The sequence below is a fragment of the Ochotona princeps genome, chromosome 10 (genome assembly GCF_030435755.1).
Source record: "Ochotona princeps isolate mOchPri1 chromosome 10, mOchPri1.hap1, whole genome shotgun sequence".
NCBI classification, from domain to species: Eukaryota; Metazoa; Chordata; class Mammalia; order Lagomorpha; family Ochotonidae; genus Ochotona; species Ochotona princeps.
Window position 1 is genome coordinate 16,407,170 of NC_080841.1, and position 62,857 is coordinate 16,470,026.

At 45.1% G+C, this 62,857-nt stretch overlaps 2 protein-coding genes and 1 long non-coding RNA gene across 5 annotated transcripts; 1 reads left to right on the top strand and 2 right to left on the bottom strand.

Annotated features, from left to right (window-relative positions):
• Positions 1-1,301: 1,301 nt before the first annotated feature.
• Positions 1,302-29,276, bottom strand: NUCKS1 (nuclear casein kinase and cyclin dependent kinase substrate 1). Of its 2 annotated transcripts, none has more exons than XM_058669093.1 (7): positions 29,026-29,276; positions 17,201-17,250; positions 15,234-15,339; positions 10,690-10,745; positions 7,904-8,056; positions 6,997-7,146; positions 1,302-6,451 (listed from the first exon to the last, which is right to left on the bottom strand). In XM_058669093.1, the coding sequence occupies exons 1-7, from the start codon at positions 29,040-29,042 to the stop codon at positions 6,252-6,254; spliced, it is 732 nt and encodes a 243-aa protein (XP_058525076.1). In that variant the 5' UTR covers positions 29,043-29,276; the 3' UTR covers positions 1,302-6,251. The 2 variants fall into 2 exon arrangements, with proteins under 2 accessions (XP_058525076.1, XP_058525077.1); XM_058669094.1 differs by having other exon boundaries at positions 6,997-7,143; positions 29,026-29,244.
• Positions 29,277-29,408: 132 nt separating this feature from the next.
• Positions 29,409-39,369, top strand: LOC131481230 (uncharacterized). The gene is made up of 3 exons (XR_009246149.1): positions 29,409-29,616; positions 29,881-29,974; positions 39,217-39,369. It is a non-coding gene; the product is annotated as an uncharacterized LOC131481230 (long non-coding RNA).
• Positions 39,370-42,196: 2,827 nt separating this feature from the next.
• On the bottom strand, positions 42,197-52,414 carry RAB29 (RAB29, member RAS oncogene family). Of its 2 annotated transcripts, XM_004578705.4 has the most exons (5): positions 51,866-52,410; positions 47,803-47,874; positions 44,738-44,919; positions 44,115-44,236; positions 42,197-43,839 (listed from the first exon to the last, which is right to left on the bottom strand). In XM_004578705.4, exons 1-5 carry the CDS (start codon positions 51,987-51,989, stop codon positions 43,725-43,727), a joined length of 615 nt encoding a protein of 204 aa, XP_004578762.2. In that variant the 5' UTR covers positions 51,990-52,410; the 3' UTR covers positions 42,197-43,724. The 2 variants fall into 2 exon arrangements, with proteins under 2 accessions (XP_004578762.2, XP_004578763.2); XM_004578706.4 differs by lacking the exon at positions 47,803-47,874 and having other exon boundaries at positions 51,866-52,414.
• Between the last annotated feature and the right edge of the window lie 10,443 nt (positions 52,415-62,857).

Sequence of the window (62,857 nt, forward strand, 5' to 3'; positions counted from 1 at the left end):
AACAATGGTCTCATCCATTTTCCTGTAGCCCTTGACCCTTTCCACCCTAATCATCTATAAAAAACTTGGGAACCAGCTTGAGGCCTGGCTCCTCCATTTCCCATCCGGTTCCCTAATGATGCACCTGGGAGAGCAGCAGAGGAAGGTCCACGTCCTTGGGCTCCTGCAGCCACGAGGCGATTCCTGATCTGGTCTGGCTCAGCCTCAGTCATTGCAGCCAGTTGGTGAGTCCTTTTTCTCCCTCTGTGTAACTATTTTTTAAATATCTTAAAAAAAAAATAGCTAACATTTGTAGACAACTTGCACACTGCACAAATCCTTGTACCACCTGTTGGCACATCAAATCTCATCCTACCTGAACCAGTTTACTGTCTACAGGAAGAACACAAACATCTGGTCCATTTCAGTTGTAGAGCAAGTGAGAGAGGTAACACATAAGTAGGCTGCACAGTGCCATTAACTTAGCATCGGTATACCAATGCTCACAGAGAGGAGTCGAGGTACGCAACAACCACTATACCTGCACACATCTGGTGATTATTTGATTGTTACTAAAATCCCTTAAACCAATCTGTTCAGTGCTGTACTGCAATTAGACAACTGCAGATGCTGAGGAAAAGCGAAAGGCTAATGGCCTTCTCAAGTCAACTTTGACCTGGGACAAACAAGACATAAGTGTAAAGCTAGCTGTCACGGACAGATAACGGCACGTACAAAGCATCTCATTTCAAAGCCACCATGAGTTTGCCTGTCAATCACAGTATTTCGCTGACAAGGCAAGTATGTAAATAAGGGGAAGGGTTGAAACAGAGGAAGAGCCTCACAGATCACAGCGGCCTAGGTTTTAAGATGAGATCCTGCACCACAGTCTCCATCTAATATTTAATTTTCGACTGCAAGATGATCTAGTGTAGTTCTTAAGGTATTTAAAACTGAACACAAATGTCTGTCCTGTCAGTATTAAGTATTTGTTATCTTCTTGTTACACAATCGCTGAAGCTGTATTTTGTAACCATGGCCATGAGCATGGGAACAGATACTGATTGGGAATCCCCGCAGTCCTGTGCTTCCTCAACTCATTTAAAATTAGTGCATCACTGCTTCTTGATTCCATGCTCTATGTCCTCTTCCTTTACCCACAATAGGGTGGCCACCGTTACAACTTGTATATAACCTGTTTGAGAAACAGGTCCCCCCTCAGAGTCGGGACAGGACAGGGAGCTGATGAGCCAAGGGCATCAGCTGTGCAAGCTGGTGTTATCTGCTTTCAAATATTACAAGAAGTACACAGAGCACACATCTGGGTTGTAAAAGCCCTTTTATAAAGCCATTTTTAAACAAAACCAAAAAAAGTTTACAAAAGGAAAAAAAGAACAGAAAAAGAATAACTTGCTTCAAAATGTCCCCAAAAGAGAAAAAAATAAAGGGGGACAATGCCAACATGCTCAACAGTAAAGGTTCTTTTTCTTATTTTTTAATACAAAATACAAGCAAAGGATACACGTGCTTAACAGAGCACAGGAGCAGACACGCAGCCCTGGAAACCCTTCCGTAAAAGCGAAGCGGGGGTTTTGTTTTTCTTTGTCTATGCAGATACCTACAGAGACTGGGATATGTAAAAATTAAGTATCACAAAAGACCATCACACGATTCTACCAATGCATGTTGCATCTATAATTCACGAACATGGTCAACAAATCATGTTCACTTCAACCCCGTTTCATTTAAATTAAAGGAAAATAACTTTTAAATAAAGTGGTTACATTCAAACTTTAACTTTCTTAGTACCATGCTGCAGATTTCAGCACTGTAAAGGTATTGCAAGAATGCCCAACCCTCTGGTGTCTGATCACCTGGCTAACGACACTGCAGTGTGAAGAAAGGTCGATCTCATTTGTTAATACGCTTCAGCAGGTCCCTCTTCCTCTTTTTTACCCTTCCTGCTCGGAACACAAAAGATTAAGGACTAAAATCAAGGAAGACTGGGAGTTTTAGAGCTGGCAAAATCAAAGCCTGAGAGACAAAGCAAGGTGAACAATTATTGAGAACTTGGCTGCTGCCTAACCTGGCAAGTCTTAAGAGTCTCCGTACATCTTACAGGAATCAGGTAAGCTTTGCTGCAACACATTCATGGTAAACAAACTAAGTAGAGCTCTTATTTACAAATCTTGTAACAAATACTTCTGGAGGGGAAAAAAAAGAAAGGAATTCACTAATTTCCTTAAGACAAAGGTTTAACAGCCAGACATATACAAACACACATCCCCAGACACACACACACACACACAAACAATATTTCAAGGGGGAGGTTTATACATATTATTTTAGGGCATAAACTGAATACTATACCCACATCCATCAAAAAAGGGACAAAAGCAACCCAATTTTACCCTCCCCCCATAATCTAGAAAACCCTCCCTTCACCCCGATGTATAAAGTGTATGCACAATGGTGGCATTCTATCCGCCACACAAAGCATGCTCACACAGATGTCACCAGTTTAGTCGCTCCATTGGCATGGCAACAGGCAGGTTTATGGGATTTTTCCCAATAGTGGTTATTACACAGTCAGCACCACTGTGAATTTGTGAATTAGGCTATGAAAAAAGTGTAATTTATGGACTTGGGATTAAAAAAGATTCATGTTGTATTGAGTATACCCAAGACGAGGGGAAAACAGATCAAGATTGAAACTTAGCTATAGACAGCTTGATGTCCCAATAGTCAATAAATCTACTCTTCGCTTCAAATAAATGCAGCTTCATCCATAGAGAAAGAGACAATTTTAAACCCTTGAGAGCAGGCAGGAAATAGATATTACTTGTTCTAGGTAAGTATCTCAGTCTAAACATCACAAAGCCCATGACCTCGGCATCTTCTTCCCCAACTCCTAGGGTGGTCATTTGTTCTCAGCACAGCCTCTGAGGATGCCAGCGAAGGGCCCGTGCCTCATTACAAAAAGCAACAGAAGCTGTGATCTCTTTTAAAGCTTTCCCACTTGCTTGTGAGATCCAAATCTACTCTTGCTCTCTATAGCTCTCAAAGCATCTTCTAAGAGAAACTAGTTCACTTGAGAGATCACAGATTTAAAAAAAAATTCATCAGCTTAGCTGATTAAATTCACAAGAATGTCAAACACTTTTACTAGATTTATAACCTTCAATTCCACTCTTGATTTGTTATCTGTAACAAAATGCTATTTGAATCTGTCACAAAAGTATGTCATTTATGATTCTGAACTGGGTAAACCAGTTATTGTGAAAAAGAAATTCACCACCAAAGCTCCTTCAAGGGAACTGAACTACTTACTATACAAGATGTAAAGATTCCCGTTCATCACTCCCCAAGAATGACAACAATCACTGTCCTTTATGGAATCAAGATGGCGTAGAGATATTTTAACGAGGCAAGAACACAAGACAAATCCATCACGACAAAAATGAAAACAAATCCTTTGTGTCACCCGCAGAGCCCCCAACAATTCTGAGATGAGAGCCAACAGCAGCAGCAGGATCAGCTGAGACAGAAGCTACCCAAATCTGTAGGGGCGGGTAGGGGTATGAAAAAAGAGGCATAGGAACCAAAATGTAGTGTCAGTCAGTACAGATGCCCACTTTTGTCAAGGTCAACCTAGGAAACTCTGGCAACACAGGCACCTTCAAACTGAACGTCCCCTAACCTGAGCTTTGCAAAGACAGTAAGTGCTACCATCAGTTCACCATAGGCACAGACAACATGGGGAAGATCAGTCAAGGGCGGTGCCCCAGGCCAGGCCAGTCACTACAGGCCTCTAGCTATAGTGCGTCCTGACATCACTACCAAGCCCGACTACTGAGCACCTGTTTCCAGTTGAGTCACAACTATCTTCCTATCTGCATGAAAGATTTGAGGGGAAGACTAGATTTGAAACCACCCATAAAAACCGAAGAACACCAAGGCCATTTGGAGACTGCTTTACACGGAGGCAGATACTTCTGTCCAGCCGACTAGAAAAATGACACATTCATCCATTTAATGAATTAATTTTCAAAGGAGTCCTAAAAAAGACTAATCCAACGTATAGGTAATCTAGAAGATAGAATTACCAGTATATATGTGTGCATATGACAATGAGAAATGTCAGAGCAGGATATAAAGAGGCTGTTTTACACACACACACATACACACGCTAAAATTTTAAAAGAGCCCTCCCTTTCAATCTTCATAAACTAAAACCTAATAAAAGCCCAAATGTTAATAGGAATGTAAGACATTATAAGCCCCTAAAAAAGAAAAAAGGGGGGGAAGAAGTGCATGGTGGAAACACTGGAAATTGTTTTTACTCTATGGACACAAAGCTGTTAAAACTGGAAACTTAGGCAAACCCACTAGAGCAAACAGAACAATCTACAACACCCTCATGACAAAGTCCACTGCTGCAAACTGAACCACCAGGAAAGATAACAGACCCACCACTACTCGGGCTCAAATCCTGTACTTTTTGGCTATGTGACTAAAAAGCTCGCTATTCACTCTTATCAATGCAGAAGAGTTAAAAGTAACAATGTTTCTGAAACTGTCTTAAAACCAGGGTAAAAAGATTCCAGAAACAATCACCCTTTGTCTAGGAAAATCTGCAAGAAATCCATGTTGTCTGAGAAAAAACATGCTGTCACTTGAGACAGGAGAAAAAAAAAAATCACACAAATAGGGTAGTAAGGAAACACAGCTAGATTAAAAGGGCAGGAAAAATGCGTAAGTAAATCGTCACTAACTTATCAACTTCTTAGAATACTAGGACCCCTAAACCTTGCTTCTACCTGCTTGCGGCATTAGGATGTGGAGGGCTAACCCTACAGATCCATCCCATTTTCCTAAGGCATGTGCATTGTGTTATCCACTGCATGTCTGCCTCCTAAAACGCTTCATTCCTTTCATTCTGGTGAGGCCCAGTCTTCTGCTTTAAATAATGTGAGTAGTAAGCAGGGCAAAAAGGATGCGAGCAAACTGAGTAATGTGGAAGCAGCATTTAACACACTCCCATCAAGGAAAGGGTGGGAAGTGACAGGAGAGCAGAGTCAGGAGAACCATCTCCTGGAGTGGAGCTGGGAGGCACTGGGGGAGGGAGCGCAGTGTGTTACATAGCAGCAGGAAGCTAGATGTACTTCCCATGTTTCTATCTAGGAAGGCAAGAATATGAAAAGGAAAATGTTCATCCCCAAATAAAAACAGAGCGTGGCTCTCATGGAGTCTGAGCATACACTTAGAGCTTAAAAAAGGGGGGAAAAAAATCTCATTTCTTTGTGACCGAGTTTCACATTAACTGGAATTTTATTTGCTTGAAACCTAAATACCGTCAGTTTGAGAAGAAATTCATATAGATTCATTCTGCCATTTAAATTCTAGGGTGGGGTTTTCTTTTGATCCTTGGTTAAAATTTATTTTTTTAAAAAAGGATACATATATATTTTTAAAACATGAACTAGAGAATGAAATAAGAAATCAAGAGTGAGTTCAGTTTTGGTGGCCCCTGATTTCATAATTTAAGCTCTCTAAAGACTAGAGTGAGCTCAAAGGATCAATGGCTCCGCGTCTCTTTGAGATTACTGGTGATGGAATAAAAAAGAAAACCCACACCCTCGAATAAGGCCAGGGAAGTCCATTCCCCTCCCCCTGCCCCAAGGTAAAAAATAGGAGTACTTTTAGTAATAATTCAGAATTCATCTTTATCTTATCCCTGCCTCATCAGGGGACATGTCAAGTCATGATTTCCAAGACAATCATACTTGTTTTCACAGACACACCATCTCCGATTAGATGACAGCTGATGTTCTGAAAAGTCCATCATTTTTTACTTGACCCTTTTTTGTTTTGCTTATGTTCAACTTCAGATAGTTTAGAAAAAGCAGTTTCCATAGCGTTTAACTCAAATCTTATTGCTTTACAACTGTGACAAACCTTCCTTTAAAAATAAAAAGATGAAGCAGTCAATCCAGTGATTAATTTGACATGGCTTTCATTGGAAAGGGGCAGGGTGGCAAAGAGAAAACCCATAGATCAAAAGGTAACTTAAACATACAATGGTTTTCTTAGAAAGAAGGGAGAAAAAGAGACTGAGAATTCCACCACATGGAGGAAAGCATTGAAAGCCCACGAGTCGAGCCATTGCCAAAACCACGTTTTATCTTAAGTAGGTTCTCTTTCCCCCTCTCTTTATCTTTTTTTTTCTTTTTTCTTTTTTAATAAAATCTCTCCCCCAACCACCACCACTTTTAATCTTCCCCAGACTGGGCTTCATCTTCAGACCCTTCATCCCCTGACTTCTCGGGTGGGGGGCTTGCTGATGTTTTCTTCTCAGGGGGGCTTTCTGGTTCCTCATCCTCTTCTTTGGGAGAAGGAGTCTTTTCCTTTGATGCCTTTGAAGCTGTGGGGCGGCCCACTTTCCCTTTGCCTTTCACTGGACTTGGTGTCACTGAAAGGAAAAAAAGGAAAAGATTTCGGGGAAGGCAAGAGAAAAAGTCCAACAAAAACAGGAGTCGGATGGAAAACGGAGCAGCCAGGACACAAACCAGCGCCCACATTAGATCCTGGCGCTCTCAACATGAGGATTCAGCCACTGAGCCATCACGCCAGGCCCTGGCTCTTGAAGTTTTTAAAACTGCAATTTATTTCATTTCTATTTATTTGAATGGCAGAATGACAAAGATAGAAAGACACAGATCTTCCATCTGCTGGTTCACTCACATAAATGCCTACAACAGCCAGGGCTGGGCTAGGCAGAAACCAGGAGTCAGAAACTCTATCTAGGTCTCCCTTATGTAGCGACCCAAAAACTTAAGTCACCATCTACAGCCTCTTTGGCACACTGGTAGGAAGAAAGCTTGATCAAAACCAGAGAATCCAGGAATTGCACCAGCACTCCGATAGAAATGTGGGCATCCCATGCAATGGCCTCACATCTTGTCCCACAACATCCATGTGAAAGCAGGAATTCAATTTCACTTCTGCAAAGCTTACCTGTGGCCTTTAGTCTGGGTTTGGGCATTTTCTTTTCTTTTCTCTCAGGTTTGGATTTCTTAACCATCTTTTTGTTTTTCTTTTTTGAACTGCCGTAGTCACTATCATCATCGTCTTCCATTAGGAAATCTTCATCACTGCCGGAATCTTCTGAGAGGAAAGAAGAATTTCAACGTCCAACTTAATGTACACATCCTTCCAAGTGAACAAAGGGAAAGAGCGCTAAGAATGGTGGGAGGATGATACTTCAGATTCAAACACTACTGGATTCTATTTGTTGTTGAGCCACCAGCATAGCTGGAGCTGTCCCAAACCCCATTCATCAACTGCCTCCAGCACGCACCTTATGTGAGGGTTCAGTTACCAATTGATTCAGAGAGTAGGTGAAAACAAAAAGGTGAGACAATCTGGATCAAAACTAAATCCACCAAATAACTTGTACTTAAACTTTCAGTCCCATGTGGTAGTACTGGTTAGGACCAAACGAAACTCATCTTGACCTGAACTGGATTTTTGTACCAGTTTTGAATGAATGAAACAATAAATTTGCATACAAAGCAAAAACAGATATAACTAAGCTGAACCCATGAAACATCTAAATTTTGTTGTCATTATTTTCTTTTGTGGGAGACAGATTAACATACAAATCCCCATTACAGCACTCAGCATAATTTTAACTCTAATAATAATAACTGTTCATTTTGTCTTTGAACACAGATGTCAGCAAACAGAATGCAACCTCCATGAATGGCCAACAATCCAGACTCTCTGACCCTCCTAAATTACTAATGGGCATTAGCACTTAAGGTACTGGTTGTAACATTTAGCATCCTAGAAAATGCCTGAAGACCAGGAACTGCAAACGGCAATCACAAACAATCAGAATACACAGGCCAGGTGCACGTACTCTCCTGGAATGGTGCCTCATCTTCCTCCTCTGGCTCTTCCTCACTGCCAACATCTTCCAGGAGCATCTCTCTCTGTTTAGAAGCTGCTTTTGATGCTGCCTGCCGCTGCTGGCGCACATTTTTGTGGTCTTCTTTTTCATCTTCACTGTCCTCTGCAATATCAAAGTTATCTTGATCCAATGATCAAAGCATTTTGCATTTGACAGCTCTCTATAAAGCCAGCCCAGTAGCAAATATAGGCCATAAGCTGAGGCTTTACTTCATCCTACAAGGGTAAATTAACTCTAGCCTTAACAATCACCACAGCTAAAGTTCACAGAAAAGAAACTCGAGTAAGACTCTATCCATTACACATAAAACTTAGGCATGTAGTTTTAAGCAAGAGGAATGATGAAAAAGTATGAAGACAGGTTCCTTAACATACTTTAAACTTAAGAAATTATTTCACCCTAAATTTTTCAATTACCTTCAAAATTATGGTCACTGCTTTTAATAGCTAAAGTTGAAAAATGTTTGTAAGCAGAAAGAATGGGGGCTGGTAATGTGGTACAACAGGTTAATGTGATGCTTGTGAGTTTTGGCATTCCACCCTGAAGTACTGGTTCAAATATCAGCTACTCTTCCTCCATGTGCAGCTCCCTTAAATATCAGAAAAGGCACAGAGTATGGCCCAGGTGGGTCCATGCCACTCACGGGGGTAACCCAGTTGGAGCTCCTGGCTCCTGGTTCTTGCCTGGCCTAGCCCTAGGGTCTGAACCAGGACAGACTTCTCTCCCTCTCTAATGATTTGCTTTTTAAATAAATCATTAAAAAAAAAATAGAATGTCTTTCATTGATCTTTCAAAAATTATTTTTGAAAAATTTATTTTTTTTATTGTAAAGTCAGATACACAGAGGAAGAGAGACAGAGAGGAAGATCTTCCATTTGCTGGTTCACTCTCCAAGTGGCCGTAAAGGCTGGACCTGGGCCGATCCAAAGTCAGGAAAACTTTTGGGTCTCCCATGTGGGTGCAGGGTCTCAAGGCTTTGGGTCGTACTCCAATGCTTTCCCAGGCCACAAACAGGGAGCTGGATGGGAAGCGGGGCCACCATGACATGAACCAGAGCCCATATGGGATCCTAGTGCATGCAAGGTGAGGACTTTATGCCACTAGGCTACTGTGCTGAACCCCTTCCATTGAACCCCTTCCGTTGATCTTATCCCAAGACATCAAACATGTAAACTGCAAAATAATTTCAAACTACTACCCTTCACAATGATTGAGCTATAACTATTTCAATTGGAAGAGAACTGAGGAAAATCTTTAAAGCACATGTTTAGAACAATTAACTAAACACCCCTCAGCAATTTTTTTAAGAAAAATTAATCTGGGGGCAGGCCTTGCAACACAGCGGGTGAAGCTGCCACTTGAAACACCTGCATTCCAAATGGGAATTCTGGTTGGAATTCTAGATACTCTCACTTCTTATCCAGCTTCCTGCTAATGCACCTTCAAAGGCAGCAGATAAAGGCCCCAGTACACAAGTTCCTACCTCCTGGCTTTAGACCGGCCCAGTCCTGGTTATTGTAGACATTTGGGGAGTGAATCAGTGGACAGAGATTGTTTTCTTTTCTGTCTCACCCTTTCAAATAATCTTTCGAAATTACTTTCACATACTATAGTCAATTTAAAAAGCTTTCAACACATAATTGTGTTTGTGAATAAATTTGCTAAAGGGCAAGCTGATAGACTTCCTGATTTGTTGTTCTATTAAGGTTTAGCTATCACTCTTCAAAAGACATTCCTAGTCAGTGTTCATTACTTCTACTGCCAAATACCTCCTCTACACACAAATAATGCTGACCTTGGCAGATCCTAATAATCCCAAACCTCCCTGGCTAAAGGCTGCGCTTAATATTAGTAGTTAGTCACCTTGAAGAGCTCAAAAAGCTCAGACATGTGAGATGCAAATCAGTGCACACAAGGCAAATCACAGCGTCAGTCAGGTCACTGCAAGCTCACTAACTACTGAAAATGGTCACCATCTTGTTTACATATACACTGCATGCCTAAACAGGATAATGCAAAGTGGTTTAGGGGACTGACATGTAGCAGAAATTCTTCTAACCCTACATTTGAGTCAAAAAGCAGTGTGAGGAAGGCAAGTGAGGGGACCACAGTTCAAATACGAAGTGGCCGGGAGCCACATGGACTCAAATTCTTTGACTTTCGAAAATGACATTTCAGAACCCACAACAGTGCATAATGACATCAGGATGGATTTGGCTATAGAGGCTCCTCATTAATTCACATTCATTTTCTACATTACAATTCTTGTGAGAAAGCTTTTTCTGTGGTCGTTTCAAAAAAACCACTTCCAAGCTAAAAAGAATGGGACTGAAAGCAACCTACATTTGCGTTTCTTGCTTGCATCGGTCACTACTTCCGTATCTGCTGGTGTTAGGTTACATACAGATAGACATGCTATCCTACTCATTTGATGCCTTGTATTTATTCATGTAAATGGTTCTGAGCTTGGACTACACCTGAGATGATCTGGAGCTAAAGCCAGAGCACGACATCCCACCTAGACTTCCTGAGCTGGCTTCTTGGGCAGGACCCAGAACACGTGTTTTCAGAAGCTTCACAGGTGACTATAATAAGCCCTGAGACAAAACTGGTGAGAATCACTGGGCTCTTTGAAGATAGTGTTGACCAACAGTGCTTGGCACATCAATAACCTGTTCTACTAGCTAAAGAATAAATGTGAAGAGAATTATGCCCGTCTCGTGACAGTTTACTACCTGCTGAGGGAGAATCGTCCTTCTTGGTCTTCACGTCTTTTTCTTCCGAATCCTCACTGTAAAGTGAAGAAAAAAAGTAAACGCTACTTAAAGTCTAAGTGAAGATATGTATCTAATATCTGATTAAGAACATGGAAAATAGTTTTTATTTCTCTATTTACATACAATATGCTCAAGCAGATGCCAAATAAAATTGCTTCTAAACACTCAAAGAAAAAAAAAAGAATCTATTTAAACATGGACTAAAGCTTTTTTATATCACAAGAACATTAAAAAAAAAAATCTTCTAGCGACCAGCATGGTGCAGCACACAATTTTCCACCTTTGGTGCCAGCATCTCATAGATATGGATTCTAGTCTTAATTGTTCCATTTCTGATCCAGATCTCTGCTATTTCCTGGGAAAACAGTGAAAGATGGCCTAAGTCCTTGGGTCCCTACACCCATGTGGGAAACCTGTAAGAAATTCGTGGCTCCTGGCTTTGAATCGGCTTAGTTCTTACCACAGTGGCCATGTGGGGACTGAATCAGAGGATGGAAGATCTCTCAGTAACTCTTTCTTTCTTTCTTTTTCCCAGAGAAGTTTTATTAGCAAACTAACCACATGAGCGGGGAAACCACCTTCCGGAGAGAGCTGGGAGGTGGGGTGCCTCTTGAAAGGAGAGAGGGAGAGACACCAAAGGTTTGAAGAAAGGTCTTGGGATTTTAAGCATTCCCTGAGTTCTCCTTGTTGGGTGGGAAGCTACAGGTAAAAGGTTCCTCCATTGGTGGTCTCTTAACCAGTTAGGAAATGGATGGGTAAAGCTTATGCACACTTGTAGGTGTGGCCAAGATTTCAGCAGGCTTGGACTGTCTCAGACCTCACTCTTGGAATCCCACATTCTACTTCTGTTAGGGGTAAATGGCGAAGATGTCTTCTAGCTACTTCCTGGTGAAATGGGGTGTCATTCCGGTAAAGGAGCCCCTGGAGGTGTGGGATACAGAGTGATGGTCTGGGTCATCCAAATTGCTGTGACATTAGTTGGTCATCATACAAGGTTGCAAGTTTGGGTATAACTCTTTCTAGTAAAAACAAATTAAAAAAAAAATGTCTACTACCGATAAGGCAGAGTATAAACACACACACACACACACACACACAAAGACACATAAAAAAACAAAACCAAAGTAAAGCAATCATCTCCTAAAAATTTCTGCCCCCAATGTTAGAAACATGAACATACAGATGTGCCTTGTGCCAGGAAGAAGATAAAAGGGAGCTCAGGATTGCTCCTAAAGGTTTTAAGAAGCTTTGACATTCAAGATACCTTTCTTTTCTTTTTTCTTTTTTTTAAAGATTTAGTCACTCTTATTTGAAAGGCAGATTTTGCAGAGAAAGGACAGACAGGAGGGGGTCTTCAATCCACTAATTACCCCCCAAGTGGCCACAACTGCTGAAACTGAGTTGCTTTGAAGCTGGGAGCCAAGAGCCTCTTCCCAGCCTGTCATGTAGGTGCAGGGGCCCAAGGACCTAGCCCATAAGCACTGTTCAAGGCGAGGACTTTAGCCACTAGACCACCACACCAGGCCCAAGGCACGTCTTAATTCTGAAGACTATAGTTTCATGCAAAATAAGGATCTTAACTCACAATTTTTTTAAAAGATTTATTTATTTATTAATTTTATTACAAAGTCAGATATACAGAAAGGAAGAGAGACAGAGAGGAAGACCATCCGTCTGATGATTCACTCCCCAAGTGAGCACAATAGCCGGTGCTGTGCCGATCCAAAACCAGGAGCAGGAACTTCCTCCAGGTCTCCCACACGGGTGCAGCATCCCAAAGCATTGGGCCGTCCTCTACTGCTGTCCTAGGCCACAGGCAGGGAGCTGGATGGGAAGTGGAGCTGCCGGGATTAGAACCGACACCCATATAGGATTCCGGTGTGTTCAAGGCGAGGACTTTAGCCACTAGGCCATGCCGCTGGGCCTTTAACTCATAATTCTAACGCAGAGATGAAAGATTACACTATTTTCTCTCGTTCTTATTATATTTATACAGGCTATTAATCCTTGAACACCATCACAGCAGGGTCAAGTAGAAGCTGAACTTTTAAAATAAAGACTAATAGGAAAATGGGCCCGGCAGCATGGCCTAGTGGCTGGGGTCCTTGCCTTGAACGCGCCAGGATCCCATGTGGGAGTGAATCATTGGACGGAGGATCTTCCTTTCTGTCTCTCCTCCTCTCTGTATATCTGACTTTGTAATGAAAATAAATATTTTTTTTAAAAAAAAGAATAATAGGAAAATCAACACAGCACTATTCTGAAGAAACACCAAAGGCACTTAAATACAGGTGGCAATAAAAACTGCACTCATCTCAATCATTCCCACATTTAGAAGAGGATAATAAAATCAAGGAGACATTATATTCTAATAAATCACGAAGCAGCTCATTGTGAGGGGAAATACAGTAAATGAACCCAATAAAAACTACCATTAAAATCAGAACAGATGTACAATGGAATTTTGGAAGACTTAATTCCTAACAGCATAGTATTGTATTATTTTTCTCAAAAGCACATTTCTAAACTATTCTAGCTAAGAAAATATTAGAAACTAGCAATAAAAGCAAATAAAACATACTAGATAAAAGCACATACTTTATTGTGATTTCTAAGCTCCAAGCTTCTGAGAAGAACTAGTGAGAAATATAAGTTCATTTCTTTGAACTGCTCATTTGTGGCAGCGTTATTTTAGAAGTGGCATAACCTAGTATTTAGAAAATGGACTTTGAGGTCCAACAGACATGATTTCAAAATCTATTTGTCTATCTGCTGGGTAGCCTTGGTTAAATCACAAAAATGCCCCAAGTTAACAACGCCTAACCTAACAGAGGTGTTCTGAGAACTTAGCAATGATGTAAAGAAGCAGCTGGCACTGCTTACCATCCTCACCATCACCGAAATCTCTGGAATAATGCCACACAAAATATAACAAATGCGTGCACAGTTTTAAACACACTGGCACAAGTTAAAATCTCTGGTCACACAAGGCACAATCACATTAAAATTATAGCTCATTTTGTAAAATCTGTTTGTAAAACAACAGAAAACTACAATGAAATACTACCTCATCTGTTAGAATGCTTACTATTAAAAGGCAAAGAACAAATGCAGGCAAGGATATGGAAAAAGGGAATATCATGTGCTGTCAGTGAAAATGTTAATTCACAGCCACGATGGAAAAAGGTATGGAAACTCCTTACAAAACTAGAAACAGGGCTTCTATATGATACAGCAATCTTACTATGGGTACATCCAAAAGACAGTCATTGTGTCAAAGAGGCACCAGTTACACCACCTTTTTTAGGCAGTACTGTGAATGAAAAAATAAACTGGGATATTATTCAGCAGTAAGGAGGAGATGCCAGCGTTGCGGTGCAGTGTTGAGCCACATCCCACACGGGCACCGGTTCAAGTTCTGGCAGGTCTATTTCCGATTCAGCTCCTTGGGAGAGCAGCAGAAGACAGCCCTCCTCCCACAAGACAGACTTGCATGGAGCTCCAGGCTCCCAGCTTCAGCTTGGCTTAGGCCCGGCCACTTAGGCTATTTTGGAAGTGAACCAACAGATTTCTCTCTTTCCCCTCATTGTAACTGCCTTTGAAGCAAATAAAAATCTTCACAAAATAAATAATGATAAAGGAGGAAATTCTGCTACTCAGTGCAAAATGGATAGAACTAGCATATAGCATGCAAAGTTTGATGTAGTCTGGATATAGAAAGACAAATACCACATGTTCATTACATGGAAACCAAAAACCCCTGCACCCAGATGATGATTACTACAGGCTGGAAGGGGATGATGGAGAGGAAGGCGGATGGGACAATGCACACAGAACATCAGTGTTAGATCAACAGCAAAGTTCCTAGTGTTACCCAGCACACTGGGGAGACTATAGTCATATATATTATACTAACAACAGAAGCAGCAATCTTAGATCCTCAGATCATACAGTAATGTCAGAGAAAGGGAAATGCCGATTATTGTTTTGATCAGTACACACTATATATATGCACTGAAGTGTCACACTGTAGCCTATAAAATGAAGTTAATTTTAAAAAGAAACAGCTCCACATGATTACGTTATTAACAAAGCAGAATTAGTTATGAGACAGCAAAACTTAGCAGGCCATGCATCTCAACTGCAGGCTGTGGTGAACTCTGTCGGTGATTTGCAATTTCATCTAACAGGTGACTTACTAACACTGCAAAGTGTCAACATTACCTGGAGGTAACAAACGACATATTTAAGTCATCTTTCTGCTTATGTTCAGAGAAGTGTGAGGCAGTAACAAAGGCCTTCTTACAGACCACTTGGATCAGTTAAATTCAAACACACTTCTAGACCAGAAGCATAGCCTGAGAGAATATGAAAAATGCCAGATGTTAAATGGGCTAGTACTTTCCAAATGCATGTTTAGATTCTACCAATTAAGAGATCACGGACTGCCCTCATTTCAGTGTAATAACAGTGAAAACAGAAAGATAAAACAATGCTCTTACCTATCTTCTTGTGAATTCTTTCCAGATCGCCTCTTATTTTTAGCTTCTCGGGGAGATGACCGAATTTTCTTAGCAGGAGGGCCTGAATCTCTTCCATAATCTTCATCTAAATGGAACATTTAAAAAAATAAATTTCCTATATTTAATTTTAAGATGTTAAAAATCCTAACTGGCTGTTGTGGGCATTTGGAGGCCGATTCAGCAGAGAACATCTGGCACTGTATAGTATGAATAGATAAACAAACAACAACAACAAAAGGTCAGAAGAGCAAGATTTGCTTCTTTCACTTTAATAAAGCATTTATTCATTTGTACTTTATCTGAAAGGCAGAGAAGCACAGATACAGGCGGATGGAGAGCCACAGTCCTCCCAGGCTGCACATTAGTAGGCAGGTGGCTTAAAGGAGGGGCCAGTACTTGAACCACACACTCTGAAATGGGCTTTGGGCATCCCAATCAGAGTAACCACTATGCCAAATGCCGGCCCCTTTCACTATTTTAGATTATTTTCCACTGCAGTCCCACTATCTAACCTCTACTGCTGTATATTACCTTCCAATCTGCATTATAATAATTTATATATCAGCAAGCATCTCTTATTATTCCACAGCTTCATAAAAATTCTGTATGTTCCAACATAAGTGAAATTACTACAGTAATGGATTACCATCATGTTTCAAACAAGTTCAACTCTTATAATTGTGAAAATTTTTAAACTTTTATAATTAATGCTATCAAGGAAATTCATTCTAAACTAAGTATTAAATACATACTTTGTAAACTCTGCTTTTGAGAATACTATGCTTCAAAAGCAAAATAAGGGGTTAGCACTATAGCACAGTAAGCTAAGCTTCAACACCAAGAATCCACACAGAAGTACAAGTACCAGTTCAAGCCTTGGCTATTCCGTTCTGTCACAGCTCCCTGCTAACCTTTCTGGGAAAGCAGTGGAGATTAATACAAGTATATGGGCCCCTGCCATCCACAAGAGACACCCAGATGAAGCTCTGGGCTCCTGACTTAGACTTGGATCAGCCCTGGCCATTGTAGCCTTTTGGGGAAGCAAAACAGCAGACAGAAATCTCTTTCTATTCTCTTAAAAACCAAAACAAACAAACAAACAAAAAACAATAAAAAATTTTAAAGTCCTATAAACCTAAAAGAAAATTACCTTACAAGCTGATTATTTTCAAAACCATGTGCTATGCCAATACAGACAATGAATGGAAGTAGCCTGGAGCCTCAGCTATTACTAAACATTTGGACACAGCCTAAATTTAATTGTGGAATATTGTAACCACTAGAAGGGATTTTTCAATTAATTTTTAGTAAAACGATACAAGTAAACAAAAATATTACAGGGTAGAATATAAGACTACAGCAGACCTTCAATTACACTTTATTTTGTTTCAAAAATTATTTATTTATTTATTTTATTGGAAAGGCAGATATATAGAGACAAGGAGGAAAAGATCTTCCATCCACTGGTTCATTCCTCAAGTGACCACAATGGCCACAGCTGAGCCAATCTAAAGCTTCTTCCAGGTCTCCTATAAGGGTGCAGGCTCTCAAGGATTTAGGCCATCCTCGACTGCTTTCCCAGGCCACAAGCAAGGAGCTAGATGGGAAATAGAGCAGCCAGGACACAAACAGAAACCCATATGTAATCCCAGTGGTTGCAAGGCCAGGATTTAGCCACTAGGCTATTGTGCTGGACCCTGGCTATTTAAATTTTACAGTCCAAAATAAGGTAAGAAAAAAATCACTTAAGTGTATTTATTATCAACAATTTATTAAGGACAAGTTAAAATCCACATAGTTCATGTTTTTGTGTTCACTGATACAGCTTAGAAAATATTCTAAGAGTTAAAAACAAACCTTATTCCTAAAGCACACTGAATAAACTACACAAGCTGGCAATTCTTCTACCGGTCAAACTTAACATTTGCTCAAATCACAAAACTTACCTGCATCGTCAGACTCCTGAAACTGTGAATAGTCAACAACCTTCCTATTTCTGTAAAAAGAAGAGATTCTAATTACAACTATTAAAATATAGGCTTTTTCTATTAGACCAATTTTGTTTTATAAACAGAATTAGAACATTGAAAAAATTAACTTAGGAATCACTTGAGACACAAAAGAGAACAAGCTTCTATCCACTAGCTCACTCTTCAAACACCGGGGACTAGGTCAGGTGGAGCCAGGATCTAAGAACTCCATGCAGGCCTCCCCCGCGGGGCGGGGCTGCAGCCCCTGGAACTGCGGCCCCTGGAGCTGCCAGTCCTGGCTACCTTCGAGGAGGGCATGAGGAGGAGTGGCACTCTGATACGGCGCATGGGCAGCCCAGCTGGCATTCTCACCATAAGGACGGACACTGGCCTCTGAGGATTACTTTTTTTTCATAGTTTCCACTTCAGTCAAAGCACTTCACACTTCACACTTATAGGAAAGGAGAGCTTTAATCTAAAGTATTTTGAGCTACAGTCCTCATATTGATTATCTCAGTGATAACTCAAATACTATTTTCCCCACAAAAATCACCTCCCCAATAATGCACACAATCAGCAAAATGAACCAAATGCCACATCCATTAGACACATTTACAAGCCAAAGTTATAAGCATTATTTTAATCATACTGCTATATATACATATACATGTAGATCTGATAAGTATTACTAATATTTTTCAAGGTAAGAGATACTTTTAGATAGTTAAATGATAAAGAACAAAAATTATAATTGCACAAAGTTAAGTCTTACAAAGGAAACAAAAAATAACAGTCCCATCAAAGCTTTTTTTAAATGTGATGTATAACTGAAGATACGAAAATCTCATAGACTTATGATGACCTGTACTATTTCCTACAGGTAAGGCATCTACTAGTATCTTGAAAAAAATTTTCCAATTCCAACTTTGTATTCATCTTAAAAATCCCTCTTTTGGAAACTAAAAAAATTTCATGATACTATCCTTGTAAAAGCCTTACATAAAAAATATACTGAATAGGGCCCGGCGGCGTGGCCTAGCAGCTAAAGTCCTCGCCTTGAAAGCCCCGGGATCCCATATGGGCACCGGTTCTAATCCCGGCAGCTCCACTTCCCATCCAGCTCCCTGCTTGTGGCCTGGGAAAGCAGTCGGGACTGCCCAAAGCTTTGGGACCCTGTACCCGCGTGGGAGACCTGGAAGAGGTTCCAGGTTCCCGGCTTCGGATCGGCGCGCACTGGCCCGTTGCGGCTCACTTGGGGAGTGAAACATTGGATGGAAGATCTTCCTCTCTGTCTCTCCTCTTCTGTGTATATCCGGCTTTCCAATAATAATAAAAAATCTTTAAAAAAATATACTGAATATACATGAAAAAACAAAAATACTTTTTCATTAAATATATATATATATATATATGAAAGAGGGCTTGGCCCAGTGGCCTAGCAGCTAAAGTCCTTGCGTTGAATGCGCCGGGATCCCCATATGGGCGCCAGTTCTAGTCCCAGCAGCCCCACTTCCCATCCAGTTCCCTGCTTTGGCCTGGGAAAGCAGTCAGTCGAGGACCAGACAAAGTCTTGGGACCCTGCACCTGCGTGGGAGACCTGAAGGAAGTTCCCGGCTCCTGTTCTGGATCAGCTCAGCTCTGTCTGTCCTCCTCTCTGTATATCTGACTTTACAATAAAAATAAACAAAATCTTTAAAAAAATACATGATATAGAGATACATGCCACCATCTCCACTTAGACCTGAGCAGAATACTCCTGGTTGTACAGCTTTTGGAAGATACCACTAACATCAGACAGGGAAGCCAGAATGCAAGCCACAGCCCCATCTTCCAGCTGTGCCAGGACAACAGATGGAGAGAGGAATTCTGAACATGTGGCTTGGGCCTTAGATGTAGTAGTAGAAGGTATAGTGACACCATCTGTTTTATAAGGGGAATTTTTTTTAAAGGAATTTTGTATTATTTCCTATAGCTTAACAAAACTTTGAAACATGCTCTCACAAGAAACTAATACAGATATCATACCAGTAGGAAAGCCCATTTTAAAAACATGACTATTAATTCTACTTTCATAAAGGACCTAGAGTAGAAAGAGCTGGGTAGATTAGGAGGGAGATGAATACGGGGAGAGGCTGTTTAATAGCGAGAGTCCCAACCTCACAAGACTAAGAATTCTGGAGATCTGTCATACAACCATGTGGAAATACTTCACACTTACGAACTCTTAACAGTTACAAATGGATAAGACAGGAGGCCAGTGTGGTGGTGCCATTGAAATCCTATATGAACACCAGTTGGTGTTCTGGCTGTTCCACTTAAATCAGCTCTGTATATTGCCTGGGAAAGCATTGGGAGAGAGCTCAGGTTCCTGGGACCTCTGTACCCCTAAGGAAGACCCAGAAGAAGCTCCTGGACTCCTGGCTTCCGACTGGCACAGTTCAAGCTGTTGTGGCCATGTGGGAGTACAAGAACTAGCAGAAGGAAGGTCTCTCTTCCTCTCCCTCTTTAAAATCTGCCTTTCAAATAAAAATATATCTTAAAACAAACAAACAAACAAAATATTTTGTTTGTTCATGATGGCTTTTTCTTAAGACTATCACTGGGAACACTCCAGAAAGGCATAATACAGTAATAAATATGGAAACTTGGGTAACTTGGAATCTTGGGTGCTGGTACTAGGTCATTCCTGCTGCAATCAACAAACTAAGCTGCCTAACAGATCTAAAAAAATTTTACAAAATTTACTAATGGAAGACATTGTATTTTTAAAGATTTATTTTTATTGGAAAGCCAGAATTACAGAGAAGGAGATACAGAATGAAGGTTCAGTCCCTAAGTGGCCCAAAAGCCCGGAGCTAAGCCTATGTGAAGCCAGGAGCTTCTTCTAGGTCTTTCACATGAGTGAAGGGTCCCAAAGCTTTGGACCATCCCTGACTGCTTTCCCAGGCAGGGAGCTGGATGGGAAGTAGAGCAGCCAGGACATAAATATCTGATCCCAGTGGTTGCAAGGCAAGGATTTAGCCATTAGGCTATCACATTGAGCCCCAAATACTGTATTTCCTACTGTAAACAGCCCTCCTTGTACACACCTCCCACTTTCCCCTATACCATTTTTGGGGTCACAGACCCAAGTGCCATGACAAAAACAACCATGTTTTACTTACAGCCACAATTCTGGTACAGAATGAGGTAAAGCAGGCACTTGAATGTTCTTAGGGCCAAGTTTTGTAGAAGCTTAATTTTTTAAAGAATTAATGCCCAATCTCCTGTTAGGCTTGTAGTCACTTACCCAAGCAACCCAGGACATTTGTAATTCCTTTAGTCTTGCTGTTGGTAACCATCTGGTCCGGCTGTTCCCTATCCTAGAGTGCTGTCCACATCACTTCCTCTCAGATCAGACACCTCAGCCCCTCAGTAACCTGAGTTCTCTGCTAATAATCTATAATTATTCATTTTTCATGCCTGCTCAGGTAAAGTGTGCCTTTTGTGGCCAAGGGATTGTTGCTTCCTTATAGGGTTACTGAACCCAAGAAACGAAGCTGATGGTGCAGCAACTTAGCCCTGGCTGAAGAGCAGTGAGGAAAAGGCTACAAGGCAAGGAGGAGGGCTAGAACACAGGTACTTCCAGTTCAACCGATAACTCTCTCAGGACAAAGAATCCCTTTCTTCTATAGAGACACTTTGCTACTTTAAATTTAATAAGATTAAAAATACTATTCAATAGAGACTTTTCAACAGAAGTAAAGAAATGCTACATTGACCAATTTTATGTAAAAAAGTATATTTCAAATTTAAATTGAAAGTTCATTTCTCCCTTTGAATCAGCAAATATTTTAACTTTCAAGGTTTGACAATAACCAGAATGATCAGAATTCCTTGCATAATGTCAAAACTAGAGCAAAGTGGGAGTATAGAAGCTGTCCTAAGGGTAACTAGTCAAAAACAGTCATCTACAAAACACAAGGGCCATTTGCATTAATTCGCTATAATGCTTGACAGTAAGTTGGTTCGTTCCCCAAATTATGGCCTTCCGACACTCACCCTAAATAGCACTCTAGCCCTACAAAGTCAGCCCTTCTAATCTGTGGGTTAAGGTTATCCATGGACTGAACCAATAGCAAACTGAAAAAACATTGCTGATTTTTTGCATCATAAAGCAAGGGCTATGTTTAAAAAATGTGCCTTACTTAGGGTTCAAATAGATTTTTTTAAATGAACCTGTTGCTAGGAAAATTGGAAATTACAAAGATATACTAGGATAAAGGCTCAGCACTTAACATTTTTTTTCTAATATAAGTGCTAAATTTTATTATCATCCATCTTGCTTAGTATCTGATGCTTCAGTGTCATTCTGCTTAGTTTCACATTTCCTGTGCTTACATATTTTCATAATATTTACTATGAATACATATTTATATGAATTATACATATCATCCATACCATATATACATTTAAAATAAAGATGAAAATATTAGTGCAGAAATTACATCTATAAATCAAGTCAAAATGCAAATTTGTGAGCACTTAACATTTTTAAGTCCCATGCACAGAAAGTTTCATTTCTAACAGAAAACACACTAAATTTCTCAAACCATCAATGCTTAAATATTAATTGCCAAAGCACACTAGCTCTTTAGAATAGAATGAGTATCACTAACAAGAACGGGGAGGCCAACACAAAATTTCATTACAGGAATGAAGTTTAAACGCTTTAAAAAATATTTTGTAAAAATTGCTTAGTTGAGGGGCTAGTACATTGGCTCAACGGCTAATTTTCTACCTCCAAGCATGGCATCCCATATGAGTGCCAGTTTGTGTCCTGCCTGCTCCACTTCCTATCCAGCTCCCTGCTTGTGGCCTGGGAGAGCAGTAGAGAATGACCCAAAGCCTTGGAACCCTGCATCCACAGGGGTGACCCAGAAGAAGCTCCTGACTCCTGGGTTCAGACCGGCTCAGCCCTGGCTGTTGTGGCCATTTGGGGAGTTAACAAGCGAACAGAAGATCTTTTCTCTCTGTAAACCTACATTTCTAATAAAGTAAGTAAATACATATATATATACATATTTTAAATCCAGGTCTCCCATAGGGGTGGCAGGGGTCCAAGTACTGGGCCATCTACCACTATTTTCCAGACCATTAGCAGAGCTGGATTAGACTCCAGCTTCCTGCGGAGGCCGACCATGGGCAACTGTAGTGTTGTTTCAAGCAACTGGGTTCATGAAAGCCATTTGGGAAAGTTAGATTTTAGGCCCCAGCTCCTGGCTTCAGCTTGGCTCAATCCTGATCACTGCAGGTGTTTGGAGAGGGGTTGGGGTTGGAGCAGAGAGGTGAATAAGCAGATGTGAACTCTTCCTGCTCTTAAATTTCAGGAAGAGTTTTTAAACTGAAAGCATTTTACAAGACAGTAAACTGTCTTATAAGTTCACGTTAAAATAAACCTGTTTAATATGTGCAGGAATGATGAAACATGATTAGCACTAAGTTTTGCATTAAAGAAACCTGCTTATCTCCAAAATCACTTATGTTTTAAAAACAAAATGGAATCAAATGTTAAGATAACATCCCTGGAAGCCAACAGCATGAGGACTATTGATTTAAACAGATCTTCCTCTCTGTCTCTCATCCTCTCTGTGTATCTAACTTTGCAATAAAAATAAAAACAAACAAATAAATCTTTAAAAAGAAAGAGTAACAGTGAGACATCACATCTGGGGAAGACCACACCAGCTCTTCAGGCTACTCACATTTGTATTAAACGTCTGCTTCTCTCACTGGCGAACCATGAAAATTCATTCAGACAAAACTCAGGTCTCACGAAAATGAGGCCATGGTAACCTTCCTTGAACAGTTACTGCCTGATTGTGTAACACACATGTGAAAAACCTGCCAGAGTTGTTGGAACCGAACAGTCCCTAAGTGACAGGCCTAGTGATTCTGGAGATTTTTTTAATTGATGCTTTTATGTCAAGGTGTACAATCTCAAATACCAATTTGGGAATCTATAAAGTTCTGAAAATAAACCTGTTTCCCCCTCCTATTTCATCCAAAGGTATTTCAACAAATTCTGTTGAAAGCAGAAAAGATACTTGGTGCAAAAAAGTCAAAATCAACTTAATTTTCATAATATGCATTTTCCAGGAACTTTTTGCAGGCCCTTTGTGTGATGATGGCAAAACTTGACCTATGTGTGAAACCTTTTATTTTCATTACCTTAGTGTGAAAATGCATCTGATACTAGCATGACTGATTACAGGATCACATATTGCACATGTCATATGCATATATGACACACTAACATACACTTTATTTCCACCTTAAGTTCTTGAACTAGGTTCAGAAGTAGGGATGTGGGTCAGTAAGAGACTGTGGAAAAAGTCTCCATAGATATGAAGGACAGGAGAGGGGCCAACACTGCACTCTCAACTCCAGCCTATTACCTCTACTTTAGTTCCTTGGATTCAGAGTCACTACTGGTAAACTCAGGAACCCAGAATTAATCTCTGAAGCTGTTTTTAATTTAATGCTTTAAAAAGATTTATTTTTACTGGAAAGACATATTTACACAAAGATCTTCCATTTACTTGTTAACTCCCCAAGTGGCCACAATGGCTGAAGCTGAGCTGATCCAAAGTCAGGAGCTTCCTCCAGGTCTCCCAAGTTAGTGCAGGGTCCCAAAGCTTTGGGCCATCCTCTGCTGCCCTTGGAAGCCACAAGCAGGGAGCTGAATGGGAAGTGAAGCGTGGGACATGAACTGACACCTACGTGGGATCCTGTGTAAGGTGAGGATTTTGCCACTAGGCCATAGCACTGGGCCCTTTATGTAATACTTTTCTTTTAAAAAGTTATCCCTGGGCCCGGTGTGGTAGCCTAGTGGCTACCGGGATGCGCCAGGATCCCATATGGGTGCCGGTTCTAATATTGGCGGCCTCGCTGCCCAACATGTTACCTGCCGTGGCCTCGGAAGGGAGTTCAGGACAGCTTTGGGTCCCTGCACCCGTGTGGGAATCACACAAGCTCCCAGCTCCTGACTTGCCTCAGCTCTGGCCGTTGCAGCCACTTAGGGAATGAATCAACGGACAGAGGATCTTCTTCTCTGTCTCTTCTCCTCTCTGTATATCTGACTTTCCAATAAAAAAAAATTAATCTTTTAAAGAAGTTATCTCCAATGACTTTAAATATTGGACAAAAATGCTCAGGAGACGTTTTGGTCTGTGTGCTTTAAAATATTTTCCACAGAAACATGTACATAAAGACCACTGTATAGACTGCTAAATAAGCAAACACTTAGCCATCTTCATGCCAAAGATTAAGCAAGCATGGCACCGTGAATGAAGGCTAGCTTTGCACTCAGGAAATTCGGGTTCACACTTTTTTTGCTATTATGATGTAAGTGTATAACTTCTAAACATATTCTTTAAGCTCCACTCTTAAATGTTATACAGATGTCAAAAGAAAAAAAAAATAAAGTCCTTAACATAGAATTTCACAAATTCACTGCAATTTTCTTTAAAAATGTTTGGTATGCTACTCTGAAAACTGCATTTTAAGCACTCTATTATAATATTTAGCATAGCTAATTACATGAAGGTCGAGAAAAGGTGAATGCTTTAAGGTTTTCACAAAATCAACTCCCTGCCATTACTCACTTTATAAATTACTGCGTGTTATCTTTGATAGCATGTCTTTGAAGGCCAAGTCCACAAAAGGGATTCTTTCTAGAGGAACTTGACATGTAAATTTTTTTTTTTAAAGATTTATTTTATTTTTATTACAAAGTCAGATATACTGAGAGGAGAAGAGATGGAGAGGAAGTGGAGCTGCCGGGATTAGAACCAGCGGCCATATGGGATCAAGGCGAGGACCTTAGCCACTAGGCCACACTGCCGAGCCCCTTGACATGTAAATTTAAGAAATATAAAGGAGCCAGGCTGAGCCATAACTCTATTTCCTAGGAAACTATGCGTGTGTCCTCGCACCACCCTGAATGCCCAGGGGTTTCTGACCTTGCTCTTTAACTGTTGACTTTGGGAAGCTTTCGGCAGTAAATTTTAGTCTAGAGACAACAGCACACAGTTATTTGAAAGAAAGCAATCTGGACTCAGGAAAGTTGTTCGTTCTCACACAAACATGTCTAATCTCCCATCACCCTCCTTTCAACAGCACAAGTTCCTTGCAGTCTCAAGAATTACATAAAAAACAAGCTGCCAAGCACCTGCAAGGTACGAAGAGGAGCACTAGATGGATGTGACTTGGATCGCTCCGAGTAAGGGAAAGGATCTCTGACTACACCAAGTGAGATTTCAAGAAAACTGGTTTCTAGTTAGTTTGGGCAAGCCAGTCAGTTCCCCAGGCCTGCTTCCTTTCCTGTGGTCTAAGTAAATCTGACAAGGTAGAAATGCTACACTGTGCGCGATTTGTTCAACCCTGAAAATACTGCCTAGACAGAAGGTAAAGGGATTATGAGAGTTGGGAGAATAGGATGAGGACTGAAATTAAGAAATCTAAGGGTCCAGCACAGTGGCGCAGCGTGCAAATCTTTGCCCTGTGACCCCAGTATCCCATATGGGCGATGGTTTGTGCCCTGACTGCTCCACTTCTGATCCAGCTCCCTGTTTTAGGCCTGGGAAGGTAGTGGAGGATGACTCAAGCCCTTGGGACCCTGCCCCCACATGTGAGATCTGGCAGAAGCTCCTGATTGCGTCAGCTCTGGCAGTTGTGGCCACTAGAGGAGTGAGCCAGAAAAAAGACCTGCTCTACCACCCCTTCCCTCTAAAATCTGCCTTTCAAATAAAAATAAATCTTTACACAAACAAAAAAACCCTTCTAGTTTAGACCCAATCGTGGTATACTTACTACTGTGTGATGCAAGGCTCTTCCCACATCCCAGCCCCTATTAAGTCTCTGTGAAGCAAGTCTGCCTAAATTTCCTCTAGCTCCAAGGCTATAATTTTACGCTATTAATTTGAATCTAAGGCCTAAGATATTTCAGCTCTCATTTATAAGCCAGGAACTATAAAAAGTAAAGACAGTTACTTAAGAATAACATGCTAAGAAAAAAATAACATGCTAGGACCCAGTGCACTGGCTCAATAGGCTAATTCTCCCCTTGCAAGTGCCAGGATCCCATACAGGTACCAGTTTGTGTCCTGGCTGCTCCACTTCCCATCCAGCTCCCTGTGCTTGTGTGGGAGATCCAGAGGCGGCTCCTGGCCACAGTCATCTGTGGCCATTTGCGGAGCAAAACAGCGGATGGAAGACCTTTCTGTCTCTTCTCTGTGAGTCTGCCTTACCAAGAAATTAATGAAGTAAATAACATGCTAGGCCCAGGGCTAGGGGAAACAGCGCTGCAGCCAACTGCTCCATCACAGGATTCACCTGGAGCTTGGTCTGCAGGGAATCATTAGCATATTTCAAAAACACCCTTTCAATTTTCAAATTCCTTGTAACACAAAAATAAATATTTATGGTAAAACTGGATATCAGTGAAACTGTAAAACTATATACAGGTCTAAGAACAGAAAAATACCTCAGAACTACTGCCGCAACACTGGCATTTTCCAACATATTTGTTCCTGAAAAACTGATCAGCAGGGCTGTGGCACAGCAAGCTAAGCTGCTGTCTGGGAGGCTTACGTGTTGCACTGGACGGCCTGCTTGAGTCCTGACTACTTGGCTTCCAATCCAGCTTTCCTCTCAAGCACCTGCAGGCAGTGGATGATGGCCCAAACTACTGGATCCCTGCCACCCACATGAGAGTTCCAGGCTCTGGGCTGAGGTCTGGCTGAAATCCAGCTTTTGGGAGCACAAGGGGAGTGAACCAGTGGATGGAAGAGCTCTCTACCTTTCATACAGACATTAAACAAACAAGCTCATTATTCTAAAATCAAGCCAATGTCTTTTTTTGGGTGTTAAAGGCCTAGTGGTAACACAGACTCTTCAATTCCACTCTGAAACACCATTTCCCTAAGGAGCCAGGTCTTTTTATTGCAAAATTTAACAAACCACCAAACTCAAGTTTAATCATTTCTGCTTTATTATTGGTCACGAGTATATAAAAAAGACTAAAAATTAGTTACAGAAACTTCATCACTAAGGTTAAAATTAACATTTTTAAAAGTTGTGCAGAAACCCTACTGCCTCCAAAAAATGGCTAGCATGTATTTATTAAAAGATTCTTCCCATTATTTTGCCTTTTAAAATCCACGTTTTACAGCAAAAAGTTCTGTCCATGTTCCAGTCTCAATCTGGGAACATAAATGAATATCGAAAATACGAAAGTCACTACAGTAAAATAAAAGTCAAAACTTGAGTTCCAAAGGTAGAGAAAAAGAATTTCCCCATACAGTAATTGCTCCCAGGAGACCAAAGAGCCAATCCAGAGAAAAGAAATCTTTATTGTAAGAGTCATTTTTACCGACCCTAAAGAAAACGAATGGATCCAACTGTGCGTTCTCAGTGCCACGGAGCGAGTGTACACACTAACAGGAGACAGGCACGCGGGGGCCAACGACAACTTTCTCGGGAGATGGCCAGGTTATCCAAGGTGCTGGAGAAAGGCAGGAGGAGCCGGCTCTCCCCCCTCACCCCCACCCCAGCGCAGCTTTTGAAGTCGCAAACCACCGCCACCACCTTGCACGACAGTCCGGGTACAGACCCATGAGGAATAAAACTTCCCGGGCTCCCAAACTCCTAAGGAACTTCTCTTTCCACAACACTTGGAATGACGACAGGGAAGCGACAACTGTTCAACTATTGTCCAAAGAAACCTTGTAGCTTTTTAGAAAACACTCCGCAGAGCGCCCAATGCCGTCCATTCAAAGTGGCCCGTGCTGGCCGCTGCCCGCGCGCCGGGCGCCGCCGAGGCCACACCCCCGCGAACGGGCGCATTCCACCCCGCGGCCCCAGGCTGCGCCGGGCGCGTCCACGGCCGCGGGGGCCGCGCCAACTCGTCGGAATCCAGAGACCAGTCCGATCGTTTAGTGCTCGAAGCCCCTGGATGGTTACAGTCTCTCGGAGAGGGGGGAAGGACGGGGTGACAAAAATAGCGGGCGACGTGTGCGCGTGGAACGAGAACCTCACGGGATTTAGGTCGCACTGTTAACCCGCACCTCCCTGGGCATGTCCCCGCGCCAGGCCACTTCCAGCGGGGACCAAAGAGCCAACTTTAGGGATTCCCTCTCTCCCAACTCAGAGGTGGGGGAAAAGTCGCAGGCACTTATTTGCGGGGTCCAGTCCCGAACTCTGGCCCAAGGGGGAAGGGGGAAAGAGAAAAAAAGCGGGTCCCGCCCACGCCCGGCCCCGGAGGCGGGGCCAATGCCCCGCCCGCTGCAAGGGCAACACCCCCTATCCCGCCTCAGGGGGGAACCCTCGACGCCCCCACGACCGGGCGAAGTGCGAGAAAGGGGGGCGAGACGCGCGGGATGAGGAGCGTCCCGTCCCCACCGAGCTCCAGGCCTGCGTCGGGGGCGCCGACTCCACACGACCTGCCCCTCGGGCCCAGGGCGGATTCGGGGACACCCCGCCCGCTCCAGGGCGCCGGGTGGGGGAGGCTGCCTCAGCGGCGACGGCTCGGGGCGGGCAGGGCGCGCGCACGGGCACGCCGCCGCCCCCGCGCAGCCCCGCGCGCCGCGCGTCCCGCGAGGCCCCCCACGCTCCAGGGCGCGCGCGGGCCCCGACCCAGGGCGGAGGCCGCCGCGCGTGGCTCCGGGGAGGGCCCACTCCGGGCGCCGCTCCTTCCCCCCAACCCCCGACTCCACCCCAGCCCCCGCCACCCCGCTCCAGGCCTCGGACTCCGCACTGACCTGACAGGCCGAGACATGTTCGCTGTCGAAACGGGACCTAGTCGAGAAGCCAAAGCCCGGGACCCCCCCCACCCCGCGCGCTCGGCGCCCCACCCCCCCCGAGCTTCGGCCGCTGCGACCGCTGCCGCCGAACCCCGAGCTGCCGGCTTCTCAAAAACTCCGCTGCTCTTGGAGTCAGGGGCCCTGGATCCGACGAACCCCCCGTTCCCCCGTCTCTTCAAAATGGATGAATCAAACCAGCCGAAAATGCGCCAAAGCCACCGGACAACCAAACCCAGTGGGGTTTGGGCGCTCCGCCCAGCCCCGCCCGCTCATTGGCGACTTATGCCAGATGCGCACAGATCATTAGTCCGTTTGAATCATCACGTCGCTGAGACCCCGCCCCGCGCTCTGATAGGCTCCACCTCCCCCGTGGGGGTCCTGGTAGTCAAGATGCTCTGAGAGCGCACGGCCGCAAAACAAAAATGGTGGCTGCTTAGCCCGCCCCCTGGCTGCCAGTCCGGAGTTGCAGATTCGTCTTGGGGTTTTCTTCAGAATGACTAGGAAAAAAGATTGGTAGAGGATCCGACGTCGCTCAAGATTACTATCATGGTATTTCGTCTCGCCTGCTTGGGTGCCCTGGAAAATCGGGCGATAGCAATACCCGTGGGATAGGCAGCAGATTCGTCACCAAGGGGCTGCTACAGAATTGGAGGGAAACTCCTTCGATTCAAAAAATTTGACCTTAAACCCGCAGCCCCTCTTATTCCGGCTCCATCAGTTAGCTCTCCGGACTCCAGCCCACCTTGCTGGAGTAGAAGAGCAGGATAATAATCAAGGAATACGTTTGCCCTCAGTTTCCATTCTCCATTCCAGGCCGGGAGGTCCGCTCCAGGCCAAGTGGCTGTCTTGGACTTGAGCGTTTCGGAGTGTCATGATGAGGAACGTGGACCACAAGACCACAGAGTGTGTAAGTGGGAGTCCCTGGTCCATGGTCTAAGGAGCGTGTAACTTTCCCCTCTGTGTGCCTTGGTTTTCCCATCTGTGAAATGGGAAGAAATGCTATTCCCCTTTTTAGGTTATTGGGATTAAGTGGGTTCATGTGTGAGGGGCTGTGAATATGAAATCCCGGAGTGTGAAATCTCCTCCAGTTAATATCTCACAACACTTTTTGTTTCTCTGGCCATCCCTTAGGGGGCATCTGGTTTACCTCTACCTAATTAACGGGTGTTGTGAATAGCTCTACCTGGCACTTCCTTTGCTGGATCCTGCAGCCATCCTATATGCAAGCTTTTGAGAAATTGTCATAAGATTGTCCATAGCAGGTATGCCATTTTACTCTCCTACCGGCAATGCACAAGTATACCAATTTTTCCATATCCTCGTCAGCACCTTTTTCTTTTTAAAATAATAGTTGTCTTCATAGTTGTCCATATATGCTTTGACCGAGTGGGAGGCTGTGGGGGTGCAATGCTAACAGGATAGCTTTTGGCTGTCGTGAGATACACAGGTAGGTAGGAACTGCAGAGTGGGTCTCCCAGGTCCTGCTCTAGTAGTGTAGTCCAAGGTCAGTATGCTGACGGCCGCTGAGTGAAGACCACTCCCCTTCTTGCCCTGTGTTTGCTTCAGCAGGTACCTTCCCTCTGCTTGTTTGTTTCCTCATCATTGCACCAAAACCGTCTCTTAGGATGGACAAGATGTAAGGCTTGAATTTCTAGTGTATTTTTCTTCTTCTTTGTTTTTTTAATGCTATTTGGGGTATATCCCATCTTTTTGTTTATTTTATTTTTAAAGATTTATTTTATTTTTTACTGGAAAATCAGATATACAGAGAGGAGGAGAGACAGAGGAAGATCCTCCGTCCCCAAGCAGCCACAATAGCTGGAGTTGAGCCAGTCCAAAGCCAGGAGCCAAGAGCTTCATCCTGGTCTCCCACGCGGGTACAAGAACTTTGGGCCATCCTCCACTGCTTTCTCAGGCCACAAATGGAGCTGGATGGGAAGTGGGGCTGCCAGGATTAGAACCGGCACCCATATGCGATCCCACACGTTTAAGGCGAGAACTTTAGCCCCTACGTCACCGCGTTTTACCTTATTTCTAGTGTATTTTTCTGTGGACAAGCACAGGATTGTACCCGTGGGAGCTGAGCAATCCTGTAGATCCAAGGTCAGCTCCCCAATGATCTGCCCTGTTGATCTATCTCAGCCACAAGCAGGCTGTGGGAAGACACTGCTCCTAGGACAAGTCAGCCCTTAGAACGTGAGCTGATGACACCATAGGACCAGCTGGGTAACGAAACTACAAGAAATGGAAGGCAAAGCAGGTGCAGGTAGGTGAGTGAGGTTGCACATCTTTCCTATATTACTGCTCACAGACCTGGCCTATTTTTCTGGTCCATTATGATCTTTGCTTTTTATTTGTTGAACTTCTTACTTAGTGGGCCCAGCAAGCTTTGGACTATCATATAAATTAAAAATAAAATATAATGTAAATAAGAGAAAAATAAATAAAATAATAAAAAATTAAACGGAAATGTAAATAATGTAAGCAAAATATGTGAAAACTAGAGCCCGCTGCATTGACTCCATTGGCTAACCCTCCCCCTCAAGTGCTGTTATCCCACACGAGTGCTGATTCATGTCCTGGTTACTCAACTTCCCATCCAGCTCCCTGCTTGCGGCCTGGGAAAGCAGCAGAGGATGGCCCCAAAGCATGGGACCCTGCACCCACATGGGAGACTCAGCTCCTGGCTCCCAGCTTAAAATCAGCTCAGCTCTAGCCATCGTGGCCACTTGGAGAGTGAACCAGCAGATGGAAGATCTTTCTGTCTCTCCCCTCTGTAAATCTGCCTTTCCGATAAAAATAAATAAATCTTTTTTTAAAGTAAAAATTAAAAATATAATGCAAAAATTAAAAGACGGAATATAAAATTAAAGCACTATAAAATTTAAAAATAAAGTAACTAAAATAAAAATAATAAAATGAATAAAAACAAATGTAAATAATATAAACAAAATATAATATTAGATTCACCGCTTGGCAAAATGTTAGATTCGCCGACCACCAGGGAAAGAATAACTCAGCTGAATATATGAAAAGAATTTAGATGGCCTTTATTTCAGGGAACCATAGTCATAGGCTTCCCTTCCCTGTGCAGCAGACAGACATGAAGGAGTGGGCTGCAGAGGAAGAAGAGCGCGGAAGAGACAGGGAAGGGGCTTTTTAAACTCTCCTTGACGTGGAAACCAATGGGGGGGCACCTCGACCCTTATTGGGTGGGGGGGGATATGGGTTTGTGCCCCTCATTGGTGCAACAGTGGTCTCACAGCCTGAGGGGCCCACCAGAATTCTACCATCCGTTCTGGGTTTGGTTAGAGGCAAACTCCGCCCTTCTCCGGTTACTGTGGTAGCCATCATATAAAAATAAAGTATATAAGAGTAAAATAATTTTTTCCTTTTTTTTTTCATTTTTTTCCTTTATTTTTGACAATGCTTGCAGAGTTAATTAGGGCACAAAGGTTCAAGAGCTACAGGAATAAGACTATTATTTCCACATTTTTTTTCCTGTATCTGCGGTAGAGGGGGAGGTAAAGGGAAAAGCTAAAATAATTTTTTTTTTGGATTTATTTTATTTTTATTGCAAAGTCATATGTAGAGAAAGGAGGAGAGAGGAAGATCTTCCGTCCTATATTTCACTCCCCAAGTGACCACAATGGCTGGTGCTGTACCGATCTGAAGCCAGGATCCAGGAACCTCCTCCAGGGTCCCATGCGAGTACGGGGTCCCAAGACCTTGGGCCATCCTTGACTGCTTTCCCAGGCCACAGGTAGGGAGCTGGATAGGAAGTGGAGGCCCCAGGACTAGAACTGGGACCATATAGGTTCCCGGTGCGTTCAAGGTGAGGATTTTAGCCGCTAAACCACTGTGCCGGGCCCTAAAATAAATTATTTTGTAAAGGCTCGGCGACAGAAAAGGTAGAATCATTTATTTGGCCTACAAGTGAAAACCATGGCCTGTTAAGCTCAATGCTGAATTCCCATTATGATTTCTGTAATACTTGATGAAACAGCATGTCCTGTCTCCTCTGCACATGACCATGGCTGTGAGAAGCGGCCGTGCTGCGCTGGTAGGACCTATGCTTCTTCCACAGCCCTCTTGAAAATTCCTGTTCCTCAAGAGCTAGGCTCCAGCAGCCTGAGAGACAGAGCAGGGATGGGAACCAGCACTTGGCTGCAGGCTTCACCAGCAGTTCAATCCGCTGTCCCGCAACACTATGCCTCTGAAGTTGGATTTTAAATTGAAGAAAAAAAGGTCAGAAAGCCAATACTTGCTTCTTTGCTGGACACCAGTAAGACTCCTAGGACACTCGCTAGAATCGCTTTGAAAGAGATACAGCTTGATCCACACCCTGTGAGCATTGCCGAAAAGGGAGGCACCAAAGTGCAATAAAAAGCACGCGCTGAACAGGTCATCTAGAGCTGCCTGGAGCTCTGGGGCTGACTGCCTAGGTGATCTTCAGCACATTACTCCTCCCTGCACCTTGGCGCCCTCCTTTGTAAAACATCAACACTGACACTGGGCCTTACTTCACCAGGTTAACATAAGACTGAGGAAAAAGAGCTCACGGAGGAAAGTGACTTATGCACTGTGGAAGCTAGAAGGGGATCAACCACACTGCCCTCAAGAAAGCAATAAAGGAACCTCCCCTCCACCCCCAATGCTAACAGCAAGTCAGTTCCTGTGATGGAACACAGCTGTTGCTGACCTGGGGCACGCAGTTGTTAAGAACTGGCCCCAGCTCACAGATGGAGCCAGGGTAACAAGAGTGATGGCAGTCAGCACTCTAAGTGTCCACGTGTGTCTATCACCCTCCACTTCCACCTGCTCACTCCTAGGAGGACTTGGCTACTTCAGATGTGATGATATGGCCACCGGTGTGGCAGCCTCCTTGCTGTCCTAGTTCAGTGTCCCCAGCAGACATCCCCCCAAGTTGGCTGTCCCATGCTTGCTGCTCTGTGCCAAATGAGGAGGCTTCCTTCTCCATTTTTCCGATTCCTCCGTTTCTTTTCTAAAGTTCGTTTGATTGAGAATACATGTCTTCAGTATATGATGGGCAAAGCAGCTGAGTTAGCATTTCCATCTTCTCAAATAGCCTCCAAAACCCTGTATTAGTGATCAGTAAGTGTCTCTATGCATGGGGTGCAGCGTGATACTTCAACAATTTCTCTCATCCATCCACAGACACTAAGGTTGGGTGCAGATCTTGGCAGTTGTGAATAAGCTGTGATGAACACGGAAGTACAGATACTTCTCGGAGACCCTGATTTTATTTCCTTGGATTGTACATCCAGAAGGAAAATGCTGGGTCATATGGTGGTTCTACTTTTATTTACTTACTTATTGGAGAAATGTACAGTGGTTTTCTGTATTGGCTGCCTCACCAGCAGTGTAGAAGGGTCTCCTTCTCTCTCACCAACTCTTGTTATCTTTAGGCTTTTTGGCAATGGCCATCCTGACAGTCCATTGTGGTTTTGATTTGCATTCCACTGATGATGAATGCTATTGAGCACCTTTTCATATTCCTGTTCTCCATTTGTAGGTCTTCTTTGGAAAAATATCTATCTGGGTCCTTTGCCCATTTCTAACTAGGGTGCGTGTGCGTGTGTGTGTGTGTGTGTGTGTGTGAGAGAGAGAGAGAGGGAGGGAGAAAGAGAGATTGAGTTTGACGAGTTCCTCCCATGTTCGGGGCATTAAGCCTCCTCACTGCTTATAAAGGACTCTGCCCTTCTCTGGCCCTCTTATTGCCGTTACCTCAGCTGTGGAGTGTCCTCGTTCTCCTGCTCCACCCTCACTCATGTCCTGGTGCTGCTGATGCCACTCCCATGCCTCACTGCCAGTCAGCAGCATGGAGAACTCTGGCTTCCTCCTTAACTAGAAGTTCATTTTTTTCACTTGTTGTCTTAGTCCATTTTCCATTGCTGTAAGAAGTTTGTTCAGGGCCCGGTGCCATGGCCTGGCGGCTAAAATCCTCACCTTGAATGCGCCAAGATCCCATATGAGTGCCGGTTCTAATCCCGGCAGCTCCGCTTCCCATCCAGCTCCCTGATTGTGGCCTGAGATAGCAATTAAGGACGGCCCAAAGCCTTCGGACCCTGCACATGTGTGGGAGACACAGAAGAGCTCCTGGCTCCTGGCTTCAGATCAGCATAGCTCTGGTCGTTGTGGTCACTTGGGGAGTGAATCATTGGATGGAAGCTCTTCTTCTCTGTCTCTCCTGTTCTCTCTATATATGTGACTTTGCAATAAAAATAAATAAGTCTTTTAAAAAAAAGTTTGTTCACTTCACAGCTGTGTAAACCCAAGAGCATCTGTGGGCTTCTGCTGAGGACCCAAGACTGCCAGCCCACAGAGGAAAAGCTCCAGTGATGCAGGCACGTGCGGAGGAGCATCTGCACTAGAGGCCAGGGAGTTGGCCTCCCTTTATAACAGCTCACTCTTTTTTTTTTTTTTTTAAAGATTTATTCATTTTAGTACAGCCAGATATACACAGAGGAGGAGAGACGGAGAGGAAGATCTTCCGTCCGATGTTTCACTCCCCAAGTGAGCCACAACGGGCTGATTCGAAGCCGGGAACCAGGAACCTCTTCCGGGTCTCCCACATGGGTGCAGTGTCCCAATGCATTGGGCCGTCCTCGACTGCTTTCCCAGGCCACAAGCAGGGAGCTGGATGGGAAGTGGAGCTGCCGGGATTAGAACCGGTGCCCATATGGGATCCCGGGGCTTTCAAGGCGAGGACTTTAGCCACTAGGCCACGCCGCCGGGCCTGACGGCTCACTCTTGCAGTAACCAATCTGGTCTCTTGAAAAACATATCAGTCTATGTGTAAGGGCAGTGCCCCATGACCTCATCACCCCAGCTCCCACCTCCTTCCAGTACTGTTATGTTGGGAACCACGTTCCCAGCACACAGACTTTGGGAGAGAGACCACATACAAACCACAGTGGCTGTCATTGTCACTGATACCATTTACATGTAGACAAGATGGCAGCCGCTTTCCCTCTCTCCTTCCTCTATAATCTATGGCAGATAAGAGAAAATACTATCTTCCTAAACTGTGGCATTCCTCTGTTCTCACTCTCAAGGGGAACTCCCCGCCTTCTCCCTATCTGAAATGCATCTTTGGTCACCCTTCACTTGACAACTCGGATCCATATCTGCTGCCTTCTCGGCCACATGGCTTTTTTTTTTAAAGATTTATTTATATTTATTGCAAAGCCAGATATATAGAAAGAGGAGGTGAGACAGAGAGGAAGATCTTCTGTTCGATGGTTCATTCTGCAGGTGACCGCAACAGTCAGAGCTGCGCCAATCCAAAGCCAGGAGCCAGGAACTTCCTCCAGGTCCCCCACATGGGTACAGGGTCCCAAGATTTTGGGCCATCCTTGACTACTTTTCCAGACCACAGGCAGGGAGCTGGATGGGAAGTGGGGCTGTCGGGATTAGAACTGGCATCCATATGGGATCCTGGTGCATTCAAGGTGAGGACTTTAGCCACTAGACCATGGCACCTGTCCTGGCCATATGACTTTTCCTGACATTTTCCTCCTTCTCCATCAATGTTAGAAGATGTGGGGGCCAGTGTTGTGGTTCAAACGGTTAAGCTGCCACTGGTGATGCGAGCATCCTCCACTGACTGCTCCACTTCAGATCCAGCTCCCTGCAAATATACATGGGGAAGCGTCACAATATGGCCCAAGTGCTTGGGCCCCTGCAGCCATATGTAGAAGCAGCTCTGGGCTGTTGGCTCCAGCCTGGCCTAGCCCCAGCCATTGTGGTTGTTTGGAGAATGAACCAGAAGATCGAAGGTCTTGCTCTCTCTCTCTGTAATTCTTTCAAATAAATAATAAATATATTTTTAAAAAAGGTAACTCTCTTGGCTTCTTTATATTTCTGTGCCATAGGTCTTTATAACCCATACAGTGCTAGCCATAGAACTACATACACATGGTGTACAATTGTAAATGTTTGGTTACATGTGACTACAATGCTGTGAAAAATATCTTAGCATAAAAAGTGGATTGAGGGCCCTGCGGCATGGCCTAGTGGCTAAAGTCCTCGCCTTGAACGTGCCAGGATCCCATATGGTCACCGGTTCTAATCTCGGAGGCCTGGGAAAGCAGTTGAGGACAGCCCAAAGTCTTGGGACTCTGTACCCGTGTGGGAGACCTGGAAGAAGTTCCTGGCTCCTGGCTTCGGATCGGCTAGCATTGGCCGTTGCGGTCACTTGGGGAGTGAATCATCGGACGGAAGTTCTTCCTCTCTGTCTCTCCTCTCTGTATATCTGGCTCTCCAATAAAATTAAAGAATAAATCTTAAAAAATAAAATAAAACTGGATTGAAAGCTACGTTATGGAAATGTAAATAGAGATTGGGTTGGGTTGTGGGACTGAGAGTGGTTTAGACTTTTCTTCATTTTCCTTAATGAGCAGGTTTACAATCTTTCATTAGAAATGTATTGGAGGGCCCGGCGACATGGCCTAGCGGCTAAAGTCCTCGCCTTCAAAGCCCCGGGATCCCATATGGGCGCCGGTTCTAATCCTGGCAGCTCCACTTCCCATCCAGCTCCCTGCTTGTGGCCTGGGAAAGCAGTCGAGGATGGCCCAATGCATTGGGACTCTGCACCCGCGTGGGAGACCTGGAAGAGGTTCCTGGTTCCCGGGTTCGGATCGGCACACTGGCCCGTTGCGTCTCACTTGGGGAGTGAATCATCGGACGGAAGATCTTCCTCTCCGTCTCTCCTCCTCTGTGTATATCTGGCTGTAATAAAATGAATAAAAATTTAAAAAAAGAAATGTATTGGAAAGTTTGTATTCCCACTAAGCAAATTACTCTTTGTTTCCACCATGCTCAAAGCTTGTTAAACAGAAACCTCCAAGGATACCACTACCAGAACACACACATAAAGAAGAGGAAGAGGTGTCCTGTAGGAGAGCCTACGGTTTCTGGGGTCAAACTGCTCAAGATTAAAATGACAGTTTTCCCCCTTGTGGCGTTGTAACCTCCAGGCAAGTCTTCATTTGTTGTGCCTCAGTCTCCTTTCCCCTTATCTCATTTGGGTCATTGTGGAAATGTGGTCAGTGGGAAATGTTCAGGAGATTCCTTGGTTTGTAGAAGACTTTCAGATTAACATTACTTACTAGCAGTAACAGTTGAAAATGGAATGGGTCTTAAAAATCGTTGTGCTTGTAGCCATTGCCATGGCGTACCACATAAAGCTGCTGCCTGTAGCGCTGACATCTCTTATGTGTGCTGGTTCAAGACCTGGTTGCTCCACTTTGATCTAGCTCCCTACTAATGTGCCTGTGAAAGCTGCAGAGGATAGGGCCTGGCCCAGCGGCATAGTGGTTAAAGTCCTCGCCTTGAGTGCGCCAGGATCCTATATGGACGCCGGTTCTAATCCCAGCCCTGCTTCCCATCCAGTTCCCTGCTTGTGGCCTGGGAAAGCGGTCAAGGATGGCCCAAAGCCTTGGGACCCTGCACCCAAATAGGAGACCCAGGACAGCTCCTGGCACCTGGCTTTGGATTGGCTTAGCTCCAGCCATTGCGGCCGCTTGAGGAGTGAACTCTCATTGGGAGGAAGATCTTCCTCTCTGCCTCTCTTCCTCTCTGTATATCCACCTTTCCAATAAAAATAAATAAATCTTAAAAAAAAAAAAAAAAAAGAAAAGAAAGTTGCAGAGGATAGCCTAAGCAGTTAGGCCCCTGCATTCATATGGGAGACCCTGATGACAGCCCTAGGCCTCATGGCCATTTGAGAGTGAATCAGCAAATGGAAGCTCTCACTCTTCCTATCTCTCCTCTCCTGGTAATGCTGATTTTCAAATAAATAAATAAATTATTGAAAAACAAAACAAAATAAACAACCCTGGTACTAACAAAAAAGAAAGCCGATGCTGTCTATTCTATGAGCTTGGCCAACTCATCTTAGTAAGTGGGCCTTGTTCACAAAATAAATCAGGACACTTCTGCTAGGCATGCTATTCAACGTCTACCTTAGTTAGCCTCAAACTGCATTACACACATGTCTCTGTCCTACACATAAACATGCTCTCCAAAACCTTCTATCACAAACCAAATTTCAGGCCCAAAAGGATTCAGCTTTGTTTCTCTAAATGTCTGGGCTTCCTTTCTAAAATAGATTTTTTTTTTCAGGCCAAATGTTTCCCAGAAAACTCAATGACAGAATGGAGACAGGCAATCAGAAGACTTGCAGTCATGCTTGGCTTTCTGACAAATGCAGCCGGCTGCTTCTCCGTCAAATTTTGAGACATTTGTTCCCTCAAACAGAAAACGGGAAGGATTGTTCACTGTATTTCAAAGATGGCTTATGAGATAGACCCAAGATAGTTCGAAAATTTGTTGAAAATGGAATTAAAAGTCAGGTGTTTCAATGCAAAAAAACTTTTAAATCCATGCATGAGAGAGATTTTCAAAAAGTTCATGGAAAGTACATATTTCATCCAGATCTCCCATGCTGGTCATAGGATCCAGCTGCCTTCCCAGGGACACTAAGCAGGAAGCTAGATTGGAGGTGGAGTAGTTGGAACTTGAACAGGTGCTGATGTGGGACTGGTGCCACAAGCCAGCCCTACCCTGAAGTTTTTTTAAGAACTCTACACAAACTCTACACAATGTCTTGTACTACTGGGTTATTATGATAAATCCATAAAATAACTAAGTCTGGGGCAGGCGCTTGATCCAGTGATTACAGTGTCACTTAGGATGCCTACATTGCATATCTGAGCTTAGTTTTAAGTTCTGACTCCATTCTCAAATCTGCAACTGTGCACCTTCAGAGGCAGTAGACAGTGACCCACATGATTAACCCTCTGCTACCTGCATGGAGACTTGAGACTGAGCTTTTAGCTGCTGACCTCAGCCTGGCCCAGCTCTGGCTGTTGTAGCTGTTGCAGCCTAGCAGCCTTCAGACTTGAACTTTGGCCATGGGCTTGGCTGATTTAGGACTTACTGGACTTCATAATCATGTGAGACAATTCCCAATAATAAATAAGGTCTATTTATCTCTCTAAAACCACCTCTCTATTTATATGTCTATTTATATTTGTACCTGTCTATCTATTTTTCCCCCGTTAGTTCTCTCTCCCCAGAGAACCTTAATACCAGGGCAATACCCACTTTTATTCTGAAATTCTGTGGACAAAACTGCAGCAATTTCAGACCATGATTGAAAACAAAAGGCTAGACAGAGCAGCCGTCAAGCATGGCAGTATTCTGGAGTCTTGCATATTTATGGCTGAATCAAAAATACACGCAAAGTTCTTTCCAACATATGTCATTTTTTCTACTGATGTTCTACCAAGACCACCCAAAACTTTGGGCATTATTTGGCATTAACAGACGAGCCATTTGCACAGCTGAGCCATGTTCCTATACACAGCAAAACCACACGGGCAGAGAGGGAATGGCCCTGAGGCTGGTTCCTGTGGCCAGCACATTCTACAAACTTCCATGGAGATTTGGACATCCCCAGCCATTCCACTGATCATGTCAAATGCAGACAGATAAGGACAGGCATGAAGAGTGTCAAGTTGGAACAGTGACAGGACAAAAGACAGACACCTGAAGCATAAAATTAAAGCCAAAGATAGTTGGACAAAAATGAGAAACACAATTACACCTTAGCAATTACGATGACAGGAAAGGAGGAGAAATCATCTCAGTACCACTGGGGCTCATTGGCAGTGACAGGAAGTCAGCGGTTACTGTGCAAAGGCCTCTGCTGACCTATGATCTTTTTCCCTCTCTTTACTTGGTCACTCAGCTATGTTGTTCATAGAAAAATGCCATGGTAGCCACAGCTTGATCTCAGGACACACTGTAGGAATTATTTAGGTTCCCCTCTTGGCCAAAGGCAGGCTGAGGGGTTAGAGAAGCCTCATACTGAAGCATCATGGAGTGCAGTGGAGGTTACAACAGTGCCCACATTCCCAACAATTTTATCAAAAAGGTGGTATGCATTGGGGCTGGCACCATGGCTTTGTTGACTAATCCTCCACCTTCAAGTACCGGCATCTCATATGGGCACTTGTTCATGTGCTGGTTGCTCTACTTCTCATTCAGCCACCTGCTTGTCGCCTGAGAAAGCAACAGAGGATGACCCAAGGCCTTGGGACCCTGTACATACATGGGAGATCTGGAAAAAGCTCCTGGTTCCTGGCTTCAGATTGGCTCAGATCCAGCCATTGTGGCCATTTGGAGAGTAAACTAGTGGGTAGAAGAGCTTTCCCTCTATTTCCTTCTCTCTGCCTTTTGAATAAAAACAAATAAATCTTTAAAAAAACAAGTGACAGCCAAATGCTGGGATCTAATTATTTTTAATGTAATCACGTTTCTTTCTATTCAGGTAAATATATTTTTCTTCCTCTTGTTAACTGTTTTGCATTTCTTGGAGATTAGGAGCATTAAGAGGAAATCATTCTCTCTCAAGTTCTTTTTTACTAGTTTCAGGCCTGAAATGCTTACCCAGTTGGGAGAGAAAAATACAGAAGGGCTGGAAGGCAGCCTCTGGCAATGCTTGACAAGGCAGATGAGTCCTGAGTCAGTGGTGGGGAGGAAGGGAAGCAGGCACAGCCAGTTTTCTAGATGGTCACCTCTGCAGACAGTCTATAGCATGTAACAGAGGGTACTGAATCAATACAAGGTGACAGGCTCTAAGCAATTGGTGCTAGCAAATTAACAGATAAAAACATTTATTTCATTTTAAAAGAAGGCATATTTATTTTACAATACTCTTGAACTAGCAGTATAAAAGAGCACTTAAAAATTAGCACAAAATGCCAGTTCGACCTAATCCTCTACCTGCAAACACTGGTAACCCAAGTGGGTGTTGGTTCAAGTCCTTGCTACTCCACTTCCCATCCAGCTCCCTACTAATGGCCTGGGAAAGCAACAGAGGATGGTCTAATGTCTTGGGACCCTACATCCCTGTGGGAGACAGGGAAGAAGCTCCTGGCTCCTAGTCTTGGATCAGCTCAGTTCCGGCCATTGCGGCCATTAAGGAAGTAAATCAGTAGATGGAAGATCTCTCTTTCTCTGTGTTATCTCTGACTTTCAAGTAAAATAAACACACCTTAAAAAATTTCACACAAAAGGCCAATCACTGACATGAATATAAGATTCAGTTCATATTTATTTAAGAGTTTTCAGGGGCTGATATCAGTGATTCAAAGTCAATATTACTTTCCTATAAATATAATTTATTATTCCACAATTCTTTGCAGAATCTCTGTGATCCAAACCCTACCAGGAAATAGTAATACAAAAGAAAACTTTAAGGACTTAAAAGAGTGTTCAAGTTATAATCATTGGTATTAAAACCAACAATAAAAGACTGGAGGCGTGGCTCCCTGCTCCTTCTGGCAGGTGGCCTTTCATTCTGTGGGACAGTGGCTTTCAAACCTGACATGTGGCAGATGACCTAGAGTGTTCACAGAGCATGTGGGAGACCCTGGACATTGAAGAGAAATGGCCTGGGTCTCTGCCTCTTTATCAAGTTCCCCAGCACCAAGTCCCAAAGAAGGTTCATTGGAATCGTCTGCTTAGAAAAGAATTCCTCCTCAAGCTTCATCTTTGGAAATTCCCATCCAGTAGATTTGACACTAGGAACCAAACCCCTCAAAAACATCTAAACATTTTTGCAGATTCTCAGGGAGTTCTCTAAAATATTCATGACCTTGGGGGAGGTTACACATCACCATTCAAGAGCAAATTTAATAAACTGTCCAGAAGTGATGTGTTTCTAAAACCCTGCCTAATTTAGGACTCAGTGGGCTAGTGATTTTCTGTCTATCCATTCTCCCTAAGGCCTAGGCTGTTCAGTGTGAGCCGCCCACAAGACTCAGAAGGTGGCTCAGCTAGATACTGTTCTGTGAATTTCTCTGCCTTTTGTTCTTCCATCCATATTCCCAAAGTGAGAAGAACAGACCTATTTTTGGAGCACCACCGCTAACTGCCTCAAGACATCAACCCAAAAACTCAAGGCCCTGTCCTTACTCTACTAGTAGAGAAATCCTAGAAAACTCTAGTGTGAAGTTAAAGTTCCTTGTGGAAAGAAATGATCTCATTGCACAACACAGGTAGTTGAAAAGCTTGACTATTCTTGAAGCCAAGACTAGAGAAACATTAATTATGACTCTTTTAAGTTTCAAAATCACAGTGATTTCTGGGTGGCCAAACCCACAGAAATCTGGCTCCCCTCCTGCATCCCAGAATCCGAAGTTCAAATGCCAAGTCCAAGACAATTTGGAAGCAATTTCTTCAGTAATTTGGACAATGACATTTGATCTCATTTTCTTCCCAAACTGAAGATGCCAACATACATAAAATGGAATAGCAAGTTCCAAGAGTAGGTGAGATTTATGATCTTTAAAATACAGATGCTGATTTCTGATCCTTCCCACGACATGCCAGGTCACTGTTGGAGTGATGAGATGATGTTTGCTACACAAAAGGCACCAACAGTCAGCAACAGGTCAGAGTCAACTTCTAGCAGGTACAGAGAGGCACATGGGTCCCAGGAGTCCATAGGGAAGGTGATGCTCTTTCCTGGACAGTTCAGCAGAAGACAAGTCCAAGGTTCAGAGCACAAGTGACAGCTGGACAAGCACCACCAGGGTGGGATGGGAAAGAAGCCGGCTCTACTAGCAGCAGGTCCAGTTGGAGGAGGACTTGCTTTGCAGATTGATGTAGTTCCCTTGGGTGGACAAAGATACGGCCTCTTCTTTGGAGTTGTTCATCATTTTTTCAATAAGGACTCTGAAAAGCAAATCAATATAAGCTCGAGAAGCTGAATGGAGGAAGGGAAGAAACCGCAGACACTACCTGTCTTACTACCAGACAGCCACCTTAGTGCACTTTAGTCCCCAGCCATCTTGAATGAGGAGAAAGCATCCCCGACTTTCAGGGCCAGGCATTCCAGGGACTCCCTTCTGTTCTTGTTCCCTCGGAAATCAGAAGGTGGAATTCCTGGTGTCCCAGCATAGGATGGACACATCTGTGCATCTACCTTCAGAAAAACACGAGCAACTCACCTCATGGCCTCATTGATGTTTTTGTTCTCCTTGACTGATGTTTCTGTCCAACCTGTGAAACCATTCTCTTTACTGAACCGGTCAATCTGGTCCTTGCTCACTGCCCAAGGGGACAGATCACACTGGCAAAGACAATAAATGAAAGGCCACATTTTAACCTTCCTGGGAATAGGACCGCAGCTCAGACACCTGTCGACTTAAAACCTTTCTCCACCAAGGGCAATAAACATAATCAATTAAAATCCATAATCAGATTCTCTCTCTCTCTTCACACACACACACACACACACACAGAGGGAGAGGGAGAGAGAGAAAGAGAGTTAGTTCTTCTTTCCTGGGTCACTCCTCAGAAGCCCACAACATTTAGAGCTAGTCCAGGCTGCAATCAGAAACCAGGAGCTCAAGCCAGTTCTCCTGAGTCTTCACCTCCTGCCTCCCAGGGTATGGGTGAGCAGGAAACTGGAATTGGGAGTGAAGCAGAGACTCATACCCATGCACTGAGCCACTACGTGATTGCTTCACCACTAGGAAAAAGAGCCTCCCCTGCAGAGAACATTCTACAGACGCTTGCTCTCTGGCTCTAGACAAGAGGCAGGGCTTACTTTCTCAGGGTGATCACAGACCTTGTTGGCCAAGAGCAGGCAGGGCACGGGCTCTCCGTTGGGCAAGGTGAGCTTGCTGTCCAGGTCTTGCTTCCACCTCTGACTGTTGCTGAAAGTGGTGGCGTTGGTAACGTCGAACATAATGACACAGGCCGAGGCATCCCGGTAGTACAGCCTTGTCATTGAGGTGAAGCGTTCCTGCCCTGGGGAGGGAGGGTGGCCCCAAGAAGGTGATCGAGGGCCAGCATACTAACACCTGCTCACTCCCCCAACCCCACTCACCTGTTGTGGGAAGAGGCCTTATGCATACACAACACAGGGTCCTTCATGCTTTTCTTTCTGACCTATAAAGGGTTACTAAACCCTATTATCCCCAAGGCCAATTCTGCACCCACTGTTCCAAGTCTAGATCCCTGCTCAATTTTCTGCTGTTTATATGACTTTGAGTAAAGCAAGTGCTTAGTGGTTCTGATTTCTCATGTGTAAAATAAAGTCCAAAGGGCCCGGCGGTGTGGCCTAGTGGCTAAAGTCCTCACCTTGAAAGCCCCGGGATCCCATATGGGCGCCGGTTCTTATCCCAGCAGCTCCACTTCCCATCCAGCTCCCTGCTTGTGGCCTGGGAAAGCAGTGGAGGACGGCCCAATGCATTGGGACACTGCACCCACGTGGGAGACCCGGAAGAGGTTCCAGGTTCCCGGCTTCGGATCGGCGCGCATCGGCCCATTGCGGCTCACTTGGGGAGTGAAACATCGGACGGAAGATCTTCCTCTCTGTCTCTCCTCTTCTGTGTATATCTGGCTGTAATAAAATGAATAAATCTTTAAAAAAATAAAAATTAAAAAAAAATAAAGTCCAAAGCAGTAGCTTTGGGGCTGGTATTGTGACACAGCAAGCTAAGCTGCCCTGGAATGCCAGTTTGAGTCCTGGCAGCTCTGCTTCTGATCCAGCTTTCTATGAATGCTCCTGGGAAAGCGGCAGAGGATGCCCCAAGTGCTTGGCCTCCTGATACTGACGTAGAAGAACAGAATGGAGGTCCAGGCTCCTGGATCCAGCCTAGTCCAGACCTGGCTATTGTGGCCATTTGGGAAATGAAGCAGTGTGTGGATGATCTCTTTCTGTCTTTGTTTTTCTCTGTCATTCTGCATTTCAAATAAATAAATAGATAAATATTTCCAGCTTTTATCATAGGGTTGTTGTAAAGATTAATGAGTCATTGAATTTAAAAAAAGATCTATAAAGCTTTTATGAACATGTAACACTTATACCTTTTATTATGATTATTATTAATTTTTTTATTTTAAAGAGTTACGGAGGTAGGGGAAGAGTCAGAGAGAGAGAGAGAAGATCTGCTGGTTCATTTCCCAGCAGGCCCCAGTGGTTAGCCTTGGGCCAGTCTGAAGCAGTGAGCTAGGAGCTTCATCCAGGTTACCACATGGGTGCAGAGGTCCAAACACTTGGGCCATCTTCCACTGCCTTTCCCATGTTGTTAGCAGGTAGCTGGATCACAAGTGGAGCAGCTGGAACTGATGCCTGTAAGGGATGTCAGTGTCATAGGCACCATGCTGGTCCCCATTACATTATGATGGAATACCAATCAGTATTTTAGCGTTTGTATGCAATGTAAACTTGTCAAATCAGGCCATCAATACTCCCATTTCCTTATGTATGGAGCCTACCAGCCCCTCACCTGGCCTTACTGTGAGCTACAATCATCCTCCTGTGCTATGGAAAACCATGACCTATCTTTACTAAAATTTCATGTATTCATTATGCTTATTTAAAAGGTAAAGAGAGAGGAGTTTTTTTTCATCATGGGTTCACTCTGCATCTGCCAGGGCTGACCAGACTAAGCAAAGACACAGGCTAAAAGCTGAGTCTGGGTCTCCCAGGTGGGCAGCAGGGACCCAAGTTTTTTTTTTTCTTTCTTGTCTTTTTTTTAATATTCATTTAGTTTTTCATTAGAAAGTCAGATTTAGAGAGAGAAGGAGATGCAGAGAGAAATGCAGAGAGATGCTGGTTTACTCCCCCAAGTGGCTGCCATGGTTGGAGCTGTGCTGATCTGAAGCCAGGAGCCAGGAGCCTCTTCTGGGTCTCCCACATGGGTGCAGGGTCCAAGGCTTTGACCCATCCTCAACTGCTTTCCCAGGCTACAGAGAGCAGGATGGGAAGTGGAGCAGTTGCAATTGCAACCAGCACCCATATGAGATCCTGGCAGATGCAAAGCGAGAACTTAGCCATTAGGTTACCATGCCAGGACTGGACCCCAGATTTCAAGCCATCATTTGCTACTCCCAGGGTGCCCATAAGCAGGAAACTGGAGTCAGAAGCAGGGTTGGGACTCTGATGGACACTCAGATGCAATTCTAAGGGAGGCATCTAAAATGCTGAGCCAAGTCCTTGTCCCTAAAGCTGAAGCAGTGGCATGGGATGTTAAGCCTCTGCCTGTGGTGATGGCATCCTATATGGATACTGATTTGAGTCCCAGCTGCTCTACTTCCTGTTAATGTGCCTGGGAAAGCAGTGAAAGATGGCCCAAGTGTTTGGGCCCCTGCACCCATGTGGGAGACCCAAAGAAGCTCCTAGCTTCTGGCTTTGCAGCAGCCCAGTTCCAGCCATTAAGACCATATTTATTTTTTTGGAGCGGTATTGTTGAAGATTCTCTCTCTTCTCTGTAAATCTGCCTTTCAAATAAAAATATATCTTTAAAAAATATTTTTTCTCTTTAATTACCCAATCTCCTTCTGCTCATTCTCGTCCCTCCCCTGCCTTTCAGGAAGTGCATTTTAAATCCTCAGCAAGGTGTCTGGGACATAGTAAAGTCCCACTATTACTGTCCTCTCTACTTTGGGAGTACCACCTTTCTTCTCAAGGTCCTCCTGTGGGAACACCTACCTCCTTGCTGGCTCCACCCCCACCCAGGGCAACACACCTGCCCAAACTGCATGTCTACTCAGCATGTGTCCTCAGAGCAGCCCAACAGTTCCAGCTTCCTAAAAGCATGTCTAGGGTAGTTGTTCCACTTTGGTTCTAAACACTGGCTGAAACAAAAGGTCTTCTCTCGCTTGTCCCATGCCTTCCCAGCTCACCTGCAATGTCCCACAGCTGGAGCCGCACCATCTCGGAATCGGACCACTGCAAAACCTTCAGCGCAAAGTCCACTACAACAAATGCAGGTTGTACTTTAGTAACACTTAAAGATTTGGTCTGTTTATTTTCATCCACTTGAAAGCAGAGCCAGTGAGCGAAAGAGATCTTCCCATCTGTTGGCGTAGTCTGTGAACCTGGGCTGCCTCCTCCAGTAAGCACGAGTAGGGAGCATGCTAGTCCGAACTGGAGGTAGGCACTCCAACATGGGATGTGGGCATCCCAAATGGAAGCTTAACCTGCGGTACCACAATGCCCCCTCCTTCAATTTTTATTATTAAGATTTTATGTATTTTTATGGGAAAGGCAGATCATATTTATAAAGAGAAGGAGAGAAAGATCTTTCATCTGCTGGTTCACTCCCCAAATGGCTGCAATGGCCAGAGCTGAGCTGATCTGAAGCCAGGAACACTGCAGGAGCTTCTTCTGGATCTCTCACAAGGGTGCAGGATCCAGAGGCTTTGGGTTGTTATGGTCTTAGGCAGCTAGTTCAGGGTCAGGAGCTTGAAATCCACTCCTCTCCCACCTATGTGGTTCTTTCTGCCCACCTGTGATGCTTACCTATCATCTTCTGGAACCTGAGAGGGGGCGGTGTTGTGTTGTTGGGTAACCACTCCCCTCACAAGCCCCCATAAAGGCCCATGATAGAGAGAGAGGCTCTCTGGGTGGTGTGTTTCTATAGCTAGCTCTCGCACTCTGACTCTTGGGCTTCCCAGGGCCTGCTTGCTCTCTGGCTTCCCGCAGACAGACTCTGAGGACAGGTATCCCCTGAGCATGGCCCCTATCTGTCTGTATTCTTCACCCTCTGTTCATTGCTTGGGTGGGACAGTGATGATGCAAATGCTAAGATGTTTTGTATTTCTAATTTGTATACTTTCAAGAGTTCCAGGAGAGGTTAGGCCTAGCAGTAATAGAATATGGACAGAGAAGCCGGGGAAAGGTGAATGTCTGCAGCTTTGTAAATATGTCCAGGTTATTTGCTACATGTCTCTTCAAATAGTTTTTATAGCTGGGGAAGCTGGAACATAGGTCTTTAGGTTAACAGGTTTCATGGTAATGACCATTTGTTCCTCTCACGGTTTTGATTCAGACTGGATTGTCATGGTGACTTCATTTGCTGGTTTCTAGTGGGTACTGCCATTACCAAACTTGGTTAATAACAACTCCTTAATACATCCTAGACTTGTCTGGCATGATCGCTCTCGCACTTGGCAACTGCGCCATCCTCTAACTGCTTCTCCAGGTCACAAGCAGGGAGCCTAATGGGAAGCAGAGCAGCAGCTAGGATACAAAGTGGCACCCATATGGTATCCTGGTGCTTGCAAGGTGAGGATTTAGCCATTCAGCCATTGCATCAGGCCCCAGAATTTATTTTTAAAAAGCCCAGGGATAAACTCTGATCCAATAAGCAGTTTACAACCATGGGGATGCACAATTCCAAAATTAGTTATTTAATTTCAAGCCCTCAATAGGCTGAGATGAGCCTACATTTATGTACTAAGTGTGCGCGCGGAAATAGAGCTCGTACCTTCCAAAGTGATCCGGCCTTTTACTTTCTTGCCCAAACTATTTGATGCTACTTGTCTCCAAAGGAAGGCACAAAAGGGCAGGAGTAATTTGGAAAAAAACCTGCTACTCTGAAGTTCAACAGTTTCTGGGAGATTTAGGGGATTTTCTCAGAGGCAATGGGGAAAAGAGGCAAAGGTGATTGTATCGGTTTTACTGTTGGTTTCCAATTTAGTCGTGCAATGGGGAACACCCCCTGGCTGTGAGAATGATCTCAGACTGTAATGGGATACCTGGAGAAGGTTCCAGCTAGATGCCAAGATGGGTGTGTAGGGAAGGTGATGGGATCTGGACGGTATGTACGACCACGTGGCTCAGATCCTTATGCCTTCAACTCCCTGCCTGTCCCACTATATCAAGAGGATTGCCAGGAAGAAGCTAGTGTTTGAGGACGCTGGAAGAGCTGTGTGAGACTCCACCCACCAGGCCCGCAGGTGCAGCCTCCACAGGTGAAAGCTATGGGAGTGCTGTCGTGGAGTTGGGTCGGGTGGCGGGGCAAGCTTTCTGATAAGGACAGAAAGAGAAGTGTACAAGGTTTGGAAATAAACCTCTCCTCACAGCAGAAAAAACAGGAGTTATGAAGGACTAACCTGACTAAAAGGCATGAGGTTAGTCATATTCTTTGCTAAAGGGAAACCAGAACAATGGCTGAAAATGAATTAGTAGGACCCTTTAAACTCCAATCCAGGGAACAGAGATCCTCCTGTTAGGTAGGAGTGAGGGGGCAGAGGGACTGGGGATACTCTCTGAAAATACAAATCCTCAATTTTGTTGGATGCTCTTGAAGAAAATATTTAAACTGCCAATGGTCCCCTCTTAAAAAAATCTTTCTCTCCCTCTCTGTGAAATCTGCCTTTCAAATGAAAATAAATCTTTTTTTACAAAAAAAAAAAAGAAAAACATTTATGAAAGAAAGATTTACAGAGAGAGGACAAAGAGATCTTAGTGTTTCATTCCTCAAATGGCTGCAACCGTGCCATCAGAAGCCAAGAACCAGGAACTTCTTCCAAGCCTCCCTGGGTTCATGGGTGCCAGGTCCTAAGGATTTGGGCCATCCTCTGTTGCTTTGTGAGGTCATAAGCAGGGAGCTGGGGCAGTGGAGCAGCTGCTGGGACTGGACGGGGGGTGCTTATATAGGATGCCAGTGCTGCAAGGCTGAAATCAGCCTACTAAGCCAATGTCAGCCCCAATAAATGTCTTCAGTTAAAAAACAAACAAACAAAAACCGAAAAGCTTCCATGTGAACACCAGCACATGTTTTCAAAATGCACATGAGTGCAGGTTTTTCCCCTTTAAAAAAGTTCATTTGGGATCGGCAGCGTGGCCTAGTGGCTAAGGTCCTCGCCTTGATCCCATATGGCCGCTGGTTCTAATCCCTGCGGCTCCACTTCCTCTCTGTCTCTCCTCCTCTCAGTATATCTGACTTTGTAATAAAAATAAAATAAATCTTAAAAAAAAAAAAGTTCATTTGAGCAGAAATATCTTTGAAGGGACTTCCTTCCCCCAGCAGCTCTTTCTAAACAGCTTTTTTTTTTTTTAATTTAACTTCATTAATTACATTGTATTATGTGACACAGTTACATAGATACTTGGGTTCTCCCACCCCTCCCCAAACCCTCCCACCATGGTGGATTCCTCCACCTTGTTGCATAACCACAGCTCAACTTCAGTTGAGATTCCCCCATTGCAAGCATCTAAACAGCTTTTAAGAACAGAAAGGCTTCTCTGCTTCTGGAAAAACAGTCCAAAGGCGGCAACCGGGGAAGAAAGGAATCACCTGTGGGTTCTCTCCCTTCCCCAGCGCGGGAAGAGCCGAGGGCAGAGAGGTCGGGGAAGTGGTGCAATTCACGTTCCTCGAAGAACCTGGGTCACCTTAATTAAGTCATCAGTGGACCAAAACACAGCTCTCCGGGCCCCCAACAGGCGTCTGAGGGTGTGTGGCCAAGGGGCTAGTAGGGGCTTTTGTGTTCCCAGGGCCACCCACATCCCCATATAACAAAGCCAGGGTCCCCGAGACCAGTTCCGCTTCCGAGGTTCATCCCCGCAGGGCTAAGGTTACACACCCAGACCTTCCTGCACAGCTGTCCCTAGCTCCAGAGAGAGCTTCCCCAGGCCCTGGCTGTGTCGGCCCGACTTTGCCCGCAGCTCGCACGCCGCCGGAGGAGACCCGAGTTTCCCCCGCCCCCCGGCGTCCACGACTAGTGGCCAGCGCCTCCCTGTCCCAATTCTCTTAAACACGTTTGCTCGCCTTGTCACGCAGGCTCCGGGCTGGGGGAAACCGAGCCGGGTACCGCGAGACTGGCGTGTAGGGCAGCGCTCCCTTCACCCCCAGACCTCCACTTGGCCAGGACGCCAGACGCCTACTTCCCGAGCCGGCCGAGGACCCCAGGACAGCCCTCCCGCCCGCCGTGAGTCCCCCGACGCCCCGTGAAGTCTCACCTCCCACCGTGGACTTGTAGTGTTTGCTGAAGCTGTCCTGGGAGTATCGCTGCACCAGCGACGTCTTGCCCACCGCGGCGTCCCCCACCACGAGCACCTTGAACAGGTGATCGCGGCTACTCATGGCCCAGCGAGGTGTGCAGCGGCGCAGGGAAGCGGGAACTGGGGGGGCCACTAGTTTTAATCCCTTTGGCTCCGGGCCCCCTTCGCACTGAAGTTAGACATGCTCACTGGCGGCCCTTTGATGCTGCTCCGACGAGAAAACAGAAAAGGAAACTTGGCACTTGAATTTGTACGCGCTTCCTCCCCCTCGCGCGGCCGCAGCCTGGGTGGGGCGCAGGGCGCTGGCTTAGCCCCCCGCAGCTCGCACCTTCTCCCCTGCCCCACCCGACTGCCGAGAAAGGGACCAGGCACTGAGGGGCCTCGCCCACCGGGACTTCCCCTCACCCGAGGCCAGTCATTACGCAGCCGGGGCCAGGAGGTGGGTGCCGTGCCCCCACTGCACGAATCAGATTGAAGGGAACGAGTCGTCCACACCTCGAACCCCTACACCCCGTCCCGCCCGGGCGCACGGTCCCTTTGCTTCCTCCGTGGGCGTCACGCACGGGCTCCGTGGCGCACTACATTTCCCATCGTGCCTCACGGCTAGGAGAACAAACCGAGTGCAGACAGTCGCCTGTAGCGCCATCTGGGAAATGTTGTTTTTTCCTCTATGTGTCGGGAGGGAAAAAGCTGCGCGAAGTTTTCAAGGTGGTCGAACAAGGGGAAAGATCCCATCAGACGAAACTTGTTCTACGTATCACCTGCCCGAATCCATCCCTAAATAGTTATCTCAAATCATTAAAGGTTTCGTGGAATTAAGGTTAAAAATTGTTCTTTTAATGAAAATCTGCGTCTTGTTCATCATGTTCCAGGCAAAGAAGTCCGGAACCTTGTGATCCTGATTCATATTTTCCATATGACCCAGTGCCAGGAAAATTCAGGAAAACCTGTCCTAATAGAGCAGACCAATCCTTGGAAAAGCCTAGGCCTGGGACTGGCATTGTGGTGTAGTGAGTTAAGTTACTGCCTGCAACACCCACAACCATCTTGGGGCCAGTTTCCTGCTAATGAGCCTGGGAAAGCAGTGACAGATGGTCCAAGTACTTGTGCCCCTGCAACCCGTATGGGAGTCCAGGATGAAGTTCCAGGCTCCCCTGAGGCTCTTTGCACTAGGCGGTTGTGGCCATTTGAAGGAGTCCATTTGAAGGACTCCCTCTGTCTCCCTCTCACTCTCTGACTTCCGGATAAAAATAAATCTTTCTTAAAAATCCTAACCGGGCCGGCGCGGCGGCATAGTGGCTAAAGTCCTCGCCTTGAACGTGCCCGGATCCCATATGGGCACCAGTTCTAATCACGGCTGCCCTGCTTCCCATCCGCTCCCTGCCTGCGGCCTGGGAAAGCAGTTGAGGACGGTTCCAATGCTTTGGGACCCTGCATCTGTGTGAGAGACGCGGAAGAGCTCCTGGCTTCAGATCGGCTCAGCTCTAGCCATTGCGGCCGCTTGGGGAGTAAACCATTGGACAGAAGATCTTCCTCTCTGTCCTCCTCTCTGTATATCTCACTTTCCAATAAAAATAAATAAATCTTAAAAAAAAAATCCCAACCATCACAGTGAAGAGTTTTTCGCTCAGACTCGCACAATCCCAGTTCTAGCCATACTGCTCACAACTATGTGTTGTTTGATATGATGGCTAATTAGTGTATGCTAGGAATCCTTGTCTATTTGTTGCTCATGAAGCCAGAAGCCAGAAGCTTCCTCCGTGGCCCCCTCATGGGTGCAGAAGCCTAACCACTTGGACCATCTTCCACATCTTTTCCAAGCCAATCAGAAGGGAGCTGGGTCCAAAATGGAGCAGCCAGGACTCAACAGTGATCACTGGTGTGGCTTTACCTACTATGTTATGTCACTGGGCCCTCTCACTTTCACTTTTGATTTTGTGTCAGTCCAGGATGGTTCACCTTTCAGAATACTCTTTAGGTGCATTTCTATCTATCTATATCTTCCCACACTGTTAAGTTTTCAAGCTCTAGTGTGTGCAATACTCATGTAGGGTTCCTTGTTAAATACACCACTCTGATTCTCCAGGGTTGGGGGTAGAACCAAAGGCAACCTGCATTTTTGGCAGGTTGTGACTCCTAGGCCAAATTCCACTTGGAAAAATGGTACTTCTGGGCCGGATTGAAATATCAGCTCATTTATGAATGTGTCCCTCACGCTTGCAGGCCTCATTGGGGACTTGTAGCATCTACCTTCTATTTGACTTCTGGTCACTTCACCATATGACTGATTTATAGTTATCGAACTTCTAAGGGATGAGCACATTGTGAAGGAAGCAGCACTCACAGTTTTGACCTTGTCCCTGGGCCTCTGTGAGAGGAACTGCTCTTAGTTTCCCAGAGTAGCAAGGTGGGAATGGAGACTAAAGAAGGAAGTTTCTGGTACTCTCCCCAAGTCACAGAGTTTCTATCACAGGAGCCACCCACTCTTTTGGTGGCCGAAAATGTGCTTCTTCACCACAAAGCAGCAATTCTGAGCAAACCTCAGGGGAAAAGCTGCCACTCAGCAAGAGGGACAACACTCACAGCAGCATACACACACCCACACACCCCTGATTGGATGTTTCCTGAGGGTGTGTCTGGAGCCATCTGCCTGGGATGAGGCACAATATTCACAGCAACACCCCCCCCCCCACTCCCCACTACCCTTTCACCCTCCCCTCCCAGCCCCATTGCCTGATTGCTGAGGGCTTGTTGGGAGCCATCTCCCCAGAAGCTGCAAAATGCTTGGCCCTGCTGGGTTACCATCAGCAAGCTTCCCAGGGGCGTCTGCCTCTCTTGGTTTTACTTCTTACTTCCCTCTTTTTTTCATTTGAAAACTTTCAAACCATAGAGGAGGTAATACAGGAGCACAGAGCCCACCCACCTGCCTGTGAGCTGGGGTTGTCAGTGACGAGTATTTTGTCACTTCTTGAACCACCTGAAAATAGGTGGCTGACACTGCTACCTCAAACACTTCTGCATACAACTCCTATAATGAAATGCTCCTACAAAACCAAAACACCACGGTCATACCCATGAAAATGAACCTCAGTTCAAACTTGTCATTTAATACAAACCATTTAAACCTCACTGTCAGTCCCAGGTGCTTTCCCATCACCCTGCCCGCTGCCTCTGATGTGGAAGACAATCAGGGTTCATGCATGACATTTGGTTACTCTGTTTCTTAGTCTCACTCTTAAAAAAGTATATATATATACACATACATATATATACACATATGTATGTATGTATGCATATATTTGAAAGGCGAAGTGACACAGAGAAACAGATCTTGCATCCATTGGTTCATTTCCCCAAATGGCCACAAAGGTTGGAGCTGGGCCAGCCTGAAGCCAGGAGCCAGGAGCCAGGAGCTTCTTCCAGATCTCCCTAGTGGGGACAAGGGTCTAAGCACTTGGAACATCCTTCAGTGCCTTCCTATCTGCATTACCAAGCACTTGAATCAGAAATACAACATCCAGGTCTCAAACCAGCATCCATATGTAATGCCAGTGTTGCAGATGGTGGTTTTACCACTACACAATGTCACTCTCCTCAACTTTTCTTTATTCTTATTCCCCTCAACATTTTTTTTAAAAGATTTTTTTTAAAGATTTATTCATTTTTATTACAGCCAGATATACAGAGAGGAGGAGAGACAGAGAGGAAGATCTCCCATCTGATGATTCACTCCCCAAGTGAGCTGCAACGGGCCGGTGTGCGCCGATCCGATGCCGAGAACCTGGAACCTCTTCCAGGTCTCCCACGCGGGTGCAGGGTCCCAATGCATTGGGACCTCCTCAACTGCTTTCCCAGGCCACAAGCAGGGAGCTGGATGGGAAGTGGAGCTGCCAGGATTAGAACTGGCGCCCATATGGGATCCTGGGGCTTTCAAGGCGAGGACTTTAGCTGCTAGGCCACGCCGCCGGGCCCTTAAAAGATTTTTTTAAAGTCAGATATACAGAGAGGAGAAGAAACAGAGAGGAAGATCTTCCGTCCGAAGAGTCACTCCCCAAGTGACTGCAATGGCCAGTGCTGCGCAGATTCAAAGCCAGGAGCCAGGAACCTCCTCCAGGTCTCCCATGCAAGCGCAGAATCCCAAGGCTTTGGGCCATCTTTGACTGCTTTCCCAGGCCACAGGCAGGGAGCTGGATGGGAAGTGGAGCCGCTGGGATCAGAACTGGTGTCCATATGGGATTCCAGCACATTCAAGGTGAGGACCCCAGCTGCTAGGCCACTGCGCTGGGCCCTCAACATTTTTTTTAAAAAAAGCTTATTTATTTATTTATTTATTTGAAAGGCAGAATGAGAGAGAAACAGAGATAGAGAGAGACCCTGCACCCACCGGTTCATTTCTCAAATGGCCACAATGGCTGGGGATGGCCAGGCCAAAGCCAGGATGCTGGAACTCCATCCAGATCTCCCATGTGGATGGTAAGAACCCAGGCACTCGGGCCATTCTCCACTGCTTTCCCAGGCATAATAGCAGGGAGTTGGCTTGGAAGTGGAGCAACTTAGACTTGAATTGGTGCTTATATGGAATGTTGGCATCACAGATAACACCTTAACGTGCTGTGCCACAATGCTTGTTTCTCGTTTGCTTTTTTCTTTTCTTTTTTTAAAAACTTTTTTAAAAAAAGATTTATTTATTTTTATTGGAAAGTCAGATATACAGAGAGGAGGAGAGACAGAGAGGAAGATCTTCTGTCCGATGATTCACTCCCCAAGTGACCGCAATGGCTGGAGCTGAGCCAATCTGAAGCCAAGAGCCAGGAGCCTCTTCCAGATCTCCCACGCAGGTTCCAATGCTTTGGGCCGTCCTCGACTGCTTTCCCAGGCCACAAGCAGGGAGGAGAATGGGAAGCAGGGAGCCGTGATTAGAACCGGTTACCATATGGGATCCCGGCGTGTGCAAGATGAGGACTTTAACCACTACGCCGCTGTGCCGGCCCTGCTTTTTCCTTTTCTTCTTTTAAAAAAATTATTTGAGGGGCAGAGAGATAGAAGAAAAGAGAGGAGACAAGTTGGGATAGAGATAAGCAAAGACAAGTAGAACTTCTGTCTACTTGTTCCCCAGATCCCTGCAACTCTTGGGTTTGGGTCAAGTGGAAGCTGAGAACTGAAGATTCAATCCATGTTTCCCCTGAGGGTGGCAGGAACCCATTTATTTAAGGCATCATACTGCTTCCCAGGATACACATTGGTAGGAAGATAATGTCAGGAGCAAAGCGGGTATCAAGTGAACCCTGCTGCTCTGATATGGGATGGTGGTATCCTCAGTGGTATCTTAGCTGCTAGGCTGGAAGCCTATCTCCTCTGTGACTTTGTACAACCTTGGCTTTCTTTTTAAAGAGTCCAGGCCAGTTGGATTGTCTGGCTCAAGAGAAGTAACCCTGGCAGGAGCTCTAAGTGGAGTGTGTGATGCTCATCTTGGTACCTCACCATCAGCTTGCAATGAGTGATGCTGCAGTAGGCAATCGATAAACACTTGTTGAAATCACGTGGTGCAGGCAATCTCCCGAGGACTGGGGAACTGACATCAACCAGGAAAGACTGAGTTGATACAATCTGCACAGCCTCCACCCCCACCCAGGAACAGTGTGGAAAAAAGGTTTGTGGCATGAAGACTGAGGGGCACAGCAAGTGGCCCAGCAATTTGGAGGAGTGAAGCCTACACAGAGGAAGCTGAGGCTGTGTGTTTTACTGTTCAAACTCAGCTCCAAACTCCAAGCCCAGTTCGATGATCTCAAGGTGTGGGCATTGCTCTGGAGGAGGGGAAGGCAGTTTGGTGATTGTGACCCAGTGAAGTATTCAGCCCTCCAGAGAGCGGACGACAAGTTCATCGCTCCTCCACTGGCTCAGGTCCGGCTCTAGGGCTGGTTTGGAGCTCGGAATATGTAGGGACAATACTGAATAATAGTTTCTCCTGCTTTCGCTGCCTTAATTGCTTCCCTCCCTTTCACACAAAACAAGGACCTGGGAAAGAAGATGGGAAGAGCCCGGTGTGGTAGCCTAGTGCCTAAAGTCCTCACTTTGCACGCACTGGGATCCTATATGGGTGTCAGTTTGTGTTCCGGTGGCCCTGCTTCCCATCCAGCTCCCTGCTTGTGGCCTGGGAAAGCAGTTGAGGATGGCCCAAAGCCTTGGGACCCTGTACCCTCATGGGAGACCTGGATGAAGTTCCTGGCTCCTAGTTCTTCAGATTGGGTCAGCTCCAGCAGTTGCAGCTACTTGGGGAGTGAACCAGCAGACAGAAGATCTTCCTCTCTGTCTCTCCTCCTCTTTGTATATCTGACTTTCCAATAAAAATAAATAAACCTTTAAAAAAGGGAAGGTGGGAAGGAAGTAAGTTGGAGAGAAACTTCGGGTTTTAAAGGCCTGAGCGAGTGGTCCCCACCATCAGCCTGACACTGAGTGAGGAGCTCCCGCCCCATCAAGTGTTGAGATGATTTCTGCTCTCCTTTCCTGTGTCCTCCCAACTCGGGCTCAGGCTAACATCTCTGTTAGGATCCAACTTCTGTCACCTGCATTCCCACCAGCTCGCTTCCAAGGAGCAGGCATCCAGGTCAGGCAGATAGGTCTGTCCTGCGCATGCACCAGTGGCATCCGGTCTTGAACACGAGCCTCTGATTTTGTGGGTCTATGCTGGCCACTCTACATGAGATTCTTTCCAGATAGAACTGGGTTTCTGAGCTTTGCAGAATGAGCCAGGCTATGTATCATGTGACACACACCCCAGAGGTCCTGTCTGTGAGCACACACAAAGCCCAAAGCAGGAGTCATCAGAGGTGGACAGATATGTGTTTGGGTGGCTGCGCTCTCAGCTTGTGGCCACATGCAGCCCCTTTGGATTGTCAAAAGGGACAATAGCACCTCTGCAGAGGAGGCTGGACCTTGTCTGTGCATGGCTGAGACGCACTTCATTTTTCCCCAGATCACAGCTGAGCAAGGTCTTGGGAAGCTCCAGCTCGGCCAACTTCCTCCCTTCTTAGAACAATCTGAGTGTTTCTCATCTCATTTCGCTATCACCACCAATTCAACCCAGCGTGCATCATCACTGTCATCATCATCATTAAGGTTTCTGTTAATTGAATCTTCCACGTGCCCAGCAACTCCACAGCAAGGCACTATGGTCACATTTTGGAGATCAACAGGGGCTGCTATAGCCTAACCTAGAAAATTCTAGGTTGGCGATGGTACATCCCAGAGGATTTTCTCAGTTCTGACTCTGAGGTGGGAAAAGGATAGTCCAGATGTTAGGCTAGGGAGCAGAGACACGGAATGTAGATGTGCGAGAGGCACGTGATGGGCGCTCTGTCCTGCCGCTGTCCCGCAGTGACACTAAAATGATGAGGCATACTCTGAGGGTCTGGGAAAAGCCGGAACCGCAACCGGACCCTTCACTGCCAAAAGCGGCTGCATTTAAATCCTTATCTCCGTTGCTCCTGTCCCCATTGGTCTAAGCTTTCCTCTGCTGCTTCCCCAGCCCTCTTTCTGCCACCCTTCTTCCCATATTTCTTCCCGTACTTTCGGCTGCGTTTCTCCGTTCTTGTCCCCGTCTCTCCAGCCTGCTTTTACTGCTTCTGTCTGTATCCCTCTTTTCCAGCTCTCTTTCTGCCACCCTTCTTCCCGCCCGTCCTTCCAGCTCTCTTTCTGCCACCCTTCTTCTCCCTCGTCCCGTCTTTCTCCGTCTGCTGTCCGTCGTCTGTCATCCGTCTGTCTGTCGTCTGTCGTCGTCCGTCTGTCCCCCGTCCAGCTTTTACCAGCTACTTTTATATCGTTCACCACCAATCATTTCTCCCCGTGGGTCCACTTGGCGCTACGTGATAGGCCAGTAATCACAGCGAGGGCATTAGCCTATCCCTGTGATTTTCTGTTTACCTGCTGCCGAGACCAACCCCGCCTCCTGGCCCTGGGCCAGCTGCCATCTTGTGCCGGCCCCTATCAATCCTGGAGCGGCTTCAGCACTCCGCTCCCCACACTGTCCGACCGACCGCTTGGGAATGACATGGACAAAGAGCAGTGACTGCACTCCTGGCTGGCCCCAGGGTGGGTCCCCCAAAGTCTCTTGGGCAATGGTGACATCTGTCAACTTCCCAGACAAGTCACCAAGGGAATTTGGGTTTTGCCTGGCCAATCAGGAGACTATAGCTAACTTTCTATCTTTGACACCTGGGACAGGTCAGAAATCTTTTATTTGGAAAACAGAATGATGGGTGAGTGGCAGGGTGGAGGTGGTAGGGAGGTACAGAGAAAGGGCTTCATTTACTGGTTCCCTCATTAAGTGCCCCCCAACAGTCAGGGCTGCACCCACTGGTTAGGCCAAAGCCAGGAGCCAGAAACTCTATCCAAGTCTCTCCAGGTGGCAGGGATGCAAGCGCTTGAGCCATCAGCTACTTGTCTCTCAGGAATATGAGCAGGAAGCTGGATTAGAAGCATGGAGTGGTCAGGACTTGACCCGAGGCACTCTGATACAGATGAGGTCCCTAGGAGGCTTATTCTTGCTGCATGCCACAATGCACCTTGCTCCAGAGATTTCTAATTTCTAAAGAGCAAACACTCCATTTCTAAGTAACCCGAGAAGTAGTCCACAGCCTAGGTCATATGCTTGAACATATGCACATGATGGCTGAATCAAGGACAGATGAATGTGGGTGTCCTAGGCAGGCTCACAGCGGTGTGCACTGCATCCTGCTTCAGCATTTGAACATAATAAAAAGAGTTTATGTTCAAAGTAAGCAAACTGGTCTTGAATGTCTGAACATGACATGATATTTAAACTTATTTTCCATGAAAAATTCTAAAAGCTTACCATTAGCTAAAGGGTGTTAGTCATCCACATTGAGCTAAAGATGCATATAGCCATAAAACCTTTCAAGTGATCTTGTCCTCACCATCCTACAATTTTTCCCCCTTAGGGTTTGTTTTATTCTCCTTTTCTTGATATTCCAAGCCAGATATTTTATGGGGAGCGTAAGTAGATTTTCTATTTAGATGGTATCAAAAGAGGCAGGGCCCCATGCATTATTCAGTTTGTGAATTTCGGCTGCAGGAGGCAATTGACTTCAGGAGACTGTCAGCTGATGATGGCAGGGTTGCTCCTAATGCCTGTAATTATGCTGTAAAAATATCAGAGATAGGCTGGCATCGGCGAGGTGAGCTTTCAATGTCCATTGGAAGATGCTGTTTATTTCCGTAGAGTCCATTTTGTGCAGTGATGTGGGCTGTTTCGTGAGCAAAGCTGAGCTAACACACTATTACTGGGGGATCATTTCAGCAATATCTGGGTTCCTTGTGCAAAGAGCTTCTGGTTCCAAGCCTGGTAGGAAGGCATGGGGCCGGAAGACACCTGGGTGTGAACATGTGACCCTGGGCTAAAGACTTAACTTCTCCAAGAGTCTTAGCTTTTCCTTTAAAACAGCGCTGATGCTTATCCTGTGGTAATTAGAAATCCTACTGAATGTCAGAGCATGCTTTATGGTAACACTGGAATCCAGAATGGCCTTATTAATATGACACTGGAACACAAGACTGTCAGCCAAGGCTGATATCTGAGACCAGCAGGTGTCCAGCTGCTGCTTTAAATTGCTAGTGGGCTGAATCCTTTGGGAGGTAGGTACTTGCTGGGCAGGATTCCCAGCAGAGGCTTTGCAGTCAGACAGATTGGGGTGGGATTGTCCTCCGTCTCTACCCCACTATAGCTGCCATCTCAGAACTACTTGGTCACTATTCTCTGTGTCCCATAAGGTGGTGCTATCGCCCTCTGTCCAACTCCAGGCTTCAGGCGTGATTTGCTGCTCCCAATGGCGTTGAGCTCTCTTGCAGTCTAGCTCACTGGTCCCCCTGCAGGTCACCTTCCTCTTCCCACTTTCTAGTCTACCTTAGCCTCTTCCAAGATTTAACTTCCCTGACCCCGAGGTGCACTTCCCAACTTCCCCTGTCCTTAGCCATACTCAACTTATCCCTGAGGCTGTATACTAGTCCAGCACATTGTTGGCCAGTCAGCCTCATTTTAATACTGTTTAGTATTTTTGGGTTCCTTATGCTTCAGGCACACAGCTTGGTGCTCATCCTAAGTGCCCTGAGGAACAGGGGTTAATGTGAATGAGGAAATTCAAGCCCACAGTCAATGGTTTGCCCAGGGTCACGCAAATACAAGCAGACAGTTGCCAATCCACCTCAGCCCTATCCGAAACCAAAAGCCCACTGCAAATGTCTTTTTTTATATATAAATAATTTATTTGAAAGTTGGAGAGACCGTGATAGAAACCTAGAGAATCTTCCATTTGCTGGTTCAATCCCCAAATGGCCTGAAAACCTGGGGCTGGACCAGACTGAAGCCAAGAGCCTAAAATTCCATCCAGGTCTCCCACAGGAGTGGGAGGGGACCAAGAACTTGAGTCATCTTCTACTGCTCTCCTGTGTGCATCAGCAGGGAGCTGGCTCAGAAACAGAGCAGCTGAGATTCGAACTGGTGCTCATATTGGATGTCAGTACCACAGGCAGAGGATTAGCTTGTTATGCCATCACATCAACTCCCTAATTATAAATTTCTAAGAGCTTACAGGGCTGAGCTCAGTTAAGTACTCAACAAATAGCAGCTATTATTATTTTATCTGACCAGATTCTAAGTGTTTACGGGGAATGAATGAAACCCACAAGTGCTAACACCCTTAGTGCAGCTCCCCCAGTGGAGGTGGGTTAATACAATCAGAACCAAGTGTGACCTTGAGAGCAAGGACTGTGTACTCAGCTTGGGGAGTATATCCCAGAGCCCATTGAGTGTTCTCAGTCAATGACTGTTGTGTTTCCTGTGACACAAGCTCTGTACTGCAGAAATGCTTCGCTCCCTGTTCCATTTGGTCGCTTTCTATTCCTGAGTGAGCGGGGACCACAGGGGTGGGGGTCAAG

Bases quoted from the DNA above. Each gene is read 5' to 3' on its own strand.
- RAB29 (XM_004578705.4), bottom strand. From the start codon at position 51,989: ATGAGTAGCCGCGATCACCTGTTCAAGGTGCTCGTGGTGGGGGACGCC. The intron at 44,237-44,737 runs GTCTGTGATCAC...TGTCTTTGCCAG, and splicing joins GCCTGCTCTTGGCCAACAAG to TGTGATCTGTCCCCTTGGGC. The intron at 43,840-44,114 runs GTGAGTTGCTCG...TTTGCTTTTCAG, and splicing joins AACATCAATGAGGCCATGAG to AGTCCTTATTGAAAAAATGA.
- NUCKS1 (XM_058669093.1), bottom strand. The intron at 10,746-15,233 runs GTAAGAGCATTG...TTCACTTTACAG, and splicing joins AAGAATTCACAAGAAGATAG to TGAGGATTCGGAAGAAAAAG. The intron at 7,147-7,903 runs GTACGTGCACCT...CTTTCCTCTCAG, and splicing joins TGAGGCACCATTCCAGGAGA to AAGATTCCGGCAGTGATGAA.